Source organism: Geotrypetes seraphini, chromosome 1, assembly GCF_902459505.1.
Source record: "Geotrypetes seraphini chromosome 1, aGeoSer1.1, whole genome shotgun sequence".
In the NCBI taxonomy this organism is placed as follows: domain Eukaryota; kingdom Metazoa; phylum Chordata; class Amphibia; order Gymnophiona; family Dermophiidae; genus Geotrypetes; species Geotrypetes seraphini.
This window is the reverse complement of record NC_047084.1, coordinates 90,667,908-90,739,996: the sequence shown is the minus strand read 5'-3', so window position 1 is coordinate 90,739,996 and position 72,089 is coordinate 90,667,908.

Genomic DNA, 72,089 nt, shown 5'->3' with positions numbered 1-72,089 from the left:
TTGTATAGTTTTTTTCATTTAACGTCTCTAATTGGGGGATATGTGAACGGTTTGTGGGTTCTCCTATGTCTGGTTAAGGTAGTTTGGATTAGGCGGTTGTTAAGGTAGACTGGGCTGTCTCCATTTATGGTTTTAAATAGTAGGCAGTAGAATTTGAATTGTACTCTTGCATGTATTGGGAGCCAGTATGAGTCGAGGTATGCCGCCATGATGTGGTCATGCTTCCTCAGTGAATAGATAAGTCTTAGCGCTGTGTTTTGAACTGTTTGTAGTTGTTTTATCATGGTTGCGGGGCAGGGGAGATAGAATATGTTGCAGTAGTCTAGAAGAACTAGGACTAGGAACTGGATCAAGAGCTGAAATTGTGTTCTGTCGAAGAATTTTTGAACTTGCCTTAAGTTTCTCATGACTGCGAATGATTTTTGTATTGTTTTGTTGATTTGTGGTTGCATGGTACAGCATCTGTCTATCGTCTTTCCTAGAAGTTTTAGAGTGGGTTGTAAGGGATATGTGATTGTGTTTATTACTAGATTTGTTATGGTTGGGGTTTTATTATTTTTGAGGAGAATGAATTTTGTCTTGTCTGGGTTCAGTTTCAGTTTGTGATTTTTCATCCATGTTGCTACTGCTTCAAGTGTTCTATGTAATGTGTCTGTCATGGAGGACGTTGGTTGGTCAAAAGGAAGAAGAATGGTGATGTCGTATGCATAGCTATAGGAGGTTAATCCTAAATTGTCCAGGCAGGTGCCAAGGGATGCGATGCAGAAATTGAAGAGAGTTGGGGATAGTGGAGATCCTTGGGGTACAGGGGTTGGATCAAGGTTCTGAATTTTCTTTGTTCAACTTTACTCTGTAAGTTTTGGATTATAGGAATCCTTGAAACCATGTGTGTACCTTGTCTGTGATTCCTATTGTTTCTAGTATTTGTAGTAGAATGTTGTGGTCCACCAGGTCAAATGCTGCTGTGAGATCCAGTTGTATAATCAGCATTTTTCTACCTGAGGTGTTGTCTAGCTGTGTCTATGAGGGAGCCCAGAAGTGTCTCTGTGCTGTAGTTGGTTCTGAAACCAGACTACAGCACAGCACAGAGACTTCCTAGAAGACTCTGGTATTGGATAAGAAGTAATATCTTATAAACAGTCATACTCTAAGACTGCAACTAGCATATATCTTTAGTAGGCATAAGTAGGCAGAGTGTGGTAGTTATATATATATATATATATATATATATATATATATATATATATATATATATTATTATAGATATTACTACCACATATATACCATATTTATACCACAAACACACACACACACACACATATATATATATATATATATATATATATATAACTATATGTGTGTGTGTGTGTGTGTGTGTGTTTGTGGTATAAATATGGTATATATGTGGTAGTAATATCTATAATAATGAAATCCTTATCAATACAACTAATATACTACTTTATCCTAAAGCAAAAAAAAAAATAAATAAATAAATTTTTTTTCTACCTTTGTTGTCTGGCTTCTGCTTTCCTCATCTTCTCATCCACTTCCTCATTCCTTCCATCCACTATGTGTCTTCTCTCTGTGTCTTCCATTTGCTCTGTTACTGTGCCTCTCCCTTCCCCCTTCCCCCCAATTGGTCTGGCACCAATCTTCTTCCCTCCGCTTCCCCATAGTCTGGCATCTATCTTCTTCCCTTCCAGCATCTTCTCCCCACTCTGTCTTCCACATTTCCCTTCAGGGTCTCTTCCTCTCTACCCTCCTTCAATGTCTATTCTATTCTATTCCTTTCCACCACCACCCTTCCCTCCCTCCTTCACTATCTGTTCTTTCCTACCACCCTTTGGCTCCTCTCGCACGGCCTATCTATCTACCTCTCTTCCTCTTACTTTCATGGCATGTTACAATGTAATTTGTGCAAGCCGCTGGAGCCTACGAGCTCGGTCCCCAAACAATCTCGCTTCTGTGTTCCTATTTTCCCCATTTCTAATATCTCCCCTATGTATCTGGCATTGCCCCCCCCCCCGTGTCCATATACCATCCCCATGGCATGTATGTCCCCTTTATGTCTCTGTCCCTATGCCCCATGCACATAATTTCCCCTCTGTTTCTGTTGCCTTCCTATATCCAGATTTCCCCTCTCTTCCTCCTCTTCCACACCAATGTGTCTCTTCTCTTCAACCCCATCTAGCTTCTTTCCCTCTTTCTTCCCCCCCCCCTCCCCATGCTTCCAGCATCTGGCTCACCTGCCCATCCTCCCCTTTCTTTCCTGCTGTGGGTTTCTTTCTCTCCCTCTTCATCCCCTTGGCCCAGAATCTCTTTCCCTTTCACTCCCTCCTTCCTAGTGTGAGCTGGGAACACGCGCAATCATGCGGTCCAGGAGCCCCCTCCCGCACGATCACAGCGTTCCGCCATCTCCCTCCCTCCACCTCACCTTAGATGCCGAGTTTGCCGGCTTTCTTTTTCACCCAGCCACACGCGCAGCTGCTCAGTTGTTCAATCTTCTCCTCTGATGCAACCGGAAACAGGAAGTTGCAGCAGAGGAGAAGATTGAACAACTCGAGCAGCCACGCGTGCGTGGACTTTTGAAAGCGTGCGTTTGGGCGATAAAGAAAGCCGGCAAACTGCATCTAAGGTGAGGTGGAGGGAGGGAGATGGCAGAACGCTGCAATCGGGCGGGTAGGGGCTGGTGGACCGCGCAATCCTTTGATTGCCTCACTGCAGAGACAAGATCATTCACCGCTTCACGGGGCAGTGAATGACCTTGTCCCCATCCCTGCAGTGACCATTATTTTTACTTTCCCCTTTTAGGCGAGTTACCCGTGGCTACTCGCGGCTAGCAACCACCCTGTCATTCTCTACTCACAATCTATCTAATGTACCTGGGGCAATGGGGGGATTAAGTGACTTGCCCAGGATCACAAGGAGCAGTGTGGGTTTGAACCCAAAACCCCAGGGTGCTGAGGCTGTAGCTTTGACCACTGCACCACACTCTCCCCTAATAGGGTGGCTGAGTCAGATTGTCCTTTTTCTGCTGTCATCTACTCTGTTACTCTGTTATTTCTTTACCTTCATCACCAAAATGACCACAGAAGAAACTTCTAACATTAGGCCTTGATGGAGTGCAACAGCTGTAGAGAAACAGATAATAAACACCTCAACCACAGACATTGTTACAAGAAAACAAAATACTGTAAACCAATTAATGCCATCATTTTGCTAGTTTGTTCTGGGGGGGGGAGGGGTTCAGGAATGCGTGTGGCACAAAAGATGTGTGGCCAGTGTGCTATTGACAAAAGCATAGATTCCCTGAAACTATGATAAATATTTAATTCTGACAAGTCTTCTGTGATGCTGTGCGGATGTAAATAAGTGAGGAGAATGTGATACATAGTTATCCCCTTATAAAAGATTCATGAGAACTCAGCTATTTACCAAAGCTAAATACGACACTGTATTTACTATGGGTCACCTCCTAGGGATCAAGATGAAAAGTTTCTTGTCTAATGGAAAGTAACATAATACATTGTAATAATGCAACCACTCTCTAATCTGCAAGAAATAGCTCTGGGTTTGGCTTTCTGTTACAGTTACAGGTGGACAAAAGCAGCTGTTCTTGAACATACAGAAAAGGACAGGGGCACATGCTGACCCAGGGGACACCCATGGGGTTTCTGTGCCTTTCAACTTTAGGTCAGCAGTTCAAATCCAGCAGAGGCTGGTAGGGAGGTTGATTACCATTTAAAATGCTGGAGTACCTGAATAAATTCATGTAAAACCGTTCTGAGCTCCCTTGAGAGAACGGTATCGAAAATTGAATGAATGAATAAAATGTTCTGTGGTGATTGCACATTAGTTGGTGGTCTTACTAAAACTACCATAACAATTTGGCGCCTCCTGAAAGGGGGTCCTGTTACTGAACTATGGTAAGCGCTAGAGAGAGTAGGGTTCATTGGTCATTGTTCTGAATGGAGAAGGGTGAAAAGTGGAGTTCCTCAAGGGTCTGTCCTGGGACTGCTGATTTATAACATATTTATAAATAATCTAGAGATGGGAATAACTAATGAAGTAATTAACCCCCTCCCTTTTTTTTTTTTTTTTTTTTACAAAAGCACGGAAGAGGTTTTAGTGCCGGCCGGCTTGCTGAATGCTCTCTGCTGCTCCGACAGTCATAGAGTTCCTATACGCGTTGGAGCAGCGCAGAGCATTCAACGCACCGGCTGGCGCTAAAAACCTCTTCCGCGCTTTTGTAAAAGGGAGGATAAATTTGTTGATGACATAAAATTGTCCAAAGTTGTTAAATCACAAGACGATTGTGTAGGGCTCCCCCTCATCTCTGCTGTTAAGAGTGTTGCAGCTTTACTTAAATTGTGTCGTCGCAGTACTGTATATTGTAGCCACGCCACTGTTCCGGACCGGAACTCAACGGCACCTCTAGTGGCTAAACCTAATAAGTACAGCAGCATGTGACCCGGCCTGGATTCACCCTGCAGGAATGGATTGACACACCAATGGAACTCACAATAATCAAAAATCAAACACTAAGAAAGGATAAATGTAAAATACTTCACTTTTACTTGGTAAATAAAAATATGTCAGGATGCCACAAATAAGGATAATAATGCTTCAGGCAAAACTCACAAAAGAAGGCAAAGAAACAATATAGACAAAATCAAAATCCCAACTTCCTTGTCTTTAAACACAGTCAGTATTATTTGAGTCCAGGCTCTCCCCAGAGCCAGCACAGCCTGTATTCCAAATCAGGTTCAAAATCAAACTCCAGTCCTGTGTACCACTTTCAAACAGTTCATACTTTCACAGGTAAAGCCTCTAGCACAATCCTAAACCTGCTAGGATTAGGAGAGTGTCTTCAGTTTGCAAGAAAAAGCTTTTCAAAGGCTTTCAAAATTCCCTCCCTGGGTGACAGCAAACCTCTCCCCAGAGACACTTCCAGTTTCACAAAGGAAAAAAAACAAAATAGTACAGCTCAAACAAAACAGTCCCAAAACCAAACAGTTACAAAACAAAACTCACTGTTTGAGGTTTACTGCTTGTGGCTGGTGGATAAACCAACCTCCATGGCTTCAACAGAAGGCTCCAATTGTTCAGGCAAGAATTCTTGTATCTCCATCGGAAGCTCTATGTCAGACAAAGATTCATTCAGGGCATCTCCAGCTTCCTCTACCTTCATAGGTGTGGCTTGGTCGCTCCTGTTTGGCCCAGGGAGATCCTCAGGGAGAAAAGGCCTAAACCTTCTCCCTAGCTTGCCTGCCTGTTTGTTCCCCACTGCTGGCTTTCTTATCCTAGGGACACACCCTAACCTAGCTGACTCAGCAGGGAACAAGGTAGCTCTTGGGCGCCTCCGGTGGTGACCCAGATACTCACTACCTACTACCTTCTCAGCCAGCTCAGGCTCCCCCTGGTAGTTGCCGGGGAAATTATCATCATCAGGGCCAGGACGGATCTTGTAAACTCCCTTCCTGGGTTTCCCCTTTACTTTACCTTCTGACTTAACTGGGACGCTGGCAGGCGCAGAGCCTGTCTGGCCACAATATCGAGTGGCCTAACAGGTACACTAATTAACCACCCCTAGAGTAGTAATATAAGTCAAGGGGAACCTGGCTATGAATTAATTTAGGTTGGAGAATCAGATAAAATGTTACAACCTAGGTACTTTATTTATTTAAGAAATTATTCAGTTTAAAAGTGCATAAATCATTTTATTGCACTCTCCCTATAAATACTGTAAAATACTAAAAACAGGTTAAAAAAAATCTAGGGGTCCTTTTACCAACCCCCTCTTTTACAAAGGTGCGCTAAGCTTTTTAGAACACGCTAAATATTAGCGCATGCTAAACATGCACTAAACACTAATGCATGCATATTATCGTATGGATGCATTAGCGTTTAGCGCGCACTAAAAGGATGCATTAGCGTTTAGCGTGCCTTAGTAAAAGGACCCCCCTAGTTAGTCGATAAAGTGCAAATTCCAGTTTAAAAATTGAACTATCCTAAACTGGATCCAGTATTCTATATTACAGTCTGAATCGCTACTTTTAGGGCTCCTTTTACTAAGCTGCATTAGGGCTTTAACGCGCGAAATAGCGCACGCTACATGGTCCCGCGCGATAGACCTTAACGCCAGCATTGAGCTGGCGTTAGTTCTAGCTGCGTAGCGCGCGGTAATTTCCTGCCTGCGCTAAAAACGCTAGCGCACCTTAGTAAAAGGAGCCCTTAGTTATAGAACCATAAGCTTCCAAGAAATGTTCAGGTAAGTGTCTTTAAATCAATTTGCTTCAACTTTACTTCTAAACATTAAATTCAGGCCTATTTCTTATAAAGATTTTTCTTTTTCTTCTGTAGTCACGGTGACCAGCTTTTTTTCTAGGTAAGTAGTATGTGTGTGTCTGTCTAAGGCCCTCTTTTACAAAAGTGTGCTAAGCGTTTTAGCATGTGATTAGCGTGTGTTAAATCAACGCAAGTGCTGAACGCTAAAGCGTCCATAGGATAACATGCATGCATTAGCGTTTAGCGTGTGTTTAGCACGCACTAAAATGGTGCGTGGTCTTCATCATAAGGCCTATTTGGACAGTTTTAAAGATCTCAATCTGTATACTTTGGAGGAAAGGTAGGAGTTGGGGGGGGAAATGATAGAGACGTTTAAATATCTACGCGAGTCTCTTTCATTTGAAAGGAAGCTCTGGAATGAGAGAGCATAGGATGAAGTTAAGAAGTGATAGACTCAGGAGTAATCTAAGGAAATGCTTTTTTACAGAAAGGGTGGTAGATGTGTGGTACAGTCTCCCGGAAGAGGTGGTGGAGACAGAGACTGTGTCTGAATTCAAGAAAGCCTGGAATAGGCACGTGGGATCTCTCAGAAAGAGAAAGAGATAATGGTTACTGCGGATGGCAGACTAGATGGGCCATTTGGCCTTTATCTGCCATCATGTTTCTATAACCATAAAGTTCTATGACATCACAATGCAGGTGTAAAGACCCTCAGCCTATAGGAAGAGGAAATGCAAATGTTAAGAGCCTTAGCCAATAGGGAGAGGAGGAGACAATGGATGCTGCAGATAGGCAGACTAGATGGGCCATTTGGCCTTTATCTACCATCATGTTACTATGTTTCTAGACTTCTGTACACAAAATATATTCAGAACATCCCACTGAACCAGAGGTTATCCAAAACAGTTTCCTATCATTATGGAGAAAAGACCTCAGTTCTTTCCAGGGATAATTGTCACCTGGAAAAACTCTGTGTTAGCTATGCTCTGCCTTACAGCTACATAGGAAAAAATATCCTTGGTCTACAAAAACTCCTTACAGTATTCAAAAGTTTTGACAATTCATATCTTTTAACTAATATTTCATAGAAAAATAGGTAGCAATTTGTAAGGAAACTTAGTGTGCTCTATCCTCTGGGCATGATTCAAATCTTAGCAGTCCACATTATTCTCCCAGTGCTGCTGTCACTATATTTCATGGGAGAAAAAGCTATAGAATTGTCAAAACTTTTGAATACTGTACGGAGTTTTTGTAGACTAAGGATGTTTTTTCCTATGTTGCTGTAAGGCAGAGCACAGCTAACAGAGTTTTTCAAGGTGACAACTATCCCTGGAAATAACCGAGGTCTTTTCTCCGTTAATGATAGGAAACTGTCTTGGATAACCTCTGGTGCAGTGGGGTATTCTATAACCATGAAACTCTATGACATCCCAATGCAGGTGTAAAGAGCCTTAGCCTATAGGAAGAGGAGATGCAAATGTTAAGAGCCTTAGCCAATAGGGAGAGGAGGAGATAATGGTTACTGTGGATGGGCACCATTTGGCCTTTATCTGCCATCATGTTTCTATGTTTCTATAACCATGAAGCTCTATGACATCACAATGCAGGTGTAAAGAGCCTTAGCCTATAGGAAGAGGAGATGCAAATGTTAAAAGCTTTAGCCAATAGGGAGAGGAGATAGTGGTTACTGCGGATGGGCACCATTTGGCCTTTATCTGCCATCATGTTTCTATAACCATGAAGCTCTATGACATCACAATGCAGGTGTAAAGAGCCTTAGCCTATAGGAAGAGGAGATGCAAATGTTAAGAGCCTTAGCCAATATGGAGAGGAGGAGATAGTGGTTACTGCGGATGGGCACCATTTTGCCTTTATCTGCCAACATGTTTCTATGTTTCTATAACCATGAAGCTCTATGACATCACAATGCTGGTGTAAAGAGCCTTAGCCTATAGGAAGAGGAGATGCAAATGTTAAGAGCCTTAGCCAATAGGGAGAGGAGGAGATAGTGGTTACTGCGGATGGGCACCATTTGGCCTTTATCTGCCATCATGTTTCTATGTTTCTATAACCATGAAGCTCTATGACATCCCAATGCAGGTGTAAAAAGCCTTAGCCTATAGGAAGAAGAGATGCAAATGTTAAGAGCCTTAGCCAATAGGGAGAGGAGGAGATAGTGGTTACTGCGGATGGGCACCATTTGGCCTTTATCTGCCATCGCGTTTCTATGTGAAACGCATCGAGTCTTGTGAAAGAAATGAATAAAGTGAAACACTGGCGAACAAAGGGAAGGACTTGTCATCCATTTAATTTACCCTTCTATCCCATGCAAATTTTTTAATCCTTTTCCTATTATCTGAATAGCTAAACACAAACGGTCATTCTTAGGCTCGTGTGAAAATATCTGCCTGAGCCTTAAACCTCACCTCCTTGCTCACTGTTACGCATACTCCTTTTCAGGCTGTATTCCTTTTACAGAGAAAAAGGAAAAAAAAAACAAAAAACAGAAAATCAACTGAAACTTCATTACCTTCCTCAAAGCCCAGAGAAAATAGAACAGATGTAACACCTGTTTTATGTGTTTTTCCAATTTAAGCATAAACTCCACGGACCTGATTCGAGCATTTGAGTCTACAGGGAGAAGCCAGGAAATAAAACATTATTGTTGTTATTATTATTATTATTGTTGTATAAAATACACAGCACCTTGCATAAAAAGTGAAAATTTTTTAAAATGCTTCAGAAAGTTACTAAAGGAATACTAAAAGCATTCAGATATGGTGGCTACGTGATCCTGCCCATAAAATGTTAGCTTTGCACCAATGAGGATGATGGACAAGGGTACTGTAGTCGGAAAAGTCAACAGTTTGGGATTTTCCCACTCTAGGACCTTGATTTGTATCTAGAGAGCAGTTTTACCATGGCCTTTATTGCTATGTCCATAGGTACTTGTGGATTTTCCATCAATTTTCAAAGTGAAAGAATACTGGTAGACATGCTTTTATTTGGGGGAGAATTGTATTCCCAGGCACTTTCTTCCACTTGCTTCTTTTACAGCTAAAGCAGGGGTGTCCAACCTTTTGGCTTCCCTGGGCTGCATTGGCCGTAAAAAAAATTTCTGGGGCCGCAGCAAGACAGAGGAGGGAGCCGACAAGACGGTAAACACCCGGGGCCAGCAGAGGAAAACACTGCATCGCCCTTGAACGGGGCCACACAAAATACTTCATGGGGCCACATGGGGCCCTAGGGCCACAGGTTGGACACCCCTGAGCTAAAGCAATATGCTTATTTTGGATCATGTTGCAGTCTGTGTCCTATCCCCATTCTGGGGAACACCATCACTCGATGAGGGATTTTTTTAAATTTTTTTTTTAAACATGGCACCTAGATTTACATACCAGAAGATGCTTGTTTTGGCCCTGTTATATAACAGCACATAGGTGCTTCTGTGTCTTTATAAAATATTTAGTACAACTGTTGGCAACTACAGTATGTTGAAGGTACGGACATTACCCCAGTTCATGAGCAGCCATATACATCTGAAGATAAAATATGTGAGTGCATGCCGATTTTTAAAAAGGGTTCCAGGGGAGATCCGGGAAATTACAGACTGGTAAGCCTCACTTCGGCGCCGGACAAAATGATAGAAACAATTATAAAAAATAAAATTGTGAAACACTTGCCCCCTCTTTTACTAAGGGGCGCTAACTGATTAGCTCAAGCCAAAAAAGCAAACAGGATGCTGGAAATTATTTTAAAAAAGGGATGATTAACAAGACTGAGAATGTCATAATGCCCCTGTATCGCTCCATGGTGCAACCTCATTTGGAGTATTGCGTTCAATTCTGGTCTCCATATCTCAAGAAAGATATGGCACTAGAAACCTTTTCTAGTGGCACTAGAAAAGGTTCAAAGAAGAGCGATCAAGATGGTAAAGGGGATGGAACTCCTCTCGAATGAAGAAAGACTAAAACAGTTAGGGCTCTTCAACTTGGAAAATAGACAGCTGAGGGGAGATATGATTGAAGTCTACAAAATCCTGAATGGAGTAGAACAGGTACAAGTGGATCGATTTTTCACTCCGTCAAAAATTACAAAGACTAGGGGACACTTGGGAAATACTCTTAAAACCAATATTTTTCAATCTGAAACGCATTGCCAGAGGATGTGGTAAGAGTGGATAGCATAGCAGGTTTTAAAAAAGGTTTGGACAAGATCCTGGAAGAAAAGTACATAGTCTGTTATTCAGAAAGACATGGGGGAAGTCACTGCTTGCCCTGAATTGGTAGCATGGAATATTGCTACACCTTGGGTTTTGGCCAGGTACTAGTGACCTGGATTGGCCACCGTGCGAATGGGCTACTGGGCTTGATGGACCATTGGTATGACCCAGTAAGGCGATTCTTATGTTCTTATATGAAATAAGTGTACTCTATCTGCAGTCCTCCCAGAGCACTCCCTCAGCGATGCCAAAAAGCCAACTTTTCTACTTGCCCTAAGTTTATAAAATCCAATCACATTGAAAAGGTCACCCAACACGTTACTTCCATAATGCTCACCAAAAGTGCTCAGAACCTTTTTTCAGTAGAAAGACCACAAGCTGGGTCACGCCCCTAAATGTTCCTCTCTTGGTCAATCACAGCACTTAAAGGTTTCTTATTTGTGCAGGCATGCAAAATTTGATCCTTCAGAATTCAGTATAGATGTATTTTTTTTTTCCATATACTTAGCTGAGAGTGATTCTACTGAAAAGGTTCTGAGCACTTTTGGTTGTAGGGTGAGCATTATAGAAGTAACGAGTTGGGTGACCTTTTCAATGCGATTTGGATTTTCCTGTACTTTTGGATTCACCCTTGTATGACAAGTGTTTTTTCCCCAAAATATATTTGGGGGGGATTGACCCTCCTCTTTTATGAATGCATAGCGTGGGCTTTAGCGCCGGCAGCGGCGGTAACTGCTCCGACACGTATAGGAATTCTATGAGCGTTGGAGCAGTTACCGCCACTGCCGGCGCTAAAACCCACGCTATGCATTCCTACAAGAGGGCGTAAGTTTATAAAAGTCATTTTACGTGCATCTGCTACCACAAGGTAAAATGATTTTATGAGAATACCCTCGATGTGGGTAAAATTATGTATGCTGAACAAAGTGCTTGCAGGGAGGATGGGTGCTTTTCAAACAAGCATAGAGAGGGAGAACAGGACAGCCGATAAAGACCAGACGGTCTAGAGCAGGGGTGTCAAAGTCGGTCCTCGAGGGCCGGAATCCAGTCGGGTTTTCAGGATTTCCCCCAATGAATATGCATTGAAAGCAGTGCATGCAAATAGATCTCATGCAGATTCATTGGGGAAATCCTGAAAACCCGACTGGATTCTGGCCCTCGAGGACCGACTTTGACACCTGTGGTCTAGAGAATGATATGGGAATAAATTTGTCCCCATCCCCAAAGGAACTCAATTTCTCCATCCCATCCCCGTGAATTTTGTTGCCGTTCCTTCCTCATTCCTGTAAGCTTTGCCTTAACCACACAAGCCTTGAACACTTATGATTTTAAAATGTTCGAGGCTTATGCAGGCGAGGACAGAGCTCAGGCATTGGTGGAATGAGGCATTACGACATCACAATCTAAGGACAGAGCTCAGGCGTTGGCGGAATGAGGCATTACGACATCACAATCTGAGCTCTAGACTGTTGCTACTTATGAGTTTAAAGTGTTTGAGGCTTGTGCAGATGAGGACGGAGCTTGCAAGCATGGGGCAGGGACAGTAGAAGAACTCGTGGGGACGGGACGGGAAAATGAGTTCCTGCGGGCACGGGGAAAAATTTGTCCCCATGTCATTCTCAAATACGATCTCTCTTGACTATCCATCCTTGCCCCCCTTACTCCCCTTTAGAGATCCTCTGGGTTTATTCAAAGCTTTTTAAAATTCAGATGCAGTCCTTGTCGTCACCACTCCTACTAGGATAATATTCCATGCATCTATCACCATGTTTTAGAAGTAATATTTCTTTAGATTAGACCTGAGTCTATACTATTTCTCCATTATGCTGATATCCCCTCCTTTATATTGCAAAAGGCCTGCCTTCAGTGGATTTTATAGTTTGAAGTTATTTAAGTGGCCTATCGTGCTTTTCCTCTCTTTGAGGATATCTTTAAGGGACCTTTTTACAAAACTGCAGGAAGAAGTAATGCATGCTTAAGGCAGCAAAAATATGGTATACTGTGGAGTGCGCTGAAGTGTCTTGCAGTAATTTTGTCATGTACACATGCTAAAAAATACAATTTATTTTTTTGGCACAGGGGACATGTCTGGGGATGGAAAGTGGATGTATTTATTTATTCCGTTTTCTATACCATTCCCCCTGAGGACCTCAGAATGGTTTACATGAATTTATTCAGATACTCAAGCATTTTTCCCTGATTGTCCCGGTGGGCTCACAATCTATCTAATGTACTGGGGCAAAGGGGGGATTAAGTGACTTGCCCAGGACCACAAGGGGCAGCGTGGGTTTGAACCCACAACCTCCGGGTGGTGAGGCTGTAGTTTTAACCACTTCGCCACACTCTCCCCCATACTGTGCTCATCATAGGGGGTTCGGACGGCTTTTCAAAACCTGGCACTTTGTCCGGGTTTTGAGAAAACGTCTATCAAATCGCCGTCAGGAACTCACAGCGGCCATTTTGAGGATGGCTCTGCATGGGGCAGGAGCATAGGACGATCGATCCTGCCCCGTGTCACCGCTTGACCACCAGGTAAGGTCTGGGGAAGGTCCAGGATGCAGCGTTTCTTTTTTTTAAAAAAAATCACGAATAACCGAATCCGCGGGTACTGAAACCGCGGATTTGGAAGGGGTACTGAATAGCTTATTTACTCGTGTCATCTCTTATATTAGAATTTACATTTTTATTTTGGGATTTCTTGATCATTGTACCGATTGCTGATGCGGACTGTAAACTTTTTTTATTCTGTTTTGTTGTTCTGTTGTGGTAACGTACTTTGAACGTCTTCGCCGGTTAAGCAGACTAGAAATGCGGAAATTAAATCATTGTGGAGGATCGTTTTCAAAGCAGAAAAGGGGGGGGGAGGGGGACGACGTCAAAACTCTGCACCAAACTAAATAGATATTATGGAACTTTGTAAGTCTATGTTGCTTTGAAAATGAGCAACATTATCGACCGGCAAGGTGAAAAAAAAATGTAGCTAGCTTGATCATCCTGTCCACACGGCTCTAATGTTTGGAAGGAGCTTTGACTCTTGTGAACAACAATAATGAGTTTGTCATTGCTAAAAGATATAGAAAATGAGAGAAACAAACATGAAAAAAAAAAAAGGACTTTGATAGCGTTACATCTTGATCAAGGAATGACTGATAATACAGCAGCTCACCATCTTTCAGGCCTCTCGTTTGATGACAAAGCACGGCCACCAACCTACATCTATTATCTGCTTCTGTCCCTGAGGCAAGAGCATCAATAATGCTCCCTCTTCCTGTAGATGCCATCCCCTCCCCCCCCCCAACCACCCCTCATATGTAGCAGAAAGGACACCACACATAGCTGGTGGGCATTTTCCACACAGCAAGTGTACATCATTACAGCCTAGCAATCTTTCACAATCCTCACTACAGATCCTGCTGTTACTTAGAAGGCCTCTCGTTAACTATTTTGCAGCAATAAAATTCTATTTCGGCGTGCTTTGGAGAGGCACGTTATTTACTCCGACATTGCTGCTGTCTGTTTTTTAAGCTCAAGAGCCAGCTCTCTGCCCGAACAATTGCATTCAGCGGCCGTCCTCCACTGGTAGCAAAAGCACTCACGATTTCTCACCGTAAGTAATTCTCTCAATTAATAAGGAGACTGCACTTTATTCAGCCTGGCCAATGAAGTCTAACAAACTGAATGTCCAAACGCATAGGCGTCAGGACAGGCCCAAAAATTGGCAGTCGGACTCAGTTCTGGCTCTACTCCCCCCCCCCCCCCCCCAGCCGCTGTAATTTTAAATCTTCCGTCAGCCGCCACGCAGCATCGCTGCAGAATGAGGAATATGAGCGCAAATTAACTCAGAGCGCGGCTCAATAGTCAACAAGCAAACACGCATTTCATCATCCGCTATCTGCAGTTTTCAATTTAATTTCTGTCGGAGCCGAAAATCCAAGGGCTCCTTTTACTACGTTGCGCTAGCAGTTTTAGCACGCACGCTAGACGCTAACACCACCATTGAGCTGGTGTTAGTTTTTGGCGCACAGCGTGCACTAAAAACGCTAGCGCACCGTAGTAAAAGGAGCCCCAAGTTCGCAAAGATAAGAAGATCCAGATACCTATACCCGCTATAACAGGAGTGTCAAAGTCCCTCCTCGAGGGCCGAAATCCAGTCAGGTTTTCAGGATTTCCCCAAATTAATATGCATAAGATCTATTTGCATGCACTGCTTTCATTGTATGCTAATAGATCTCATGCATATTCATTGGGGAAATCCTGAAAACCCGTCTGGATTGCGGGACTTTGACACCCCTGTGCTATAATCTCCCCGACCCTGCTGTTGTCAGATACCTAGACCCACTATAACCTCCCCAACGCTGAAATGTCCTGTCTAAATTAGATTGTAAGCTCTTCTGAGCAGGGACTGCATACGCCTTTCAGCGCTATAGAAATAATAAATAGTAGTAGTAGCAGCAAATGTTAACAAAGCCTCGATTGCTTTGTTGCTCAAGTTATTTTTTGTTTGTTTGTTTTAGTTGCTCAGTTTTTTAGCCCGTCCTCCCAAAGAAGCCCAGAACGGGTTAACAAAGTACATCCACAATATAATTGAGACAGGACATAGATTACATAATGTACAATATAGACATGACAAAAAAACATAGCCACTAAGCAGCGCTGGTGAGAGTTAACTACGGCATAAAGAATAAAAATGAAATTACTTGCTATTAGTTTTCAAGGACCAATCACGTCACAGAATGATGCTTGTCTGGGCTCTGGTATCCTTGCGTAAGCAGACGCTCATAACCCTGACAGACTCTTGCGTACGTGATGTGCATGTCATTTATTCTAGCGTATACTTATGAAGGGAATTTTTTAAAAACAAAGTAAAATTCTGGAATCTCTCATGGCACACCCGGAATTCTATTCAGGGCACACCACTGTGCCATGGAACAATTTGAGAGACACTGATCTAAGTGTAACTATAAATCAGTGCCAACTAGCACCAGTTAATTCTACTTAAGGGCTATTGTTGGTAATTAAGACCTGTGGCAGAGCAACGGGTGGACTCAAACCCTCCCAGTCTGGCTTCAGGCCCACTAAGTAGCAATACATCTGTATGTAGCTGGTGGGGACCCCAAAATTTCTCCTGCTGCATACCTTATACAGATCTGATCTTCACCGGCAGTGAGTAGCGTGACTGTTACACGCTGCTGGCGTCAGTCCCACAGCCTTCCTTCTGACATACTCCACCTATACAGAAACAGGAAGTTGGGTCAGAAGAAAGGCTGTGGACCGGCATAAGCAGCGTGTATCAGTCATGCTGTTCCCTGCCGGTGAAGATTGGCTCTCTAAAAGGTGTGCAGTGGCAGGCTTGAGACACCGAAGTGCTGGAGGGGTGGGGGGGGGACAGATTGCTCAGGTGGAATTGGGGCATCTTGACACACCAGAATGCCAGATCACTCGGGCGGTAGAAGGGCGACCTGAGACACAGGAGCTGGATTGTCTGAGCGGAAGAGATTGCACTCAACTTGGGTCCAGACCCATCCATAATTGGGTGTGTGCCGCTGTTTAAAGTCAATTGGCACCTAATTTGACTGGTACTGTTCTATGATTTTCAAAGCTTTCAACTGGCTAATCTTCACTGTAATTTTTGATGAAGTAAAAAATCGATCCACTTGTCCCCATTGTACACCACTCAAGATTTTGTAGACTTCAATCATATCTCCCCTCAGCTGTCTGTTTTTCAAGCTGAAGAGCCCTAACCTCTTTTAGTCTTTCCTCATATGAGAGGAGTTCCATCCCCTTTATCATCTTGGTCACTCTTCTTTGAACCTTTTCTAGTTCTGCTATATCCTTTTTGAGATAAGGTGACCAGAATTGAATGAAATACTCAAGGTGAGGCTGCAACCATGGAACGATAAAGAGGCATTATAACATTCTTAGCATTGTTTACCATCCCTTCTCTAATTATTCTGAGCAACTTGTTTGCTTTTTTGGCCACCACAGTATATGGATGGAAGGTTCATCACATTGTCTATAATGACACCCAGATCATTTTCTTGGACCCCCCCCCCCAAGGTGGGCACTATCACCTGGTAATTATGATTTGGGGTATTCTTCCCAATATGCAAGGTCATGCATTTGGGCTGTAAAACCCAAGGGAGCGGTAAAGTTTAAGGGGTGAAGAACTTATGTGCACGACAGTAGAGCAGGACTTGGGTATGATTGAAAATGATCTTAAGGTGGCCAAACAAGTTGAAAAGCAAAAGCTAGAAGGATGCTAGGGTGCTTAGGGAGAAGTATGGACAGTAGGAAAAAGGAAATATTGATGTGCCTATATAAGACTTTGGTGAGACCTTATTTAGAATATTGTGTACAATTCTGGAGGCCGCACCTTCAAAAAGATATAAAAAGGATGGAGTCAGTCCAGAGGAAGGCTACTAAAGTGGTGTGTAGTCTTCGTCATAAGGCTTATGGGGACAAACTTAAAGATCTCAATCTGCATACTGTGGAGGGAGAGGGGAGCTATAGAGATAGAGATGTTTAAATACCTACGTGGCTTATATGCGTATGAGTCGAGTCTCTTTCATTTGAAAGGAAGCTCTGGAATGAGAGGGCATAGGATGAAGTTAAGAGGTGATAGACTCCGGAGTGAAGTAAGGAAATATTTTTTTTACAGAAAGGGTGGTAGATGCACGTAACAGTCTCCCAGTAGAGTTGGTGGAGACAGAGACTGTCTGATTTCAAGAAAGCCTGGGATGGTCATGTGGGATCTCTTAGAGCAGTGGTTCTCAACCCTGTCCTGGGGACCCCCCAGCCAGTCAGTTTTTCCAAGATATCACTAATGAATATGCATGAGAGAGATTTGCATACCTGTCACTTCCATTATATGCAAATCTCTCTCATGCATATTCATTAGGGATATCTTGAATCCCGACTGGCTGGGGGGGTCCCCAGGACAGGGTTGAGAACCACTGTCTTAGAGAGAGGAAGAGATAATGGGTACTGCAGATGGGCAGACTGGATAGGCCATTTGGCGTTTATCTGCAAATCATGTTTCTATGTGTCTATATATTCTTACTGATAGGGAGATAACAAGTGTTATTCTGTGATGAGTATTTCTATTCACTATAATCACAGCTCTGAAATAATTCTTAAAAGATTTAAAATTAAACCATATAGTGAAGTGCTCAGACCTTATACCTGTAATTCGGTGATAACACCGAACAGAGGTAAACAAAGGGACCATCATTGCCTTCACTGTCCCTTGCCCAACCCATTACCAATATGGATCTACTTATCTGAAGTGGCTGGGTCATTGGAGTCTGCTTAACCTCAATGGTGTCAGAGTGCCAAGTGTAACAGTGCTGCAACTTTAAAAATGTGATTCTTAATCAAACCATTATGTCATCCCTGTCTCCTCACTATAACCCCCACTATAACCATGAAGCTCTATGACATCACAATGCAGGTGTAAAGAGCCTTAGCCTATAGGAAGAGGAGATGCAAATGTTAAGAGCCTTAGCCAATAGGGAAGACTAGATGGGCCATTTGGTCTTTACCTGTCATCATGTTTCTATAACCATGAAGTTCTATGACATCACAATGCAGGTGTAAAGAGCCTTAGCCTATAGGAAGAGGAGATGCAAATGTTAAAGAGCCTTAGCCAATAGGGAGAGGAGGAGATAGTGGATGCTGCAGGTGGGCAGACTAGATGGGCCATTTGGCCTTCATCTGCCATCATGTTTCTATGTTTACTTTGCATTTGTTCACACTATATTTCATCTGCCATTTGGAAACCCAGTTTTCCAGTTTCCTAAGGTCTGCCTGCCATTTTTCACACTCTGCATGCGTTTTAACAACTTTAAACAGTTTAGTGTCATCTGCATATTTAATCATCTCAATCATCATTCCAAATTCCAAATCATTTATAAATAAGTTAAATAGCACTCCACTAATTACCCTCCTCCATTGAGAAAGATGGTTATTTATCCCTAGCCTCTGTTTTCTGTTTGATAACCAATGCCTAATCCACAACTGAACATTGCCTCCTGTCCCATGACTCTAATTTTCTCAGGTGCCTCTCATGAGAAACTGTCAAAAGCTTTGTCTCAAGCCTGCCACTCTTCACTGGCAGTGAACAGCATGACTAATACACACTGCTTGTACCGGCCCCACAGCCTTCTTTTTGACACAACTTCCTGCATAGGCAGAGTATGTCAGAAGGAAGGCTATGTTTATTCATACCTTTAAAGAATTCAAGTAAATTGGTGAGGCAAGACCTCCCTTGGCTGAACCCATGCTGATTCTGTCCCGTTAAATCATATTTGTCTACATAGTCCACAATTTTATTTTTGATAATTTTTTTCACTATTTTGCCCGGCACTGAAGTCAGAATTACAAATCTGTAATTTCCTATATCTCCCCAGATCCCTTTTTAAAAATTGGCATAACATTGGCCACTCTCTAATCTTCAGGTACTACGGACAATTTTAACGACAGGTTACAGATCACTAACAGTAGATCAGCAATTTCATGTTTGAGTTTTTTCTGTACCCTGGGAAGTGTGCCATCCAGTCCAGGTGATTTATCACGCTTTAACTTGTCAATTTGGCTTAGTACATCTTCCAAGTTAATCAAGATTTCTTTCAGTTCCTCCACATCATCACCCTTGAAAACCATTTCCAGTTCAGGTAGATCTCTTACTTCTTCTTCCCTAAAGACTGAAGCAAAGAATTAATTCAGTCTTTCCGCTATTGCCTTATCATCCCTGAGCACTCTTTTTGCTCCTTGATCATCCAACAGTCCTGATTCCCTCACAGGTTTTCTGCTTCTGATGTACCTAAAAAATATTGTTACTATGAGTTTTTGCCTCATTAGCAAGTTTCTCTTCATATTATTTTTTAGCTTTCTTTATCAATGCTTTATATCTAACTTGCTAGTGTTTATGTCTCCTTATTTTCTTCATTTGGATTCTTTTTCTATTCTTTAAAGGATGCGTTTGTTTTGTTCTAATAGCCTCTTTCTCTTCACCTTTTAGTCATACCAGCTCTCATTTCCTCTTCTTTCCACCTTTGTTAATATGTAGAATACATCTGGTCTGGGCTTCCACAGTGGTAATTTTAAATAACATCCACTCCAAGTTTGCATTTGCCACCAATCCTTTTAGCTTCTTCTGAACCATTTTCCTCATTTTATCATAGTTGTCCTTTTGAAAATTAAGTGATGCCATAGTAGATTTCTGTAGCGTCACTCCAGATAGGCAAACTTGATCAGAAGTGATTATATTAAAGGTATATGGTTACAGATGGATATCAACTATAATGCAGTCTAACATAGATATCAATTCTGGTCTCCTTATCTCAAGAAAGATATAGTGGTGCTAGAAAAGGTTCAAAGAAGAGCAACCAAGATGATAAAGGAGATGGAATTCCTCTCATATGAAGAAAGACTAAAAAGGTTAGGGCTCTTCAGCTCAGAAAAGAGACAGCTGAGGGGAGATATGATTGAAGTCTACAAAATCCTGAGTGGAGTAGAACAGGTACAAGTGGATCGATTTTTTACTCCATCAAAAATTACAAACACTAGGGGACACTCGATGAAGTTACAGAGGAATACTTTTAAGACCAATAGGAGGAAATATTTTTTTCACTCAGAGAATAGTTAAGCTCTGGAATGCATTGTCAGCGGTTGTGGTAAGAGCGGATAGCGTAGCTAGTTTTATAAAAGGTTTGAGCATTTCCTGAAGGAAAAGTCCATAGTCTGTTATTGAGAAAGACACAGGGGAAGCCACTGCTTGCCCTGGATCAGTAGCATGGAATATTGTTACTCCTTGGGTTTTGGCCAGGTACTATTGACCTGGATTGGCCACCATGAGAACGGGCTACTGGGCTTGATGGACCATGGGTCTGACCCAGTAAGGCTATTCTTATGTTCTAAGCTCTATGTTCCACATTATTGTTTCAAACTATCCCTGTGGTCACATGGGTGTTATCATGCATTCTTCAACTGTTGTCTCTCCATACTTTCATTTCCTCTTGCAGGTTTCCTCTGTGGCCACCAGTCCATGCTGGTTTCAGTAATCAGTAATTCTAGTTAACAGGTGGGATATAAATTTGATAAATAATCAAAATTCTGGGGTTTCTTTTGCTTGTTTCTTTTGTTTCCTCTATCTTTGTAGGTTCTTCTTTGGCTCTTCTTGCTTCTGGTTAAGTGGTCATATGGTTCCTGATCATCCTGCCAGTGAGGTTGGTCATTTGTTGTTTTCTGCACTTTTTCAGGCTGTTATGTTTCCAATAACATGGAATTTTCATGGAAACATATTCCCCAACATTCACTCTGCTAGCCATTCAGGACTAAACTTAGATGATCTGAAAGCTGGAGCAGCTTCCCAGGGCACATGATTCACTTCAACTCCAATACCTCACCATTAGCAAAAAGGTCTATTCTTTGATGGAAGTCAGATGATTCATTTGACTCAAAGAAAAATTATTTGTAACGATAGTAGTTTACTATGAATAGCAGCAGGTTTTACTTCTTATGACACTTTTGGCACTGAACCCTTCCAATAGGGGTTTCTCTGTCAATGATCAGCAACACATTGGACCACAAATAGTGGGACATGGATGCTGGTGTATAGGTCTCTGCACAGGCTTGAGACCTACAGTACATGTGCTATCACATTGCTCATAGGTTTCTCTGGTGTGTACAATTCTGGAGGCCACACCTTCAAAAAGATATACAAAAGATAGAGTCGTTCCAGAGGAAGGCTACTAAAATGGTATGTGGTCTTCATCATAAGGCATATGACGACAGACTTAAAGATCTGTATACTTTGGAGGAAAGGCGGGAGAGGGGAGATATGATAGAGACGTTTAAATACCTACGTAATGCAAATGCGCATGAGTCGAGTCTCTTTCATTTGAAAGGAATCTCTGCAATGAGAGGGCATAGGATGAAGTTAAGAGGTGATAGGCTCCGGAGTAATCTGAGAAAATACTTTTTTTTATGGAAAGGGTGGTAGATGCATGGAACAGTATCCCAGAAGAGGTGGTGGAGACAGAGACTGTGTTTGAATTCAAGAGGGCCTGGGATAGGCACGTGGGATCTCTCGGAAAGAGAAATAGATAATGGTTACTGCGGATGGGCAGACTAGATGGGCCATTTGGCTGTTATCTGCCATCATGTTTCTATGTTTCTATTTTACAATGTTCTGATCAATGTGTGGCAAAAGAGCAATATCTTTCCAGTTGGGTGAACCTTGACATGTGTCTCTGATGTCACTCTCTTTGGCACAAACTTCTCTCTGATGACACACATATTCTCTATTTAGGTACATTGACCACAGCACACCAGTATAATTTCCTATCCAGTCAGCTCATCCATACCATCTACAAGTACTATCCCTTCCTGTCTCTTAGAGATTCTCTGTACCTATTCCAAGCTTGCTTTAATTCAGATAGTCTCTGTCTCTACCACCTCCATGGGAGGCCATTCCATGAATTAACCACTCTTTCTGTGAAGAAGTATTTCCTCAGGTAACTCCTGAGTCTGTTCCATTTCACCTTTATCTTATGCCCCCTAATTCTAGAGCTTCCTTTAAACTGAAGATAAGAGCCTTGCCTTTTGTACATTTATGTCACAGAACTATTTTAACATCTGTCATATCTCCTATCTCCCGCTTTCCTTTCAAATTATACTTATTGAGATCTTTAAGTCTTTCTCCATATGCTTTATGGTGAATATCACTGATCATTTTACGTAGTAGCTGCTCTCTGGACCAACTACATCCTGTTTATATCTTTTCAAAGGTGCAATCTCCAGAACTGTACAAAAATGCTCTAAATGAGGTTTCACCAGAGACTTAAGCAGAAGTATTATCACTTCCTTTTTCCAACTGGCCATACCTCTTCCTAGGTACCCAAACATTCTTCTAGATTTTGCCACCACCTTTCCTAGCTATAAGATCATCACAAATGACCACATCCAAGTCCCACTCCTCTTTCATGCGCAGAAGTATTTCACCCCTAAACTGTACTGCTCTCTCAGGTTTTTGCGCCCAAATGCATGATCTTTATTTTTTAGCATTAAAACGTAGCTGCCAAATTTAGGACCATTCTTCAAGCTTCGCTGCGTTCCTCCTTATGTTATCCATACCATCAGAGGTGTCTACCCTATTACAGATTTTGGTATCATCCAAAGAGGCAAACCTTATCAGACAAAATTATTATCCACACAATGAACTCGGTTCTATAAATGGCACCGAAAAATCGACGCCAACTAAAAAATATTCTAAACATTATTCTATATATGGTGTCCAAACACTTCAGTTGTGGCCGATGTGCGGCATGTGGAGTCATGCAAGAAGGTACAGAAGTTGTTATTCCGGTGAGAATTACTGTGTCTTCAAGATTTTTGACCTCCTGTACCTCAGTCAATTTGATTTATTTATTGATATGTCCATATAAACTATGCTACACTGGACATATGTCAAGACCATTAAAGACGCGACTTTTTGAACATTGTTACAATGTTAATCATAAAAAAAGAAGTAGATGCAATGACGAGGGATTGTGCTTTGAAAAATCATATTTCTATTAATTTATTTAAAGAACTTATTATTCACTTATCTCCTAAGTGGCTTACAAGTAAACAAACACAGTTCTGTTGTGCTGTTCTTGACCATGTTGAAAATTCGCAACAAAGGTGGAACTTGAAGAAAAGATTACATCAATTAGAGCAAAGATGGATTTATTCACTGGATACTTTAGGACCAAAATGGTTAAATCAAAGGATTGAATGGAATGCATTTTTTCCCCCCCATAATAACCAGAAGTGATGTAGAGCGGAAATGTAGGAACCGGATGCTTTTTCATTGCAGGGTCCGCTGCACGCTATTGGTGCACAGATAAGAACATAAGAAGTTGCCTCCGCTGAGGCAGACCATAGGTCCATCCTGCCCAGCGGTCCGCTCCCGCGGCGGCCCATCAGGCCCATCGCCTGAGTAGTGGTCTATACCTATCTATACCCTTCAATCCCTTTTTCTTCTAGGAATCTATCCAAACCTTCTTTGAAACCATTTAATGTTTTCTTGTCTACAACAGCCTCTGGAAGCGCGTTCCATGTATCCACCACCCTCTGAGTGAAAAAGAACTTCCTAGCGTTTATTCTAAACCTGTCCCCTTTCAATTTCTCCGAGTGCCCCCTTGTACTTGTGGTGCCCCTTAATTTGAAAAATCTGTCCCTGTCTACTTTTTCTATGCCCTTCAGGATCTTGAAGGTTTCTATCATGTCTCCTCTAAGTCTCCGCTTTTAAAACTAAACTAAACTAAACCTTGGGTTTATATACCGCACCATCTCCACGGATGCAGAGCTCGGCATGGTTTACAGGAAGTAGGATGAGAGAGGAAATACAGTGGAGAGATTAAGAGTTAGGTGTAAAAAGGGTGGGGGAAGGGGGAAAGGCCTAAGAGGGGGGAAGTGTTACAGTTTTGAGAATAGCCAGGTTTTTAGGTGTTTACGGAAAAGTTGGAGGGAGCTTGAGGTTCGGAGCGGGGAGGTGAGGTTATTCCAGATCTCAGTGATTTTAAAGGGGAGGGATGAACCAAGTTTGCCTGCATGGGAGATACCTTTTGTGGAAGGGAAGGATAGTTTAAAAATTTGGGATGATCTGGAGGAGGTAGGGGTTGGGGAGTTCCAGGATAGAGGGATTACGGCAGGAAGGATGCCATGTAGGATCTTGTAGGCTAGGCACGCACATTTGAAGTGGATCCTGGGGATTACTGGGAGCCAATGGAGCTCAGACAGGAGTGAGAAAAGTCCCAACTGCTTCAATCTGTCGGTATATGGGAGATTTTCCATTCCCTTTATCAGTTTAGTTGCTCTTCTCTGTACTCCCTCAAGTACTGCCATGTCCTTCTTGAGGTACGGCGACCAGTACTGGACACAGTACTCCAGATGCGGCCGCACCATTGCACGATACAGCGGCATGAATTGGTGAACTGGTAGGACGTATGTTCTGGTTTGACAGATGAACAGCAATGAATTTAACGTTGTGCAGTGATTGTTGTTGCTGAAATAGTGATCTTTGGAGAAGATACTGATGAAAATATCAATAGAAAGCTAAGTTTTGCTTCATTTTTTTCTAGTGTGCACGCTAATGGGTTGTCCTCTGTAGAGATATGAATGGCGTTTTAAGTAGTGGAGTTTTTTGTACACCTATGATAATAAATCGGCAGCTTGAGCAGTGTGTTTAAGGGTGTCAGGTCAAAACCGCGGAAGACAAAGGCGCGCGCCGACAACTGAGCGCAGAGCGCAGCACGGAGGCGAGCACCGAAGAAAATAACTGTTTTTAGGGGCTCCGACGGGGGTGTGTGGGGGGATCCCCCCCCCACTTTACTTTATACAGATCGCGCCGCGTTGTGGGGGGTTTGGGGGTTGTAACCCCCCACATTTTACTGAAAACTTCACTTTTTCCTTAAAAACAGGGAAAAAGTTAAGTTTACAGTATAATGAGGGGGGTTACAACCCCCCAAACCACCCACAACGCCGCCGCGATTTGTATTAAGTAAAGTGGGGGGGCTCCCCAACAAAACCCCCCATCGGAGCCCCTAAAAACTGTCATTTTTTTCAGCGTGCGCCTCCGTCTTGCGCTCAGTTGTTGGCACGCGCCTTTGTCTTCCGCGGTTTTGTCTATGAATTGTGTTTAAGTGTTGCTTCAATTCCCCCCCCCCCCTTTTTCTTGGGGGGGGCTTTCGGGCTCATGGGGTCCTAGGACTCCAGTACGCCCTGGCGCTGCCCTTGCATTCCCCTCCATATTGGGAGGGTAGGGGGTGGGGGGATGGTGGGAGAGCCTTGGGGAGGGGGGATCAGGAGGGGGTTTCGGGGGTTTGTGGGTGGCTGTGAATGACGCATGTCTTTGTCATGAAGTGCTTTGTTAAGCGGATCTCCCGCCTATGTTCATTGTCTTCTGTAACCTCTGGTTCTGCTTATCTTTTTTGTCAATAAAAATTGTTTACAATCTAAGTGCTGCTTCAATAGTTTTGAGTTTTTTTCCTCCATTTTATCATTGAAAGCGCAAAGCACATTGGTTGCCTGTGGAACACAGGATTAGTTATAAAATTCTATTACTTGCATTCAAGACACGCCAAAGTAGCCGACCTGAATTTATCCCTATTTATCCCTAATTCCCTATTGTCCATCTAAAACACTTCGCTCTATGACACAAAACCTTCTTGCAGTCCCATCTCTAAAGTATATTCAGACGATAAGATCAAATAACTTTGCAGTAACTGCGCCTTCGATTTGGAATTCTATTCCTAATTACATTCGTGAAGAATTATCTCCGCTTCATTTTAAAACAAAGCTAAAAACATTCCTATTTCAAGATGCATTTGATACCTAACTGCCCTTGTAAGGGCTAAACACATGCTGACTGCAGATGGAAGCATCCTTCTCCTCCCTGTCCCTTTCTCCTTAATTGATCTCTTTTTTTTCAAAATATTGTAGCTCCTCCCCTTTTCCATTTGTTCCTGTCTGTCTTTATCTGAGTTTTATCATGTAGATTCTAATTGTCAAATGTTCTCCCTTATTTTATATGATGAAAGCTGTATTTTTATTGTACACTGCTCAGAAGTCTGATTGAGCGGTATAAGAGATTTTAAATAAACTTGAAACTATTACGAGTAGTTCACCTAGGGTTATCAGACGTACTTTTGAGGACATGTCTGGGGGGCCAGACAGCTTTTCAAAACCCGGCACTTTGTCCAGATTTTGAAAAGCCTCCTCAAATCGTGTCTGGCAGGGAGGAAATCCGCGCATGCCGTGACATCATCGCTTAATATATAAATAAATGGTTTCTAAGGTGCTCAGTAAACATCTTATGTCACCTTAATAAATGTTTCAATAATTTTATAGTCTGTTTGATAGACCTCGGAACCACCACTCCTCCATCCCAGCGAAGTGTAATCACGGGGAAATGCAAGTGGTGCACTTCTCACCGGTCTATCTAATTTAAATTTTAAATCATTCCTCCAATTCTTATGCTTAAATTTACTTATCTTAGTAATGGCGAACTATCAGTTCTCACGGTAGACTGGCGGTAAGACCCAACATGTTTCACAATTGTTTCTTCAGGGGTCTGTCCTAGAGTAAATATATTAGTCAGATTAATATTCCTCCCATATGCCATTACTCTACACAAATCTACAAAAATCTAAAAACTCCTTCTACTTACAAATGCCGCCGCCATCCAACTCTAATCAATCTTTGTTTGTAAGATGGCTGCCGCATCTTAAAGGCTCCTTTTATATTGTATGCTAAGAGACCTCCCTCTCCATGGGATAGGACCAGAGAGGATCCGCCCACAGCCCCAGTGTGCTAGGCCCTCCCTAGTCTGAATTTCAAAATACTTGCATCTTTATCAACATCACACGAACAGCCTAGAATAGAGAAGCCCACTCAATCTCTAAATTCAATCCACGTGGGACTACTGTATCAAGCCTATAGATCCACTGCTGTTCCTTCTGGTTAAGAGCTTTTTCAATGTTACCACCCACCCTCCCATTCTATTGTATATATCAATTATACGCCATCTTAATCCCGCTACTGTATGGTTAAATTTAATCATATGGGGAACCATCGGGGCTAGCATTATGCCCCTATTGATTCTTGACCTATGCTCATTTAACCGAGTTTTAATTTGGCGACTTGTCCTGCCTATGTAAATTAAACGACAGGGGCAAACAATGGCATATATAACCCCTTTACTATTACAATTGGTGTTGTATCTGGCCCTAATTGTGGTATTTATCCCCGGGACTTCCCACTGGGTTCCTACAATCATTGTTTCACACCACTGGCATTCACCACACCGGGAATGTGAACCCGCGGTAGAGATGTCACTGCCCTGAAATTTCTTAAAATTCAAAAACTGGGCAATCGTCTGTGCTCTCCTAAAAGCTACCATGGGAAAATGATTGAGCCCCTCGTGTAGATTTACTATGTCTAAGGCAATATTCAAGCCAGTTTCAGTTGGAAGTGACATCATCGCTTGGCATCAGCACCATGCGCGGATTTCCTCCCTGCTCAAAAAAAGCGGGCAGCGGGGGTGGGGGGGCCGTCCTGGGGGGGCGAGTCTAGGGGTCCAGATTTTCCGATTGGAAAATCTGGTAACCCTAAGTTCACCCACTATTGGCCTAGTAACGGTGTAATTTGAGTGCTGTATCAATTAAACGTTAATATATTAAATCACGATTTGGGTGGTCCAAAGTTAGGCGCCATTTATGCTTAGCACCGTGATCTGCGCCTAAATGTAGGCATGAGGGTTTACACCAACTAAACCCTACTGTACATCCTCAAGCCTAAATAACGTGTGGCTCCCCCTTACTCTGTAACAGCGCACATAAATGACAGGAACTCCCTCATTCTGCCCATGACCCTCCCATGGCCAGGCCTCCTTTTTGGAACCATGTGTAAAATGTACGCATGGTTCCCAGTGCCTAAAAATATGCATGTACATTTTAATTGATGCCAATTTGCACTAATAAGTGACTACTAGCACCCAATTATCATCAATAATTGACTTGTTATTCAATTAAATTGGGCGTGGAAATTGGGCGCATGCCCAAATTTCCACACGCAAATTTTAGCACCATTTAAAAAAAATTATAGAATTCAGGAACTTGCTTGAATCTTCTCAGTAACAAAAACAAAACCAAAAACAGTATATCCGATTCTGAATTTTTGGAAATTCAGTCCAATGTGTGGCGCAGTGGCTAAAGCTACAGCCTCGGCACCCTGAAGTTGTGGGATCAAACCCACGCCGCTCCTTGTGACTCTGGGCAAGTCACTTAACCCCCACCATTGCCCCAGGTACATTAGACAGACAGGGAAAAATGCTTGAGTGCCCAAATAAATTTATGTAAACTGTTTTGAGCTCCCCTAGGAGAACGGTATAGAAAATCAAATAAATGAACGTGGCACTAAACAGTGTCACCTACACACGTATTTATTTTATACCCTATTTAGCTCAGATGTTTAAAAAAAAATGTGGGTTTCTAACAGAATCAGGTGAGGGAAACAATATAAAAATCACACAAATCGCATTTGATTTTCCGCTTTGTACCAGATTTTCTTTGCAAATTTTTTTTTTTCACATAACTGTGCGCGGTATCTAAACAATTTTCCGGATGGATATGTTTGCTATCGAGACAACAATAGCAAAAATGAAAAAGGCTAAATTGAGTGTTTAGATCGCTTTTGCCTTACTGTCTCAGTCAACACTGCCTAAATGTGCAAGGCTGAACATGACAGATGACCTACCGAGCACCTGTAGCTTATTCCCTTGCACTACAAGGAGAGAGAAAAAAAAATCATTCTTATCAAAGCAGTGAGCCAAGTAAGACAGTTAATTGAGAACTTGTCTGTAATTGCTTGATGTATAATGTGCATACATTCGGCCACCTGAGACCACCAGAATCCCATTCAAAGCTCCGCTCAGCTTCACGGCTTATACCTACTAAAAGCCTTTCATGTTTCAGTTTGGGTCTCTCTTTTTAATGGCATTGTGCATATTGCTTTCATTTATTACACATGGAAGAAAATGAATGCCCCTTTTATTCTGCACAAGGAGGATATTTTCCGCTATATTCATTCGTTCTCTATAAGACTATTTACAAAAATGCACAGCAAGAGGATGAAAAAAAAGATGACAAGGTTTCTTTCTATTTGCATGCCTGTCTTCTGTGACGAGAGATTTGTGTAATTCTTTTGTGTCGCATTAAGGCTTTTTTTTTTTCCCCTGAATTTTATTGCTTTCGGCACTCCAAAATGTTTGTTGGGATATTCGAACAGATACAGGGGATGGCACAATAAAATGTAAGTTTTACTGGGCTAGACTTATTATCACCATCTACTATAAAGCGGGTTGCAAGAAATTGGAATAGAAAACCAGAGAAAAATGAAGGCAGATATAGACCATATGGCCCATCTAATCTACCCATCCATTCCATCTACTATCCTTTCCTCTCCCTTAGAGATCCAACGCCACTTGTCCCAAGCTTTCTTGAATTCAGATACACTTTCTGTCTCTCCCACCTCCACTAGGAGGCCATTCCAAGCATTTGATCTTTCGAAGGCAACGAGAACTCTGTTCCCAGCTGATAGGCCTCAAAAATTTCCAAGCTTTTCTTCATCTTTTCTTGGGCTCTGCAACTTAGCTTCCTATAGCAGCTCGATTCCTCCACAGCTACTGCTCTTTTGATTGGGGGGAGGGGTGTCGGAACTGCTTTTCGGCATTGCTCAGTTCTACCCCACTATGTTCATGATCTAAACTGGTCTTCTCAGGACTGCCAATTTTTGAGAGGGGGATTTTAATGCCCAATCTGCCCTACTTTGTCTTAGCCCCACTCATCATCCATTTCTCTCTTTGTCTCTCCTCCTTCCCATCCAGCATCATTCTATCTCTCCGTCTAGAGTTACCAGATTTTACGTTAGTAAAATCTGGACCTCCTAGAACCGCCCCCCCCAGGCCCATCCAGTTCTACCCATCCCCGCCCTATTATACCCCACCCCCGCCCAACCCCCACCCCGCTGCCTGTTCGTCAGGCAAAGCATCCATGCATGTGTAGATTGTGACACAATGATGTCACGTGCATGCGTGAGTGCACATGATGTCACCGTGTTGCCTCTACGCATGCGCGGGTGCCCTCTACTGACGCAATTTCTTTTCAAAACCCAAAGTGCCGGGTTTTGAAAAGCCATCCAGACCCCCGGATATGTCCTGAAAAGGAGGACATGTATGTTGAAATCCGGACGTCTGGTAACCCTATCTCTGCCTTCCTTCCCCATCTACCTCACCCCATCTTTCAGTGTCTCCCTTCTCCTCATCCAGCATCGCCCTGTCTCTCTCCCCACTCCCAATCCAGCACTGCCTTATCTTTCTCTCCACTCTCCCCTCCATCCAGCATCGCCCCCATCTCTTCTCCACTCTCCTACACCAGCATTGACACTTTGCTCTCTTGCTGCTCTTGATTGGCTAAGGTTAAAAAAAACAACAAAACACCCCACTGGCATGAGACCATTTCCCTGCACACTTCACTGCTAGTTTTGCCCCTCTGTTGTAAAACCTTACTCCATCGGAGGATATGGAATCAGCAGATTCAGGAGCAGTGCGTGAACAATAATGGTGTCGCGCCCGCTTATTTTCTGTTGCCACTGCCACTGGAGCACGGTTCATAGACAACCCCGCGAAAGACAAAGGCGCGCGCCGACAACTGAGCACAAGACGGAGGCACGCGTCGAAGAAAATTACAGTTTTTAGGGGCTCCGATGGGGGGGTTTTGTTGGGGAGCCCCCCCAGTTTACTTAATAGAGATCGCTCTGGCGTTGTGGGGGGATTTGGGGGGTTGTAACCCTCCACATTTTACTGTAAACTTAACTTTTTCCCTAAAAACAGGGAAAAAATGAAGTTTTCAGTAAAATGTGGGGGGTTACAACCCCCCAAGCCCCCCACAACGCCCCCACAACGCGGCGCGATCTCTATTAAGTAAAGTGGGGGGGTTCCCCCACACACACCCCCCGTCGGAGCCCTAAAAACAGTAATTTTCTGTGGCGCGCACCTCCACGCTGCGCTCAATTGTCTGCGCGCGCCTTTGTCCCGGCACGCTTTTGACCTGACACCCTGGAGCACTGAGAAGGCAGCAGTGGCAACAGAAGTGAGGGAAAGTTCAGGATGGGGCTGGGGGAGACACAGTGGGAGACATCATTTCACTGGGCGTGTAAGAGAAGGCACACCATATCGGGAATCTCTAAGAGACTTGGCAGGTCTGCTTTCTTCTCTTCTTGCTGCAGGCACAGAGCTCCACGTGCTTCCACTTTGTGACCTTATTTGTTCTTTACTTTTATTATTCATGGATCTGCCGGTACGTTCTCACTTCATCCACCAACGGGAAAACTTTTTTTCATAACTGCTATAAGGGATCTTGGAAGAAACTCTTTTTTATTTAAGAATATAAGAGCTGAAGGTCCATCAAGCCCAGAATCCTGTTTCCAACAGTGGCCAACGCTGGTCCCAAGTACCCAGAGAGTAGCAACCTTCCAGAGCTGAGACTGTGATGTCATAATGCCTCATTCCACCAATGCCTAAGAGCCAGCCTCATCAGTGATGTCACAATGGCTTGTCATACTGGAACAGACCAAAGGTCCATCATACCCAGCATCCTGTTTCCAACAGTGGCCAACGCTGGTCCCAAGTACCCAGAGAGTAGCAACCTTCCAGAGCTGAGACTGTGATGTCATAATGCCTCATTCCACCAATGCCTAAGAGCCAGCCTCATCAGTGATGTCACAATGGCTTGTCATACTGGAACAGACCAAAGGTCCATCATGCCCAGCATCCTGTTTCCAACAGTGGCCAACGCTGATCCCAAGTACCCAGAGAGTAGCAACCTTCCAGAGCTGAGACTGTGATGTCATAATGCCTCATTCCACCAATGCCTAAGAGCCAGCCTCATCAGTGATGTCACAATGGCTTGATTATTCTATACATGACTCACATAAGAACCTAAGAATTGCCATACTGGGACAGACCAAAGATCCATCAAGCCCAGTATCCTGTTTCCAACCCAAGTAGCAAAACAGATTCTATGCTGCTTATCCTAGAAATAAGCAGTGGATTTCCCCAAACCATCTCAATAATGGCCTATGGACTTCTCTTTTAGGAAATTATCCAAACCTTTTTTAAACCCCGCTAATCTAACTGATTTCATCACATTCTCCAGCAACAAATTTCAGAGTTTAATTACACATTATATGAAGAAATATTTTCTTAAATTTGTTTTAAATCTACTACTTGGCTTCATCGCATGCCTAGGGTTACCAGATTTTCCAAATGGAAAATCTGGGCCCATGACCCTGCCCCCAGACCCGACCTGTTCTGGCCAGCCATGCCCCGCTTCGCTCACAGGCCTGCCCCACACCCCGCCACCCTCGATCTGCACAAGCAATGAGCAACATCGGACAGTATTCGTGCATGCGCTGGTGTGATGTCACCGCGTTGCATCCATGCATGCGCGAATGCCGTCTCGATGTCACGCGTTCCCAGAAATTTTTCAAAACCCGGACAAAGTTCCAGGTTTTGAAAAGCTGCCCAGTTCCCCAGACATGTCCTTAAAAGGAGGACAAGTTTGGGGAATTCCGGACGTCTTGTAACCCTACGCATGCGAGGTGGAAGAGGATATCTTCTTTTTCAAAGGCCCCACGGCAACAAGAGGGCATCCGTGGAAAATCAGGGGTGGGAAACTACATGGTGACATCAGGAAATACTTCTTCACCAAAAGGGTGGTTGATTGCTGGAATAATCTTCCATTACAGGTAATTGAGGCCAGCAGCGTGCCTGATTTTATGACAAAATGGGATCGTCACGTGGGATCTCTTCACAGAGAAAGGTAGGGGTGGGTAGACTTGATGGGCCGTGGCCCTTATCTGCTGTCTGTTTCTATGTTTCTATGCTTCCTAATCCTAGTATTTTTGGGACAGAGTGGGGCATTTCTGTGTTAATCGGCCCATCAGTATTGCATGTGTTAACCGATTAGTGCAGGATTAGCGCGCATGAGCCCTTATGGACCAAATCCTTAATGCTCCCCTCTTCCGCCTTAACGCTCCCCCTCTCCACATTAGAAAACAGATCGAACACTCTTCTTTGCATCAGACCAAATCCTTAACTCTCCCCTCCCCCCCTCAACACGGCCCACCTTTCTTTACTTTTTCCCCCTCCTCCCCCCTCCCAAGATCCCTGCCCCCTCCTCTCATACAATATGCTTTGTTCCCCCCGCTCATAAATTCAGTTGTACTCTCTTACAGTACATACCGTATGTGCTCTGTATTAGCCCTTCCTTCACTTAAATTGTCAATGTAAACTAGTTTGACCCTTCGATTGACTTGTTATATTCTTCTTTTTTCAACTGCACTGTATGTAACTCATCTATTTGTTGTGAACCGCCTAGAACTCCCTGGGTATGGCGGTATACAAAAATAAATTATTATTATTATTATTATTATCTGTGTGCTAATGACAACAGCACAAGGCCATTCAAAAAAAAGGAAAATTTGTCATTTTCTGTCTGTGGTAGAAATAGCCTTAGCAATGGCATGCAGATAAGACCCGCGTAAGGGCGTGCTAAGGCCACGTTCTACCATAGCTTTATAAATGGACCCCTATACTATTAACTTTTATACTGTGTGATTAAACATACAAGTCCTAATTTGGAGATATATTGTTAGTGTTTCCCCATGGATTCCTATTAGGGCTTTTCAAGGCTGTTAGATCTTCTGCATGCTTTGGCCTAGCCGGCTTGCCTCCAGTGCTTCCCTCACTCGTTGTTCTCCTTCTTGCCTCTTGTCGCTGTTGTGGCTGCTGCCTCTGCTGCTATTAAGGCTGCTTCTGCCTAGGGTGATCAGACATCCGGATTTCTCCTTTTGAGGACATGTCCGGGGGTCTGGACAGCTTGTCAAAACCCGGCACTGTTGTCCGGGTTTTGAAAAGCTTGGAAACAATCACCGTCGGGCAGGAGGGCACCCGTGTATGCGCAGATGCCATACGATGACATCATCGCGTCGCATGGGCAGATGCCCTCCTGCCCGACGAGAACAAGCAGTGGGGGGGGGGGGGGCTAGGGCGGGATTGGGGATGGGACTGGGGCATCATGGGGCAGGTCTAGGTGTCTGGATTTTCCAAACGGAAAATCTGGCAAACCCTACTTCTGCCACTACTGCAGTTCTCACTGCGGTCATTGTAACTTTCACTCTTCAGTGGCAGCTACTAGTTTGATGGGCTATTTCTGCTTCCACTGTTTCTCCTATTCTTTCCCATCAGAGCCAGCCCAGCTCATTTTCGTGCCCAAGGCCTAGACTATTGCCGCAGAGACGTGCTGCCATCCATCCCCATGTTTTGCTACAGGTAGACCAAACCATGGGATGGCTTTGGAGAACATCAATTCCTCCCCTCAAGGTAAATTACCATAAGAAACTTCCTGTTTAGAGCCTAAAGAAGTAACCTTTTGAAAATAGGGTGCAAAGAGGCAAATAGAAGCTTTTTGTATTTTCTTCCTTCTCTTGTTGTGCAATCTCTGTGGGGTGGGGCAGTGGTTCCCAACCCTTTCCTGTGAGGACCGCCAGCCAGTCGGGTTTTCAGAATAGCCCTAATGAATTTGCATGAAAGAGATTTGCCAGTAACGAAGATGATAGGAATGCATATTGATTAGGGCTATCACAAAAACTCGACTGGCTAGTGATCCACCTTGTCGGGAAAATCCAGGACCCATGGCTACACCCCCAGGACCACCCAGTTCCACCTCTTTCCAGCTCTGTTCTGCCCACCAGGGCCTGCCCCCAGACGGCATCCGCATTTGCGCGGACACAACTCAATGAGGTCACATGCACGTGCATGTGATGTCACCATCTTGCATCCGAGCATATGCGGATGCCTCTTCCCGACACGATTATGTCGGGACACTTTTCAAAACCCGGACAAAGTGGGGTCCAGTATGTTTTATTACAAAGAACTTTACATGCCGGAAACATTTTATTCTATTTACTTATATACTTGTGCAATTTTAACCGAAATTTGACATTTTAAATAAACGTATTTGTCCATACAGTGGTTTAACCTGTCCCCCTTCCCCACTTCCTTTTCTATAGTTCGCCCGTGGGGTTGTGTTTTTTTCCTTTGTACTGAGAGAAATTTTTTTCACCATCAGTTTCCTCTCCTTCTACCACACTATTAAACTGTTGGAATCAATCTTTTGAGTCAGCTTTGAAAAGAATTGTTCATCTTTGTATCCTCCCGCTACTTATATCTTCCTTAGACTCTTGGTCTTCAGAAGAATTAAAAGGAGAGTAGGAAATTAGAAAGTAAGTGGTGTACCAAATGGATAGCTGAACTGAAATTACAGTAGAGGCAAAAGATTGCAATGTATAAAAATGAAATTCAGGTACAGAAAAACCTTTATTTCTCCAATAAAATAGCAACCAGTAGTAATTCCTCTCAGGAACTTTTTCAAGTAGTCAAAAGGTTGTTCACTAATCCAAGTGCACGCACTTTGAAAATAGATTTAACAAAGGAGGATCTAGTAGCATATTTTCCAGACACGATTTCCAAAATTCAACTTGATTTACAACATGAGAAAAGTTCCAGAAGACTGGTAGCCCTGGAGCTAGAGATAGTTTCCTTAGAGAGTACCCATATTACAGAAATTCCAATGGATCGTAACTAGAATTCTTTTCAGAAGATAGATGAATTGCAGACAGCTAAATTACTTAAGAAATGATAAGGGTTTGTGTCAGCTAGACCCTTCATCAGCTTAATTCATGAAAGCTGTGCCTGCTAAATTATTTTTTACTAGTTTTATAGCCTGTTACATTAACGGGTGCTAGAATATATATGTGTGTGTGTGTGTGTGTGTGGTTTTATTTCTTTTTCTCTCTTTAGCCGGGTGCTAGAATAGATGTGTGTGTCTTTCTTTCTTTCTCTCTCTCCTTGGCCGCTTTCTGTCTCTCTCTTTACTCGGCTGTCCACCATCACCCCTTGCCTGTTCCACCTGTCCAGCAGTAGGCCTTCTCCCTTCCTTTTACCTCCCCCTGTCCAGCAACACTCCTTACATGCTTCCCAGTCCTTCTTCCCTGCTCCCCCTGTCCAGCAGCACTTATTCCCTGCTCCCCAGTCCCTCTTCCCTGCTCCCCCTGTCCAGCAGCACTCCTTACTTTCTCCCCCTGACCCTCTTCCCTGCTCCCCCTGTCCAGCAGCACTCCTTACTTTCTCCCCCTGACCCTCTTACCTGCTCCCCCTGTCCTTCTTCCCTGCTCCCCCTGTCCAGCAGCACTTCTTACCTGCTCCTCTGTTCCTCTTCCCTGCTCCCCCTGTCCAGCAGCACTCCTTACTTTCTCCCCCTGATCCTCTTACCTGCTCCCCCTGTCCAGCAGCACTCCTTACTTTCTCCCCCTGTCCTTCTTCCCTGCTTCCCCTGTCCAGCAACAATTCTTCCCTGCTCCCCAGTCCCTCTTCCCTGCTCCCCCTGTCCAGCAGCATTTCTTACCTGGTCCCCAGTCCCTCTTCCCTGCTCAGCAGCACTTCTTACCTGCTCCTCTGTTCCTCTTCCCTGCTCCCCCTGTCCAGTAGCACTCCTTACTTTCTCCCCCTGACCCTCTTACCTGCTCCCCCTGTCCAGCATGCTGCTCCTCTTCTTTAAAACAGCCTACCGACTGTAATGAACCTCGCAGGCTGCTCTAAGGCACGGTGACTTTTCGTGTGCAGCACTCTCCACACACTGCTTCGGGGCCGTGTACTGCCCTGATTTACTCTGGCACGTCCCTGATGACATCATCAGAGACGCGGCAGAGCAAATCAGGGCAGTAGAAGGCCCCGAAGCAGCGTGTGGAGAGTGCTGCACACGCTGCTTGAATCGCTTCCCTTCCCGCTCCTTGAGGTGCGCCGCAGCTCCTCTCGATCCCCGCCAGCGTCAGAAGCCTTCTCCAACGCTGGTGCGGTTCGTGAGAGGAGCCGACAGGAGAGCAGGATGTCCAGCGCTGGGGTCCAGTGTTTCCGCTGTGTAGGCAATCGTTGGCTGACTGCGGTCCCGCACTTGCGATGCATGTCTGGTGACGTAGTATGCGCGCATGCGCATTAAGCTGGCACAGCGCGACAGAACAGGGATCAGGGAACACGCTTTGCAAGTGCGCATGCGCGGGCTACCATTTTATTATTATAGATTCTTACAAATCTTATTAATCAGTTTTTACTTGATGGAAATATGCCCAAACAATTAGGACACATTCCTTTAACAAATGGGGATTTAGGAGAATGTGCTAATTATAGACCAGTGGTTAATATCCCTCTCATAGCGAAAATGGTCAAGGTAGTAGTGAGTACCCAACTGCAAAACTAGTTATCTCAGTAGCAGTTGCTGGATCCTAATCAATCAGGATTCTGTTCCATGATGACTACTTTGAGAACCAACTTAGAGAAATGCATACTTACTCTTGTGATGCCGCTGGATCTCTCAGCGGCCTTCCACCTAGTAAATTACGACACACTATTGGAGGGATTAGATTGTTATGGAGTCCCAGAAGTGGTTTTTGGAATTCTTGAAAAAATCAAAAAAAACTGAGCCTTGTCTGGAAAAAAAATCACAGTCTGGTCTGTAACATAGGGGTTGCGGGGTACCACAGGGTTCAACCTCTGTTGCCAATCCTCTTCAACACCTATCGTAGTAAAATGTTCTCAATACTGAAGAGATATAAGAACCTTTATTACTCATATGCAGCCGACATCTGATTATTGTTTCCTGTCACTCAGAAGATTGAAAAGACCACACACTTAATAAGCATAATATTTGCAAAAATTTCAGACTGGATACTTGTGAATGGGCTAAAAATTAACCAGGCAAGACTAATGTACTCTGGGTAGCAAACAAGGAGATGAAACTCCCACAGTTAAAAATAAAACTAGTCTCAGCAAAAGTTTCAGTACAGACTGATATTAAGATCCTCAGAGTGATTCTAGATTCCAACTTGATGATGGTCAAAGAAATATATGAGACAGTAAGGAAATCGTCCTTGAAATTAAAATTTCTTAGACGTATTAAGACATATTTAGAAGCAACGCAATTTAGAACAGTTCTACAATCAATAGTGTGTAGTCAGATTGACTATGGTAATGTTACTCTGTTGGGTTTACCTGATTGACAACTTAAATCGGGTTCAGATAATTCAAAACGCAGCAGCTAAATTACTCTTAGGAGGCAGTCGTGTTTAGCATGTTACTCCGCTTCTAGTGAGGTTACATTGGCTGCCAGTGAAAGCGAAAGCTCAGTTTAAGGTTCCAATGTTTGTTTTTAAAATTTTAGACGGCACCAGTCCACTTTCACAACCTTATTTCATTGTACTATCCCACTAGGCCGTTACATTCCTGTTTGAAAATCAGACCGCGGGTACCCTCAAATAAGGGTATGTAGGAAATCATGAACGAGAGAGAGATCTTTGATAGTCTGTGGTCCAGTATTGTGGAACAGCTAGCCTCAAAATATTCAAGTTATCTCTTCTTGTTCAAGATTTAGGAGAACAGATAAAAGATACGTATTCTCTCAGTATTTAATTTCATCTTAGATTTAATGTGGCCTCGTGGTTAGAGCTACAGCCACCGAGGTTGTGGGCTAGGAAGTTCTTTTTCACTCAGAGGGTGGTGGACACATGGAACGCGCTCCCCGAGGCTGTGATAGGCCAGAGCACGCTACAGGGGTTCAAGGAGGATCTAGATAGGTTCCTAAAAGAAAAGGGGATTGAGGGGTACAGATAGAAATAGAGGTAGGTTATAGGATTAGATAGAAACCACTTCACAGGTCATGGACCTGATGGGCCGCCGCGGGAGCGGATCGCTGGGCGCGATGGACCTCTGGTCTGACCCAGTGGAGGCAACTTCTTATGTTCTTAAGCCCCATGCTGCTCCCGGAATCCTCCATTGTCCCAGGAACGTTAGACAAATTGTGAGCCTGCTGGAACAGATAGGGACAAATGCTTGAGTACATGAATGTAAAGTGCTTAGACAACCTCCATTGATAGATAGTATATAAATAACGTACGGTAAATAATAATAATAAATATTAAGGAGTCACAGGTGACTGAACTTTTGTTATTCAGAGGCTTGTCTCTTGTCTTATTATCTGTAAACATGTTGAGCTTTATCAGTTAGTTGGTATATAAACTCCCTAAATAGATTAGATCAGATCGATGATTTATTGGGGTTTAGGAAAACTATTAAAACTATTTTTTAATGAAGGATTATAATTTGTTCCTTTTTATCTGGATCTTATGTTGTTATTGGATAATGTTTTAGCTTGCTTTTAGTTCTGGTTTGATTACACTGGACAACAAAGTTTTGCTTCTTCAACACTTTCAGGTATATCCTACAGATTTTTGGCTTCTGATCATGAAAATCACTTTTAAAAGTATGTATCACGTAATGTTATAACAAAAAAGTACATTTTTACAATTTCTTGTTATACTTTCAGGCGAATGCAATTAATTCTTAGCTTAATTCTTAATATGGGACTATTGCTCCCGTTATACCTTGCTGGATATTGAGTGGGCATGTCCAAGCATACATTCAGGACAGGTTGCAAAATGTCCATGGAAATGTTGCAGTCTGGGCAAGTCTGGGCATGCTTGTACATGGCTTTATGGATGCTGCCTGAAAAGGCTATATAAAAGCAGTTCGCCTACAGGGATAATCTTCATAGTATTGTTTATGTAAGTAACTTAATTAGTAAGTCAGCTAATTATTTTATGGTTGTCAGTAATCTTAGAATTTCTGTTAGAGTACTGCTGAGCATTCCGGTTCACATGACCAACTGTACTTCACTAATAGTATTAATAAACCTATTAGTTGTTCCTTAGACAACTTTCAGGTGAAAGGATATGACTTTTCATACTTCTCCAAATGATTTTTTCGGAATATTTGGTAGATGTTTTCATTAAAGAACATGATGCAACAATGAAACAGATACTCATCAAGATCATATTCCTGCTTCCCTTATTGTTAGGGTTACCATATGGCTCCAGAAAAAGGAGGACAAATGGAAGTAAAACCCAGATATCTCAATCCATCCTCCTTTTTCTGAAACCATATAATAACCCTACTTATTGTATTTACTCAACAAAATAAACTCTAAAGGAAATTACAAGGCAGTGAAACTGACTCTTTATTGTTAAACTAGTCTTTAAGCCCGTTACATTAACGGGTGCTAGAAAGCAGCCCCCTTTCCCTCTCCCCCTCCAGTTCCTCCCTGTCTCTCCATAGCCCCCCTTCTGTCTTCCCCCCTTAAGCAAAATGATCTGCCTCCCAGCACACCCCTCTCCCCAAAGCAGCTCCCTTTCCCTCTACCCCTCCAATTCCTCCCTGACTGTCTCTCCGTGGCCCCCCATTTTTTCTCCCCCCCAAGCAAAGCTATCTACCTCCCAGCATACACCCCCCCCCCAAAGCAGACCCCTTTCCCTCCGGCCCTCCAGTTCCTCCCTGACTGTGTCTCTGTGGCCCCCCTTTTGTCTCCCCCCCCAAGCAAAGCTGTCTGCCTCCAAGCACAGCCCTTCCCCAAAGCAGGCCCCTTTCCCTCTCCAGCTCCTGTTCCTCCCTGTCTCTCCATGGCCCCCCTTCTGTCTCCCCCCCAAGCAAAGCTGTGTGCCTCCAAGCACACCCTTACCCCAAAGCAGGCCCCTTTCCCTCTTCCCAGTTCCTCCCTGTCTCTTCGTGGCCCACGCGATTTTCTCTTCTCGCGGTCTGAACAGCTCCCCTAGTCCCTTGCCGCCGCCGCCACCCCCTTCCCTTCCCGCGGTCGACAAACCTCTTGCCTCCAGCAGCCGCCGCAGCACTGTAAACACGCTGCTTCATGGCCTCTATTGCCCCGATTTGCTCTTCAGTGTCCCTGATGACGTCATCAGAGAAACGGAAGAGCAAATGAAGGCAGTAGAGGCCGCAAAGCAGCGTGTTTACAGTGCTGCGGCGGCTGCTGGAGGCAAGAGTTTTGTCGACCGCGGGAAGGGAAGGGAAGGGGGTGGCGGCGGCGGCGGCAAAGGACTAAGGTAGCTGGCCAGACCGCGAGAAGGGTGGGCTGAGAGGAACCCGGGACCGTGGCAGAGGCTTGTTGCACAGTGTAAATACAGTTGCTCAGTGTGAGGCTTCCTTCGCTCTTCCGGGTCTGCATTCCGACTCCTCAACGCGCCAGCCTGAGCCGGCATAGGCGGTTGAGGGGGGAAGGTTGTGGTCGGAGTTGCTAGGCTGCAGCGGATGCGTGAGTTGCGAGTGTGGAGACGGAGAGCAGGCTGTGGTGACGTTGTAGGCGCGCATGCACACTCGTATTTTCGCGACGGACCAGGGAACACGTTTTTTTTAGTGCGCATGCGCGGCCTATCATTTTATTATATTAGATACAATCTAGGAAATACATGAAATTAAGTTCTATACATAGGATAACCATTCAGCTTCATGTTATGAGAAACAAGTTGAGTCAGTTCTGGTTGTACTCCCAATCGGGCTCATAGATGTCACCGTGTTTTTCATATGGCAATCAGAACACCACTTCTATGCATTTAGGGCCTGATTCTCTATAGGATGTCAATCGCCCATCAGTGTCCTAAAGAGAATTGCATCTACATTGCTGAACAGATGCCTTAAATGTAGACCAGCATTTTTTTAGGCCTACAGAGATGTATAGGGATGCTTAAGCATGCCCAAGGCCACTTCCGGCTGAAATCATGCCCATGCCTCGCCTTGGGTGTACTTAAGCATCCCTAAGCATCTCCGTAGATGCGCTACAGACACCTGCAATCTAGACGTCCTTCATGGCACTTTTTTTTTTTTTTTTTTAAACGTGCATCCCGATTGGCTGACAGATGGCGGTAGGATGCCTACCACTGCCTGCAATGGGGACGCGCATTTTGAGAATCAAGCCTTTAATGGGGTAGAACTAAAGCTGATGTCTTCATTGAGTAAATACAGTCTGTACATGATTTGCACCCTGAAAAAGGAACTGCTGATCTCTTCCACAGTTACTCTTACTCCCCGAAAATAAGCCCTAGTGGGTTGGGGGGGGGGGGGTTGACCCAAAATTTTTGATGAAACATGGTGGTACAGTCCAAAGTTCCTTCAAGTCCAGTATTCTGGTTTTCAACAGTGGACAACCCAGGTCACAAGTACCTGGCAAAATACCAAAGAGTAAAACAGATTTTATACAGCTTATCCCTCTGTAGGAATAAACAATGCATGTCACCAAGCCCATCTTAATAACTGATTATAGCTGGGTGTCGAGGTCCTCAGCAAAATGTTTCTTTCTTTCTCTCTCTTTCCCTCTCTTAGAGGCCATTTGGCCTGCTATTCCCAGGTACTCAACTAATCTAATCTGATCTAATCCTTAGGTTTGTATACCGCATCGTCTCCACGTTCGTAGAGCTCGACGCGGTTTACAGTAGGAGAACTCTTCTGTTCTAGCCCCGTTTAGGTTTTCTTTCTGGGATTTTTAGGGAGATTGAGTTCAGTTTTCCTGGGTAAGGGAATTGGGAATTGGCTAGATTAGAGCTTTCCAATGTATGTCTTTAGCTTTCATTTTCTCTTGAGTTTTGCTTCCTACAATGCAGATTCTAGCTGTGGTCTATATTTCTGAGGTACCTTGTCTTCTTCCGGCAATGCCAGTTTGTTTGCATCATCGTATGAGGTTACCAACTGGCAAGGCATTTCAACATTCTTTGTACAGCATGGTGGTCACTGTTTTGTAGGATGGGGGTCAGCATTCTTTGTGCGGCATGGTGCTCAGCAATTGGTAGTACTGTATGCAGACCAGCATTCTTTGTAACTAGCAATGTTTGGGTGACATAGTCTCCTACATTGTGTAGTGTGGTGCTACCTCTCTCCTCCACTCCCTCTTTTCAGTGGCCTTTTAGACTCTACAGTGGCGGCAGTCTTCTCTATCATGTTATACTATGCCACTTCCAAATAGCAGTTATTATAGGCTTGGGAGTACTTTTTAGACAAGACAATGAAACCGTCCACGCAATGCATGGCGGTGGCGAAAAGGGCAAACAGAATGCTAGGAATGATTAAGAAGGGGATTACAAATAGATCAGAGAAGGTTATCATGCTGCTGTACCGGGCCATGGTGCACCCCCACCTGGAATACTGTGTCCAACACTGGTCGTATAGGGGTGATTCCTTATTTGCACCTGAAGGTTAGGCCTCTCTGACATCATCAAGCCTGAACCATTGTCTGCAAGAAATCTTTCCAGCATGAACTTTGCAAGAAGAGAGAAAGAAGAGCAAATCTTTGCTGTTTCTGCCTGATGCATTCTGGGTATGTAACAGAATGGTATTCTAGTCAAGGACATCCATCTATGCCTTCATGCTTAGACTGTGATTCCTGGGGGAGTTATACTCCTATGCTGTGCTTATCTTTCGAACGGCGCCTGTGTCTTCCAGCTTGTATGAGACTTTACACAGAAAGGCTAGTCATCTAAGATCTGTTTCTGGATTGGTCCAAGGAAGTCTTCTGACGAGGTCCAAGTGAAAAGTTGCTAATTATAATTAGTCTGTGTCGGGATGCGGGTGAACTCACTTCTTACCACAGGTATTCTCCACGCTTCTCTTTCTTAATAATTAAGACCTGAACAGTTACCTCGTGTGACTCTCTGCCTGAGAGAGAGTGAATCAGACTCTAAACAGATCTGAATTCCATCACTTCAAGGAAACTTGGCTGCCAATAAATTATAGCCTTACCAGTGTGCCTATAACCAAAGGATTTTCTACGTCTATTAAGCTGAAAAGAAACGTTTTCCATTTCACCTAATTTTCGGCGGAGGCCTAATTAGATGGTGAGCATAAGGAACTTATTATCTTATCAGCTGGGGTTAGATAAGTGCATCCGATTGTGATATAAGATAAGGTTTGGAAAGCTATCTTGGTGATAACTGTAATCAATTGCTGCTAATCAGGGATTATTATTATTATAAGGAATTGTTTAGTGTGTGTAAAAATTAGTTTTACTTAATTATCTAACAAGTGTATTGTGATAATTATGTATATATGTAATATATATGTATATATGTGATAATTATGTGATATATGTAAATCAGATATTTTGTGAACAATATCTTTGATTTATTGCTGATTTATATGGTATTGCTTATGTTTAGGCATTTTTAGTATCACCTTGGGTCTTGATGATCCTTTCCTAATTAGTTAGGTTGAAGGTGAAATAGACTCCATTGAAGTTATTTCTCCTTCAAGGGGGGGGACTGTAGGGGTGTTTCCTTATTTGCACCTGAGGGTTAGGCCTCTCTGACATCATCAAGCCTGAACCATTGTCTGCAAGAAATCTTTCCAGCATGAACTTTGCAAGAAGAGAGAAAGAAGAGCACATCTTTGCTGTTTCTGCCTGATGCATTCTGGGTATGTACCAGAATGGTATTCTAGTCAAGGACATCCATCTATGCCTCATGTGACTCTCTGCCTCAGAGAGAGTGAATCGGACTCTAAACAGATCTGAATTCCATCACTTCAAGGAAACTTGGCTGCTAATAAATTACAGCCTTACCAGTGGCTGACGAACACGTGTGCCTGTAACCAAAGGATTTTCTACGTCTACTAAGCTGAAAAGAAACAATATTTAGATATTGCTACTGGCTTGTGAATTATATTTTTCTATTTTCATAATAAAAGTATTTCTCATTAGCCTGGGTCTTGTGTCGTATAAATAGACAAAGAAATTTGGACCTGGCAGAGTTTATGGTTTTCCCTAGACAAAACTAACAGACACGTAACTTGTTTATGTAATTGATTAGTATACCATAAAACCTTGCTACAGTCACTGTACTTAAAAAAGGACATAGTACTACTCAAAGGGGTCCAGAGAAGAGCGACAAAAATGGTTAAGGGACTGGAGGAGTTGCCATACAATGAGAGGCTAGAGAAACTGGGCCTCTTCTCCCTTGAGAAGAGGGGACATGATCGAAACATTCAAGATATTGAAGGGAATTGACTTACTAGAGAAAGAGAGATTGTTCACCCTCTCCAAGGTGGGGAGAACGAGAGGGCACTCTCTAAAGTTAAAAGGGGATAGACTCTGTACAAACGTAAGGAAGTTCTTATTTACCCAGAGAGTGGTAGAAATCTGAAATGCTCTTCCAGAGGCTGTTATAGGGGAAAGCACCCTACAGGGATTCAAGAAAAGGTTAGATAAGTTCCTGCTGGGCCAGAACATACGGAGGTAAGGCTAGACTTTTTAGTAGGGCACTGGTCTTTGACCTAAGGGCCACCGCATGAGCGGATTGCTGGGCATGATGGACCACTGGTCTGACTCAGCAGCAGCAAATCTATGTTTTTATGTTCTTATTTTCATCTTTACACACGGGTTTGATCTTAATCAAAACCAAGATGTCATGTTGCATATAAGACAAAAAATAGAACCCTAAATGGAGGAGGTACAACAACAAGCTAACAAATGAAAGAACCTCCCTCACCCCAAGAAGTCTACAAAGATTAAGGAAAAGAGATGAAGTCCAACTCCAAACTGAGCAAAGAATGAAAATAATTCTATAATTTAATTTAAGAGTATTAACCGGAAGGGGGAAGGAAGGGGGTTCACCCCCGAAACGGAGTCCGTTGGACATTTACTTCATTTACTGCTTATGGATCACCATTTCCATTACACACGGAGAAGCTAAGTTCTTACAGCCTGTGTATTTTTGAGCTTGGTTGGATTTGGACACTAACTTTCCAGTTTGGCCCCCAGCTTAGGGGTAAGAAATGAATTCCTTCTTTATTTTGATAATGTGTGTTTTTTTCATTTGAGTTTTTTCACACATTGCACATTTTGCACTAGTTAAGCATCACAAATATTATCCGGAGCAAGCCCGGGGATGTTTCGCAGTTAACACCTTCCTGGGTGTAAATCCGCGACAGCTTTTCCCTGGAGTTTCCAGAGGTTGCTGTGTGACTGAGGGCTTGTCCGGTTAATACTCTTAAATTAAATTATAGAATTATTTTCATTCTTTGCTCAGTTTGGAGTTGGACTTCATCTCTTTTCCTTAATCTTTGTAGACTTCTTGGGGTGAGGGAGGTTCTTTCATTTGTTAGCATGTTGCATATAAGACATCTGTGAGGAACTTTTTCAATATAGTGAATGTAATATACCAGTCAAAGACTCACGCAGAGGAAGAATGGGGAAATGCCATTCCCACCTGCGAGCTGAATTAAAAATTCACTTGGAATTCCACAAACACCGCCAGTGCCTATGCCTCCTTCTCAGGACCTGCTGGCAGGTGCCCCAGGTCATCCAGAGCTGGGAGAGGTGGTAAAATCTCAGAAGCAGAGGTAGGCTTGTAATGGGGTAAAAGAAGAGCTAAGGGGCTAGCGGGGCTCTCCAGACTTTGACAGCTGAAGAAATGAGATGGAAGCCTGAAGCAGCAGTCACAGACTGGTGGGATTCAGCAGACACCTGAATCAAAAGAACTGGGCTGACACGTAGGGTTGCAGGGCCTCCCAAGCTCTGTGTGCCAGAGGACAGGAAGAAGCTGGCAACTGCAACCAGAGGAGTAAGAGATGAGAGTGAGAACTGGGAAGATAGAAAAAGAAGGGCTGCAGTTGAAAGTCCACTTAACAATCAACAATGAAGAAACGGATGTGGTCGACTGCTTCGTTTTCCTTGGGTCCCTCGGTGATCACAGTGGCAGTTTGACAGCAGAAATCTAGTGTCAATAAGCACTGGAGGATGCAGCCATGGTCCCATGGACCAAATATGGAAGTGCAAGGATGTCTCAGTTACCATTTACTGCCATTGTGTTCCCAATCATGACATATGGCTGCGTGACATGGACACTCACGAAAGCAGATAAAAGAAAAATCAACACCTTCCAGCTGCTGTGCTGCAGAAGACTTCTACGAATCCCATGGACAACTAGGATCAATAACAAAGATATTCTTGATCATATAAACCTAGAGTTGTCCCTGGAAGGCGAGATTACCAGACAGAAACCGACCTATTTTTGACATGTGATGAGGGCAATGCTTTGAATGGACGTAAAACCCGGATGTCTCAATCCGTCCTCCTTTTTCTGGAGCCATATGGTAACCCCATAGGATGAAATATTGTTACCCGCACTGCCTGAAAATCAGACTCAAAGACCATGTTGAGAAACACCGTTCTAAAAAATGGTTATCAATGAAAGTATTTGTACCAATCGCTACTCTATGCATCCTTGGTGAGGAACTGCCAGCAACCAGCCTCAGAAACTTGAATTCAGCACACTGTCTATGACTTATATGATGCTAATTGCCAAGACAATCCACATAACAATGGACAATATCTTTGGACACATTGAAAAGCCCAGGTCGCCGTCATCCACACATTAAATACCGCCATTAGCCTCATTCTATTATCTAACTTCTTTGTTCTGTTATTTAAAATGTGTAACTAGGCCATGAGAAAGGGATATCATTTTGTTTTAACAATTAGCAATTATGATAGCTGAATTATTAATTGCATATTTCTTTTGCAGTCATCCCTCTAGGGGAGAAAGTGAATGGTGGTTAGAGACCGCTGAAGCCTGAAGCTGGATTCCTCAGAATGGAAAAAAAAAAAGAAAAGAAAAGACAACGAATTTCTTGTATTCAAGTAAATTACTACATGGATTCCTATGAACCTTTTAATTAGTCCTGTTCTGCAGTAGCATTGATTGGGCTGCGGGCTTTTATTTTTTCTGGCTTTCTTCAACTGAAAGATGACACTCTAATGCATTTGGGTGTTTCTTTTTCTATGTAATAAGGTGAAAGAAGATAGACCCCTATCACAGGTTGGCAACGGATAGCTCTTAAGGGCCCATTCCTCTAGAACATGTGGTATGTCCTGATGTGCTTGAAACTTAATTTATTTATGGCATAAAGAGAAAAAAAACCATGCCATTCAATTCATTGCTTTCTAAATCACACAGCTAGACACATATCTTTCCAAGAGAAGAGGAGGACAAATTACAATTAGGGTTGAGAAAAAAAAAAAAAAGAAATTATCAGATTAAGAAGTTTCTCGGTGGAGTTGTATTTGATGTTGCCTGTGCAGGGATGGCTCAAGGCGATCTGCAGCCTGATGCGAGAGATGAGCTGCACCCCCACACCCCCACCCCTCCTGGTATAGCATCTCTCTCTCACCCTTTGCCCGCCCACCCTCCCTCCCGGTACAGCGTCTACCTTTAACTTTAATTCCCACAGCTGCCCTGCCCAGCACCTTTCTCTTCACTGCGACACGCCCCAGCGAAAACAGGAAGTTATGTCAGAGAGGGCGGGCCGCATAAGTTGCAGTATTTGGTTACTTTCTATCTTCTCTCAACTTTTTCCAGGGTCTCATATCCATTTTTCTTTTTTTTCCTCTCTCTCCTCAGATCTTCTTCACTGCTTCCACTACATCTATCTTCAACACTGAATGGGAAATATCAGCTATCTTCTATTTTACTGTCTTTGTCAGCTCAGATCCATTCATTCTTAAAATCCAGTATTTGGTCTCCTTTTTATCGCTATCACCCAGTCCTTCGGTTTCTATCTCAGGACTGTTAGTCTCTCTTTTGCTGTTGAAATCTCCAGCCACTGACTTTACCTACACCGAGGCTCTCTGCTTCTCCATATTACATGTTGGACTGAAGGAGGGGCTACTGAAAAGTTAGCCCAACCAAGAAGAGAGTGATGTGGAGCCATGAAACTTATCAGTTACTCCACACTGTTCTTGACACTTTTCATTTCATTTCGTATCACTGAAACAAAAAGTGTCAAGAAAGGTATGGAATAACTTGTATATTTCATGGCTCCACATCATTCACTTCTTGGTTGGGCTGAGAACTTTTCTGCAACCCCTTGTAGTTATCTTACTTGCTTATCTGCTCACCTGCTGCTGGAGATGTCAAAGTCACTGGGAAAGAAGTCATGCATCCAATTAGATAAGTTGTTTTAGAGAAATTTTGAATCCGTTTTCCTTGAATCGGTAGATTTGCTTTGGATGTCAGCAGATGGAACTTCAGATTTTCAGCAGATCTGCTGTGGAAAAAAACTGGAGTTTCACTTTACAAAAATCAAAATTTATGGCAAACTTTTTTTTTTTTTTTTAAAGTTCAAAAATGTTTTATTCGATTTAGTACAACGAAGAAACAAACATAAGATGTATAACAATGAGTACAAATTGTAGCGAACAGCTTGATAACGGCACAGCATCATACTCATAGTAGGTTATTCTAGAAGGCATCTAATGCAAATTAATATAAAAACCAAGGAAAACAGCGAGGAGAAACTCAAGAAGGGACTAAGGATACCATAGTACAAACCTATAAAACAAACAAAAAAGAAATTCATATCTATTTGATCATGTGTAATACATAAGGGCTCCTTTTATTAAGCTGCGCTAGCGGTTTTAGCGCGCACTTAGCGCACACTGAATTTCTGCACGCACTAGACGCTAACGCCACCATTGAGCTGGCATTCGTTTCTGGCACATAGCGTGGGGGGGGGGCAGCGCGCGCTAATCTGCAGCGTGCGCTAAAAATGCTACCGCAGCTTAGTAAAAGGAACCCATAATGTATTAGTGAAGTACACTTCTCCCTCCGCATTCGCGGTTTCAGCATTCGCGGTTTCGATTATTCAGGGTTTTTAGCTTATGGGCTCCTCCCCCCCAAATTGCATCAGCTTGCACAGAGAAATCGCCGATTCCAAGCGTTTACACAGAAAATCGCCGATTCCCAGCACTTTCTTCATCATGTTTTGCCTCTCCTTCAGAAACAGACCAGGTCTCCCACCATGTTATTCGCAGTTTCACCATATTCACGATGATTTTTAATAGAAAACAGTGAATAACATATGAAAAAGTTATTCACGGTTTTTCTGTATTTGCGGTTCTGTTAATCCCCTATCACAGCGAATACAAAGGGAGAAGTGTAATAAGCAAAAACAACATATATAACATAAGCAAAGGTAGATCAACCTGGATGTCAGAATGAGTCACAGTGGGACAGAAAGAAAGCGGTACAATAGTTATTATTTGTCTCTTGAAAGATATCTAACCCAGTGGTTCCCAACCCTGTCCTGGAGGGCCACCAGGCCAGTTGGGTTTTCAGGCTAGCTCTAATGAATATGCATGGAGCAGATTTGCATAACTGGCACCTCCATTATATGCAGATCTCTCTTATGCATATTCATTAGGGCTATCCTGAAAACCCGACTGGCCTGGTGGTCCTCCAGGACAGGGTTGGGAACCACTGATCTAACCGACTCAGATAAATATTCAGTCTGATGGTTGATAAGGAGAGATAGTATGAGCTAACAATGGAGCCCAAAGTTTTTCGAATCTCCGTAGTACATTTGACCTCTCGTCAGCAATACGTTCATATTTAGCTATCGGGCAGACAGGGTTCCACCAAACTCTATATTCTGCAGCAGCCAAATTCTTCCAATTTGAAAGGATAATTTTGATGGCAATAAATATAAGTACTGTATATGCAACAAGTTATTAACATCTTCAGTTACAGAGAGTTGGCCATCATGGCAACCTATGAGAAGAACGGTGAAGGATAGGGGTTGGTTTATATTGAGTATAGAACTGATGGCCACCCTTCTACTCCAGTAACTACGGAGTAAAGGACATTCATATATCATATGACGTAATGTTCCCCCTGCGTTGCCGCAAGACCAGCAGTTGTCTTCCATCTTGGAGTTAAGCTTTCGATAGGCGACTCGGCGTCCAGTAGGCTTGTGGAGCAGGAAAAACGATACTTGGAGGCAAATTTTAACCAGGCAGAAATCTACCCCAGGTCAGGTTGAACTTCAAATCATTTACCCATCCTTAATTATGGAGAGAAAAAAATGCGAGGAAAAGAAGAAAAAGATGAAATAGAAAAACAAGTCAACTAAATAAGATAAACAGCAGAATAAAAATAAAAGTGGCATTCTAAATAAACTACGATATGTGGAGAACATCAATTTAGGCTGTTCTTTTGAAGCACGGGAGAATAGAGATGAGTGGGGAGAGAATAAAGGTTGTTTCTTTTACATTTCAGTCTGTTCTTTACCATATCAAACTGAAGTTTTATGGGTGCTTGGATTGCTTCAGCCTGAACTGCCATATCCTATAGTTTCTCCAGGATATTGTTGGCACTTCCTCCAAAACTATTCTTTTAACCATGAAAAAGATATTTATTTTAAATCTTTATTAGTTTTTCAAACTACAAATATATATATATATACACATATAATAGTACAAGAAAAGCACATTGATCCTACAGACTTAAATAAGCAACTATTTTAACCCTCCCTCCCACCCAATAATCAAGAAAAACAAATACATAGAATCAATCAATAACTTTCCCATTTTAAGAAGGGCCATAAAATAAAATCAGTTATCAGTCCTTACAGAATTTTGTCAATGGTTCCCAAACATCCAGAAATTTCCTATACTGTCCCTGTTGTATGGCCATCATATGTTCCATTTTAAAAGTATGACACAGAGATTCCCACCAGAAAGTGTAATTTAACTGATCCCAGTTTTTTCAATTCCTCAAAATAAGTTGTATGGCATGAATGAAAAAGATATTTAGAAAATCAAGCATGTGGTGTCCGAGGGCCACGAGGGAAAGGCATGTCCTGTGACTTCTGTTGCCACTGGAGAAGGCACTGGGCAGAATGGGACTGCTCTTTGATTTGTTGATCCGAGAGGGAGGCTTGAAGTGAGCTGTTGCCCAGACTTACCTCACAGAGCCTGGAGTCACTCATTGTAGATTAAAAAAACCTGAACATTTCATCCAGTCTGCCACACAGTCAAATTCATATCAGTTACATAAGAGCATAAGAGCTGCCATATTGGGAGAGACCAAAAAGTCTCTCAGGCCTAGTATTCTGTCTCCAACAGTGGCCAATCCAAGTCACAAGTACCTGGCAAGAACTAAAAAAGAGTAAAATAGATTTTATTCTGCAATATCTGCGTGATAGTTGGCTGCCTAACCTCCCTAGACCTTTTCTAAAAGCCATATGCTCCCGAATCAAGTGTAGAAGAGCTTGCATGGCCTGCCGTACAGTGAGAGATTAGAGAAACTGGGCCTCTCCTCCCTTGAAAAGAGGAGACTGAGAGGGGACATGATCGACACATTCAAGATACTGAAGGGAATAGACTTAGTAGATAAAGACAGGTTGTTCACCCTCTCCAAGGCAGGGAGAACGAGAGGCCTCTCTCTAAAGTTGAAAGGGGATAGATTCTGTACAAACGTAAGGAAGTTCTTTTTCACCCAGAGAGTGGTGGAACACTGGAACGCTTTTCCGGAGGCTGTTATAGGGGAAAACACCCTCCAGGGATTCAAGACAAAGTTAGACAAGTTCCTGCTGAACCAGAACGTACACAGGTAAGGCTAGTCTCAGTTAGGGCACTGGTCTTTGACCTACGGGCCACCATGTGAGCGGACTGCTGGGCACAATGGACCACTGGTCTGACCCAGCAGTGGCAATTCTTATGATCTTAAATATACTGGCTCTACCACTTTGACTGTCCTGATGCTCAATGTTTATTTTCTTGTTTTTATTTTAATTTGATTTAATTTTTGTTATTTTGTTTTGTCCTTTGGTCTTCTTTTTGTACTCTTACTATGTAAGAAATTGGTCATGCAGGTGCTTTAGTCAGATTGTGAGCCTATGGGGCAATTAGGGATATTTTTCTAAGCACCTAATAATTGATTGCTTTATTTTTTTTGAATCGCTGTGAACTTCGAATAGATATTGGCTGTATACAAATAAAAATTGTATTGTATTATCCTAGAAATAAGCAGTGGGTTTTCCAAAGTCCTTCTTAATGACGACTTATGGACTTCTAGGAAATTATCCAACTCTTTTTTAAACCCTGCTAAGCTAACTGCTTTCACCACATTCTCCGGCAATGAATTCCTGTCGCTGACGTACTTGAAAAAGGATTTATCCCCCTTTTTAACCTGCCTAGTTATATTTTCTTCCATCCGGAGCTTGGCCTCCCTGACTGACGTTTTAAATTTCCTAGATTTTATCATATAGGTTTCTTTTGCTTCCGGTAGTTGTGACAGTATGTTTTTAGGATTTTGCTTTATCATTTTTTTTTTTATAAGCTGATCACCACCAACTAAATTATCCTGTAATATTCACTGCCATGCCTTGTCCAGGCACCAGCATTGAATATCCCTGGATAATTTGGGGTGGCCTATCCACCCGGAGCTTATGTGGACCTAGCTGATATTCAGCCAATATGAATATTGGACTGGGGGTTGGCTAAATTTTGTTTTTGTAAAATGACAAGGAATCTGAAAAATATTTTGTTTAAATTTGGGTCAGCGGTTTATACCCCCAAATTAATTGTGTTGGTGAGTCAAGCTGAGAACATAAGCCAAGCCTGATTTTAGCTATTACCAAACTGTGAATTTTGAATTTCTAAGAGAAATAAGAACTTCAGGTTCTTAGAAAGCAATTGGTCAGAGCTACGATAGACTTTGGTGTGACCAGATTTTCGTAAACTAAAATCTGGAGCCATGGCCCCACCCCGCAGCCACGCCCCATTCCACCTGAGCCACGCCCTTTTCCATCCCCAGCCCCTCAACCTTTTTGTTCATTGGGACAGCATCAAGCACATGCACTGGTGTGATGCGATGACAGTCACGTGGGTGCGTAGATGCCATCCCAACATCACTCGTTGCTAGAGGCTTTTCAAAACCCGGACATAGGGCTGGGTTTTGAAAAGCTGTCCGGACCCCCTGGACATGTCCTCAAAAAGGAGAACATGTCCGGGGAAATCCGGATGCCTGCTAACCCTAAAAGACTTAGTGTGCTGCAGTCCACTAGTAACCCTGCAGGGTCCGTTTGTTATACTGATTTCAACCATTCAGCACTGCCTGTGGCCCCTCATGTCAGGGGTGCAACGGAACTCTTTTTGCACATAAAGAACTAAGGCCAATACTGGACAGATCTGCATGATCTGTGTCCCATATATGGTGATTCGGTGTAGAATGGGCTGGGGTGGGCATCAGTGGGAACTCCACTAATATGGAACATGAAGATGTTACTGGCCAGACTTTACTGTTGATATTCTGCAAACAACGGGATGGTTGGATGGGCTGGAGTGAGCTTGGACGGCAACTTCAGCATTTGGAACCTAGGACAATACCAGACTTTACAGTCTATGGCCCAGAAATATCAAATAAGAGACAAGTTAATCTAATCATGTATTTTTTAATGAGTATAACTAATGGGCAGACTGGATGAACCGTTCAGGTCTTTATCTGCTGTCATTTACTATGTTACTTGGCAGAAACCCAAAGAGTAGCAACATTCCAGAGCTGAGATTGTGATGTCATAATGCCTCATTCCACCAATGCCTAAGAGCCAACCTCAGCAGTGATGTCACAATGGCTTGATTAGATGGCAACTTCAGCATTTGGAACCTAGGACAAAACCAGACTTTACAGTCTATAGCCCAGAAATATCAAAGAAGAGACAAGTTAATCAAAACATGTATTTTTTTTTAATGGGTATAACTTATGGGCAAACTGGATGGACCATTCAGGTTTTTATCTGCCGTCATTTACTATGTTACATACGAGTACCAAAAAAACCCCATATGGTGCATCTGGTACTACTTCTATTGTTAAGAGTCCTGGATTACAGGAAGCAGACTTTCTTGACGTGTGAATTTAAAATGAAAACTTCATTTATATTTCTAGAGAATAATCCCTCAGTTTGTACTCTGAAAGTTCTTCCTCCACACCCAGCTGAATCACCTGTCCCTTATAGATGGAGTCTTATAGATCTTTACAGACTATGGTAATCTTTTCCAGTGGCAAACAAGGGGTTATTTATTGAACGCTCTCTTAAGCTGCAAGGGACTGTATTTTAACAACTTTAAAAAATGTGTGTTTCAGGATGTACTAGATTTAACACACCAGCTTTCAAGGAAAACTTACAGCTGATGAAAATTTAATGCTATATGTAACAAAGCAAAATGAATATTTAATCAATGCTTTTATGAGAAACCACATAGCAAAACAGTCGGAAAAAAACAAACCCTCAACTGTTAGACAAATTCTGGTAGTGAATCAGTTAAGTTATTGGCAACCAGCAGCTCCTAATAAACACTCAGCTAATTCTGCAGGAAAAGCACTAATTAGAAAAACAATAATAATCGGTGTAATTGCTCTAAATTAGCCTACTAACAGCGAAGCTGCTTCTATGCTGAAACACAGCTGCTTCCTGGCCTCACGGCCTGCAGACCTACAAAGCAGTCCTTTGCATTGCTGCCATCTAGAGGTCACGAGGAAGTACTTCGGTTCTGGCTAAGAAAAATCCAGTCCAATCCAATCTAGCACATTTTTTAAAGCTACACCACTGACAGGATTGTATGTTAAAAGTTGCCAAAATCTGCTATGGATGAAGAACATACAAATAGCCTTACTGGGTCAGACCAATGGTCCATCAAGCCCAGTAGCCCATTCTCACGGTGGCCAATCCAGGTCACTAATACCTGGCCAAAACCCAAGGAGTAGCAACATTTCATTCAGAATCCTAAAGAATAGCAAAATTCTGGAACCCCAAAGAGTAGCAACATTCCATGTTACCGATCCAGGGCAAGCAGTGGTTTCCCCCCATGTCTTTCTCAATAAGACTATGGACGTTTCCTCTGGGAAATTGTCCATACCTTTCTTAAAACCAGCTAGGCTATCTGTTCTTGAAAACTATCTCCGTGAAAACTGTACTGTGAAATTAACACTTTTCCATGGAAATGATTACTATTTAGGTTTTCTACACACACGTATAATTCCTCTTTGTAAGGGTATAGGAAGAAGCCTACAAATATGTGGTCCAGCAGCTCTCAACTACATGAAGGGTTATTTTCTATCTGAGAATATATCAGATCTTGTAACATAATTTATTTAGCTGGCCCACAAAAGAATCTATCGAGGCTGCACATAGTCCAGGATGCTGCGGTCCACCTGATTTATGGTTTGAAAAAATACGATCATGTGAGCCCTTATTATCAAGAATTGCATTGGCTTCCAATGGAGGCCTGAGTCAAATTTAAATTCGGTTGTCTTTATTATAAAGTGCTCTTTGGCATGGCACCGATTTATCTATCCAAAATATTTTCCTTTGTTCAATCTAAATGTCCACAGAGTTCATGTAGTCTCTTTAATTTTCCATCATTCAAAGGTTGTCGTTATAAAAAAACCATCTTCAATGTTCATTTTTTTTATCAGGCGGCTTGCTGAGATAAGGAACTTAAGGAACTCTTGTTATTGAGTTCCGAGTCTTATCATCATTTTCAAAAGCAACTGATAACATATATGTTTGCTAACTAATCAAAATCTTTCTAATTTATATTGTCTCTTTAATATTTGTTAACCGCTTTGAACTTACTGGTTATGCGGTATAGAAATGAGTTATGTTATAGAAACATAGACACATGACAGCAGATAAAGGCCAAATGGTCCATCTAGTCTGCCCATCCACAGTAACCATTATCTCTTTCTCTCTCTCAGAGATCCCACGTGCCTATCCCAGGCCCTCTTGAATTCAGACACAGTCTCCGTTTCCACCACCTCTTCCGGGAGACTGTTCCATGAATCTACCACCCCTTCCGTACAAAAGTATTTCCTCAGATTACTCCGGAGCCTATCACCTCTTAACTTCATCCCGTACCCTCTCATTGCAGAGTTGATTCGTGCACATTTACATTACGTAGGTATTTAAACATTTTTCTTAGATTTTTGATTTAAACATCTCTCTATCATATCTTTCTAAAAAGGCCCCTCTGAAATTCTAAACAAACTGTATATTGTAATTCACTACTTTTTCAAGATTCTGCATACTGTAATTCCACTGACTATCTGCATATTGTAACTCGCTGATTGTCCAGCTCTCTTCAATGTAAACCGCCTAGAAGTCGCACGATTATGGCGGTATAGAAGAATAAAGTTATTATTATTATTGTTATTATAATCATATGTCCCTTCTCCCTCCAACGTATACAGATCAAGATCTTTAAGTCTGTCCCCATAAGCCTTATGATGAAGACCAAACACCATTTTAGTAGCCTTCCTCTGGACCGACTCCATCCTTTTTATATCTTTTTGAAAGTGTGGTCTCCAGAATTGTACACAGAATTCTAAATGAGGTCTCACCAGAGTTTATACACGGCAAAATATCTCCTTTTTCCTACTGGCCATACCTCTCCCTATGCAACCTAGCATCCTTCTAGCTTTTGCCGTCAACTTTTCAACCTGTTTGGCCACCTTAAGATCATCACATACAATCACACCCAAGTCCCGCTCTTCCGTCGTGCACATAACTTCTGTTATGTTTATGTTATATACCTGTCTGAATGAGTAACAACTTGTGTAAAATTTTAGCAGATAGATGCTTCTACAATCAACAAAACTGTTAGGAGCAACTAAATTGACTTTTTCTGCAAACGGATCCATGTCCATCTTGTGATCAGAAATCCCTTGAGGGAGACCATTGTTACTATAATTAATTCTTCCCTAAGTGAAGGAATTTTCCATCATCTCTGAAGCAGGCAATTATGCGTCCGTTAAAAAAAGCACCTTCCTTAGTCTTATTTCAAGTTCCCTATTCCTAGGAAAATGAAAACAGCAAATTACTTGGTAAGTTTAAAAGTCTTCTAAAAAGCTGGCTCTTTAACGGAATCATTTCAAAGGATACTTTACAGTGGACTAGTAGTGCCGGCAAGCAAAAATTAAGTGGGTAACCTTCCCCAACCTCTTGTTTCATTATCTATCCCTTTTTATTTGTTTACGAATTGTATTTTATTTTTTTTTCCGCCCTTTTTCACATGTATTGTTTTGTTAAAATAGTACTAACTGTCTAGTTTAATTATTATGACTTTTTGGGCTTTTTAAACCCAATTTTATAACTAAATGTAAATCGCATTGGATTTGGATTTTGTGATCAAATCAAATATTTTAAATAAACTTGAAACTTGAAATTGTAACTGATCAGTTACAGGTTTTACCCGAAGATGGAAAGATTTTGGCAGTGGCTTACCTGGTATATGTGACACCCGAGGCCCATCATTTTCGACACACCTCCCCCCCATATGAAAAACATGATTTTTAGTAACAATCCATACGTCACACATGAATACCTAGGAAAAGGCAGCATCTTACATACTGCAGTGAACAGTACATCAGTAAACCCATTGTAAAACTAAACAAGCCAGATTAGTACAGATCAATCCTACACAGTCAATCCTAACAGAAAACCATGTCTTTCGAACACACAGAAAAACACCTTCGCCTAGTATGCAATCACAAACTAACCCCTCCCCCTTTTACAAAACTGTAGTGTAGTTTTTAGCCATGGTGGTAACAGCTCACATGCCAACACTAAAAAACGATCTAAAGTTTTGTAAATGGGGAGATAGAATAAAAATACATAGACAAAGGTTAAACTGAAGCACCAAGAAGCTGGACTCTGCATACAATGCAACACCACAGAAACAGTGATGCATCTCCCCTAAAGCAAAAAAAATAAATAAATATAATTTTTTTCAACCTTGTCTTCTCTGGTTTCTGCTTTCCTCATCTTCTTGTCACTCTCTTCCTTTCATCCACTGTCTACCCTCTCTCTGCCCCTTCTATATGGCATCTTCTCGCCTTCTAGTCCCCTTCCAGAAACTTTATGCCTCCCCCTTCCATCTCTCCCTTTACCTCCATTGGTCTGGCATCCATCTTCTTCCCTTCCCTCCTCCAATGGTCTGGCATCACTCTCCTCTCCTCCCCCCTTCCCTCTCCCACACCCCCATGGTCTGGCATATCACTCTCTCCTCTCCCTTCCCCCCACTTCCATCAGCATCTGCCCCCTTTCTCTCCCAGCAACACAATTCCATGCAGTATCCTTCTCCCTTATGTCTCTTTCCCCTTTCCCCTCCGACATCACTTATCTTTGCCAGAGCAGAGGCAGCAGTAGTCATCGCGGGACCTTGCTGCACTTCAGCACAGCTGCCGACTCTGCTCTGAAATAGGTACGGCAGCCGCGCTGAAGTGCCGTTTTGAGCAGCGCGGGAGCTTTCGGACCCGGCCGGCTGGCTGTGTACCCCCTTGAAGCGTGCACCCGGGGCGGACCGCCCCACCCACCCCCCATCCCCTTGGTACGCCACTGGATTTTGGATCCCTTTTAGTCAGGTTTTCATAAGGTTTACAGAGGCCATGTTAGTATACATGCTAGACTCCCTGCAGCAAGGCATGAATGGAGGTAGAATATCTTTGGTGTGTACATCATACAGGATGAGGAAAAAATAGTAACCCTCTAGAGTTTTGTCTGTCTTCTCAGCACCCACTTGGAATTTCAATGTGAAACTTTACAGCTTTTTTGCTGTTACTATCTACTTTCACGTGCTGAGTGGAATGAGATTATCTTTAAACATGGCAATGTTACAGACTTTTGCTTGGTGAGCAACATGAGAGGCCTATCCCAAGCTCCACCCAAAGCCATAAACAATCGCTGAACTCAAGGAAGTGCTGCAATCCAGGTCACTAGTACCTGGCCAAAACCCAAGGAGTAGCAACATTTCATGCTACCGATCCAGGGCAAGCAGTGGCTTCCCCCATGCCTTTCTCAATAACAGACTATGAACGTTTCCTCCAGGAACTTGTCCAAACCTTTCTTAAAACCAGCTGCGCTATCTGCTCTTGCCACAACCTCTGGCAACACATTCCAGAGTTAACTATTCTTTGAGTGACAAAAATTTCCTCCTATTGGTTTTAAAAATATTTCCCTGTAACTTCATCGAGTGTCCCCCTAGTCTTTGTAATTCCTGATGCAGCGAAAAATCGATCCACTTGTACCTGTTCTACACCACTCAAGACTTTGTAGACTTCAATCTTATCTCCCCTCAGCCGTCTCTTTTCCAAACTGAAGAGCCCTAACCTTTCCAATCTTTCCTCATACGAGAGGAGTTCCATCCCCTTTATCATCTTGGTAAAGCGCTGCTATATCTTTCTTGAGATAAGGAGACCGGAATTGAACGCAATACTCCAGATGAGGTCGCACCATGGAGCGATTCAGAAGTATTATAACATTCTTAGTCTTGTTAACCATCCCTTTTTAAATAATTCCTAGCATCCTGTTTGCTTTTCTTGGTTTCATCATTTTGTCTAGACACAATACTGCATAACCGTGTTGGATGTGGAATTTTCATAGCAGCTCCAAGTGCTTTTGCACGTGAGAAATGAAAACAGAACCCCACCCCCCACCCCCCCTTTTACAAAACAGCGCAAGAGGTTTTGAGCGCTGGCCAAAATTCTGAATGCTTTGCGGTGCTCCGACGCTCATAGGAACCTCATGCCAGCCGGTGCTAAAAACCTCTTGTGTGGTTTTGTAAAAAGGTGTGTGTGTGGGGGGGGGGGGTGAGTGAAGTCACATAGCAAAATAGTAAATGACAGAAGATAAAGACCTGAACGATCCATCCAGTCTGCCCAACAGCCGCATGCAGTGGCGTAGTAAGGGGAGGCGGGGGGGGGGGGGAAGGTCTGCCCCAGGCGCCATCTTGGTGAGGGCACAGGCACCTGTCCTCCTCTCCGCTTCCCCACTCCTTCCCCTCCCCCCTCACTGCCACACATACGCGCCACTTTCCTGCCACCGTACCTCTAACACTCCTGGTGCAAGCGGCAACCCGCAACCTGCTGTCGCAACCTAGGAAATGACATCAGACGAAGAGCAGACGCCGGCGCAATCATAGCTTGAGTGTTGCTGCTCGCGCCAGGAACGTTACAGAGGTACGGTGGAAGGGAAGTGGTATTCACGCATCAGAAGGGGGTGGGGAAAGAGTATGTGAAGGTCGGGGGTGGAGAAAAGAGCAGAGAGGGGCGCCACTCCCACCTATCCCCACCCCCGGCGCCTCTCGCTCTTGCTATGTCACTAGCCACATGCGCCATAAACAGTAAATTAAATTGCCTTTTCTTTTCTTTGATATTTCTGGGACATAGGCTGTAAAAATCCACCTGGCACTGTCCTTAGGCTCCAACTACTGGAGTTGCTATCAAAACTCACGCCAGCCAATCCAAACCATTCTTATCATTTGTGGGATACAGATTGTAAAAGTCTTCCCAGCACTGTCCTCATATTCAAAATAGGTGATAGGCTCCAGAGTAATCTAAGGAAATACTTTTTTAACAGAAAGGGTGGTAGATGCGTCAAATGGTCTCTCAGAAGAGGTGGTGGAGACAGAGACTGTGTCTGAATTCAAAAGGGCCTGGGATAGGCACGTGGGATCTCTCAGAGAAAGAAAGATATAATGGCCACTGAGGATGGGCAGACTAGATGGGCCATTTGGCCTTTATCTGCCATCATGTTACTATGTTTCTATAACCATAAAGCTCTATGACATCACAATGCAGTTGTAAAGAGCCTTAGCCAATAGGGAGAGGAGGAGATAGTAGATGCTGCAGATGGGCAGACTAGATGGGCCTTTTAGCCTTTATCTGCCGTCATGTTTCTAACTTGAGTTTTCTTTGAAGCTCTCCCCACATCATCCTAAACTGAATTGCCATATACAGGACACAGATTGGCCACTTTTGGAAACTGGACATTGGGCTAGATCAGGAGAGCCCCAGGCAGGTCAGGTGTTCAGAATATCCACAGTGATTTCTATTCTGTCCTCCCAGAAGCTCAGAATGGGTTACTATAAAACATTCACCATGAAAGATAAGGGCATTATGAGTGGGTACAAACGGAGAATACAAGGGGGGGGGAGGGGGTCAGAATGCTGTCTGCATTTTCACTGCTTTTCAGAAGGCCATCAGTGAGTCTAGTGACCTGATCTGAGTAGGCAATTGGTTCCCAAAAATATAACCTATTACTTTTGCATAATTTTGAAATTTTGGGGTGTTTAATTCCCTGGAGTATAAAGGATACTCCATGCATTTGCCCCCTTTCCCTTATGGGAAGAACTCGTTGCCAGAGGTTTTGATAAAAGCGGATAGCGTAGCTGGTTTTAAGAAAGGTTTAAACAAATTCCTGGAGGAAAAGTCCATAGTCTATTATTAAGACATGAGGGAAGTCTCTACTTGCCCTGGATCAGTAGCATGGAATATTGTCCAGCTACTAGTGACCTTGATTGGCCACCATGAGAAAGGCTACTGGGCTTGATGGAGCATTGGTCTGACCCAGTAAGACTATTCTTATGTTCTTACATGAGCCATGTATAGGAGAATCAACATCACTGATGAGGTTGGCTCTGAGGCACTGTGGAATGAGGCATTATGACATCACAATCTCAGCTCTGGAATTTTTCTTTCATTGGGGTTCCAGAATCTTGTTATTCTTTAAGATGCTGGAATGTTCCTACTCTTTGGGTTTTGGCCAGGTACTAGGGACCTGGATTGGCCACCGTGAGAATGGGCTACTGGGCTTGATGGACCATTGGTCTGACCCAGTAAGGCTGTTCTTATGTTCTAAGGGGAGCAGTATTTAAGGTGTTGTAAGAGTCGGGTTTTTATTGCACCTTAATTTCTCGTGGAAGTGGCTAACCTGCAGTATCTCAGTATCACAGATTAATCACTTCTATAGTACAAGAATAAAACTGCTTGCAATCAGTTTCACAAGATGTGTTATTTTTGCATCCCAGAAGCTTTGGACTACAAAGGCACCACCCAGTGCTCCTGAACTGCTCCTAAATGGGGCCAGGCTGAAGAAGTCCTCCCCTCCCCCCGAAACCCTTCCTTTACTAAAGTCACCCTAGCAATGGTCCTCCTCCTGATGGTCCCCTTAACTCCAATGCCCAAATCCTAGAGAGGGTGTATTAAAATTAGGACAGAAGCAATCCACTGTTGCTCCTGCCCCTCCCAGTGCCGAGTTCAAAATGGTGCCAGTGACGGAAGAACGTAAGAATAGTCATACTGGTTCAGACCAATGGTCCATGTAACCCAGTATCCTGTTCCCAACAGTGTCCAATCCAAGTTACAAGTACCTGGCAGAAACCCAAATAGAAGCAATATTTCATGCTACTGATCCCAGAGCACGCAGTGGCTTCCCCCGTGTCTGTCTCAAGAGCAGACCATGGATTTTTCCTCCAGGAACTTAGCCATGCCTTTTTTTAACTCATCTATGTTAACTGCTCTTACCGCAACCTCTGGTAACGAGTTCCAGAGTTTAACTAGCCACTATATTTCCTCCTATTTGTTTGAAAGTATTTCCCAGTAACTTCATTGAGTGTCCCCTATCAAATGCAATAAATCTAATCCAATCCCGTTCATTTTCACCTGTTCTACACCACTCAGAATTTTGCAGACTTCAATCATATCTCCCCTCAGCCATCTCTTTTCCAAGCTGGAGTCCTAAACTCATTAATCTCTCTTCATACGAGAGGAGTTCCACCCCCTTTATTATCTTGGTCACTCTTCTTTGAACCTTTTCTAATTCTGTTATATCTTTTTTGAGGTACAGCGACCAGAACTAAATGCAGTATTCACCATGGAATGATACAGAGGCACTATAAGATTCTTGGTTGTATTTGCCATCCCTTTCCTAATAATGCCCAGCATCCTGTTTGCTTTTTTGGCTGCCAACACCCACTGGACAGAAGATTTCCTCCCCTAAATCGCGTCGGGCAGGAGGAAATCCGCACATGCGCGGATTTCCTCCTGCCCGACGAGAGCAAGCCGCAGGGGGGGTTAAGGCTAGAGTGGGATTGGGGGGCGGGACTGGGGCAGGTCTCGGGATCTGGATTTTACTAGAGTAAAATCTGGCAACCCTACTAATGATACCCAGATTTTTTTCTTGGGTGCTGACTCTAGGGGCGCTATTTCTCATGGTTCTACTTCTAGGGCAGGGCTGCCCAAATCCGGTCCTCGAGATCTACTGGCAGGCCAGGTTTTCAGGATATCCACAATGAATATGCATGAGAGAGATTGGCCTGCATTGCCTTCTTGGTACGCAAATCTCTCTCTCATGCATATTCATTGTGGATATCCAGAAAACCTGGCCTGGCAGTAGATCTCGAGGACCGGACTTGGGCAGCCCTGTTCTAGGGGATCAAGTTACCATATAATGGTCCTTATAAGGCAGCTTAGCCCCTAGCGGCAGTACAGATCCATGGTGAGACCTCATTTGGAATATTGTGTTCAATTCTGGAGACCACATTACCGGAAAGATGTGCTGAGAATTGAGTCAGTTCAGCGGATGGCCACCAGGATGGTCTCGGGGCTCAAGGATCTCCCATATGAAGTAAGGCTGAATAAATTGCAGCTGTACTCACTTGAAGAACGAAGAGAGAGAGGGGACATGATTGAGACATTTAAATATATCATGGGCCGTATCGAGGTGGAAGAGGATATCTTCTGTCTTATGGGACCTTCGTCCACCAGAGGGCATCCGCTGAAAATCAGGGGAGGGAAATTTCATGGTGACTCCAGAAAGTATTTCTTCACCGAGAGGGTGGTCGATCATTGGAATGAACTCCCACGGCAGGTGATTGAGGCCAACAGCGTGGCAGATTTCAAAAATAAATGGGATATTCATGTGGGATCTCTAATGATGTAAAGGCAGGGGGTGGTAAGCAAAATCAAGGAGAAGGGTCACTAGAGTAGGCAGACTTGATGGGCTTTGGCCCTTTTCTGTCATCATTTTTCTATGTTTCTATGTTTCTACTGTGGTTCTATGGCAATATAACCCGCATTATTCCCATTAACATGTGTAAAGGTCATAACATGTCTTTAAATATTACCCCTAAGACTCACATTTTAATCCTTCCTCCTTGCCATCTTATTCTATTTAAGTATTCTCTGTTTGTTTGGGTTTTTTTACTAGTTTAATACCCATAATGAAACAAACTTATAGTGTACTTATCAGTCATGCGCTAGGTCAGTGATTCCCAAACTTGGACCTGGAGGCACCTCAGCAGTCAGGTTTTCAGGATATCCACAATGAATATTCATGAGAGATATTTGCACGCACTGCCTCCACTACATGGCAAATCTCTCTCTCATGAATATTCATTGTGGATATCCTGAAAACCTATCTGGCTGGGCCAGGGCCAGCTTTGGGAATCACTGCACTAGGATAGGAATATCCACAGTTACTAATAATAATAATAGCTTTATTTATATCCCATCATACCTGTCAGTTCAAGACGGTTTACAACAAGAGAGGCTGCGTGAATGCAGCGATGTTACATCATATGCATGAAGTAGGAGTAAACAGACGTGTAACGTAATTATATATAACAGAAGGTAGGAGGGTGCACACAGACGTAGAAGAAATCGTTTAAGGAAGTTTAAACAAATTTGACAAATAAGTGGGTTTTCAGTGATCTTATTGTTTATTGTTTATTCAGGTTTTTGATTAAACGCTTTTTCGAAACTACAAAGCGTTGAACAAAATTTAAAATTAACATTTAAACAAAAATTTAACACATAAAACTTACATTACTGTAATAAAACATCTATTATTAATTAAATAATAAAAAAAACTACATGACTGACAACAAATACGTACTAGGTAAAAAGGACCGAAAAGCCCCTGGACATGAATAGGAAGAGGGGGAGAAATACAATCGGTACAGGAAATGTGAGAAACATTTAAGGTAAACACAGAATCTTCTGAATGATTGGTACGACGGTGAGTTAAGGAGTAAGTCACTGGGTCCTTATAAGGCAGCTTAACCCCTAGCGGCAGTACTGTGGTACTATGGCAATATAACATGCGTTAAGGCCATAACATGCCTTTAATAATTACCCCTAAGACTCACAATTTAACCCTTCTTCTCTGACATGTTAACAAGCTTATTACTAAATCCAGAAAATTTGATCACGTTACACCCCTTTTAAAAAAACGCACATTGGCTTCCAGTTATCCATCAGATAACATACAAACTTTGTTTACTTATCTTTAAGTCACTATTTTACAAGACTTCAGCATTCATATACAAGTTATTGATACCATATCATCCAAGCAGGACCTTAAGATCTAATGAGCAAAATTTATTAACCATTCCTTCTTTGAAGATTATTAATACCAGACGACAGTTTATCTTTTCAGTAACCGCTCCACAGACATGGAACGCTCTTCCAATTTATTTAAGAATGGAGCAGGATTTAGGAAAATTTAAAAGCAATTTAAAAACATTTCTTTTTAACAATGCTTTTAATATTTAATTCAATAATTTTAAGACCAGTGATTTTATTACTTTATGTTTTAATGTAATATGTTTCCCTATTGTGTTTTTCCTTTGTTTTGCTTTTCTTTAATTAATTGTATTTCTAAACCCTTTCTTACCTTATGTAATGAGAACTTGTATCAAGTAATTACCCGATGTTATTATTTAAGTTTGTATTGTTTGTCTCTCATTGAATGTATTTTAAAATGTTCATCGCTTAGAATTCCGATTAAGCGATTAATCAAGAGAAATAATAAACTTGAAACTTGAACAAGCTGCAGGATTTTGACTTGCGCAAATATTCTCTGTCGCTAAGTTATTTATTCAGCTATAAAGTTTCAAAACACATTTCCCTTTTAACTACAAGAAATCAATTTAGAATATTTTTTGCTGCAAGCTGATAGCTGTTATAATTTACTTCTGTGTACTTCCTGTGACTAAGACAAAATAAGGCTGCATTATGTTCTTGGTGAACAGCAAAAAAGAAAAATCTTTGTTTTCTCCATAATTATGAATATATGGAAAGGGCAAACCATTTTTTTTTCTGCCTTTCTTCTTGTTCGTTTCCAAAGACCTCTTATCTCTTAAGATCGCCTTTATTGTGCTTGATCTGGTAGAGTGGAAAATTAATTTTAAACTAATTAGTTCTGAGTTGGTAAATATCCTCATGTTACCAGTCTTCACCTCTAGGAAAGGACAGAAGAGCCCAACTCTCTGTATCCAGCCCTTGACACTGCAAGGATCAAGAGCAGAGAAACAAAGGAGCCAGGATCAGTTATTGTGTTGAGATTGAGGTCAAAATTAGTTTGTGAAACAGTCCTGCTTAATAGTTCATGATCTATAAATGGCCAGCAACTCACTTATTGGTCTTTATTGTTATCTAAAAGTCTTCTTTGTGAAGCTCCTTTGTCCGAAAGTGCTTCGCGTAAGGCTGACACAGTTCTACTCGCTATAGAAACCACAGAGCAGCAGCAGTGAGTGAATCAGAGGCCATGTGCTCCAGGAAAATGCAGACACAATTGCCAGAAATAAAAATTAACCGTGGATCAACAATGTTGAGTAGAAACAGTGTCCAGCCGCTAGTAAAAGTGTTTTCTGGGAAAAAGACAAAAGCGAACGGAAAACTAGAGTGACTCAGAGGGTCACATGGAGGGCAGTTCTATATCACTTGGCCTAAAGATAGTTGCCTGGAAGGCATCTAATTGGAGCATAGGAAGCAGGTGCCAGAACTTAGGCCAACCATAGAGCTGGTATAAATGCCCATGCCTAAATTCTGGAGACTCATGCATAAATTGCAGTATTCAAAAAGTTAAGGGCCTGATATTCAGCTGGTAAGTCCCTCCTCTCTGTGCCCGTCTCTTCAACTACGAACTCCTGGCTCCATCCCGTCTTCCTTGCTCCAACTCTGGCTCCATCTCTGGCAGTGTTCAAGGCCCGGTTAAAAGCCCACCTCTTTGAGATTGCCTTCGACTCCTAACTCCTCTCACCTTGGGTTCTGCATCCCCAACCCTATATGTCATGTCTGTCTACCCAAGTTAGATTGTAAGCTCTTCGGAGCAGGGACCGTCTATAAATGTCAGCCCACCTCTTTGAGAGTGCTTTTGACTTCTAACTCCTCTCACCTTGGGTTCTACATCCCCAACCCTATATGTCATGTCTGTCTGTCTAAGTTAGATTGTAAGCTCTTCGGAGAAGGGACCGTCTATAAATGTCAGCCCACCTCTTTGAGAGTACTTTTGACTTCTAACTCCTCTCACCTTGGGTTCTACATCCCCAACCCTATATGTCATGTCTGTCTGTCTAAGTTAGATTGTAAGCTCTTCGGAGCAGGGACCGTCTATAAATGTCAGCCCACCTCTTTGAGAGTGCTTTCGACTCCTAACTCCTCTCACCTTGGGTTCTGCATCCCCCAACCCTATATTTCATGTCTGTCTGTCCAAGTTAGATTGTAAGCTCTTCCGAGCAGGGACCGTGTATAAATGTCAGCCCACCTCTTTGAGATTGCCTTTGACTCCTAACTCCTCTCACCTTGGGTTCTGCATCCCCCAACCCTATATGTCATGTCTGTCTGTCCAAGTTAGATTGTAAGCTCTTCCGAGCAGGGACCGTGTATAAATGTCAGCCCACCTCTTTGAGATTGCCTTCGACTCCTAACTCCTCTCACCTTGGGTTCTGCATCCCCCAACCCTATATGTCATGTCTGTCTGTCCAAGTTAGATTGTAAGCTCTTCCGAGCAGGGACCGTGTATAAATGTCAGCCCACCTCTTTGAGATTGCCTTCGACTCCTAACTCCTCTCACCTTGGGTTCTGCATCCCCCAACCCTATATGTCATGTCTGTCTTTCCAAGTTAGATTGTAAGCTCTTCCGAGCAGGGACTGTCTATAAATTTCAAAATGTACAGCGCTGCATATGCCTTTCAGCGCTATATACGTGATAAGTAGTAGTAGTAGTAGTATAGAATCAGGGCTGTGAGTGTATAAAGTATTTAATAACTAGAGTAACCAGTAAAATAATCTGGTTATCCAATGCACAAGTTTGTCATCTATTCAAGAAATCAGTTATATCTTTTAATATATAACTGGGTCTGCTGTCCCATGGAATATATAAATGCAGCCCATATAGATTGATAATTAGTCCAGCAGGAATCCTTTACTAGAAACAATTGGATGTCCAGCTGGTGCTTCTAAAGTTTTATGGATCTTAAGCAAAGTATAAAAACTGGTATTCTGGGATACAATATATTCAAAAATCTTTCCCCCTCTTTTACAAAACTGCGATAGCAGTTTCTAGCGTGGGGAGCCACACTGAATGGCCTGCGCTGCTCCTGACGCAGTTTCATAAAAGGAGGCCTTTGTTTTTTTATGTTTGGGTATTTTTATTGAAAATTATTCAGACAACCAAACACTGCAAAAACAGCACAAAAAGTACACAAGAAAAGTGCAGCACTTTCCCCCACCTACCCTACCACCCCCCTCCCCTCCCAAATACCCCAAACAGCCTTAACAATCCAGCTTCCAGAATGCCTGTCAGATCATGGGTTCAATAAATGACTACGAGCTCTATGAGCCAATGTGAGGAAAAAGGGCTCTCAAATGGAACAAAACAAACATCCCTGAGGTGTGTCCAAAGATGTAGAAGAAAGACGTACCATAGAAGCTTGATGCATCATAAGAGTACGCCAATGAGACAAGGTTGGGGAAACCGGTAAAATCCAACAATGCAACAATTGTTTTTTCCCCCCAACAAAATAGCACGTTCCAAAAAACCCCCAAACCCCTTCGGGGCCGTACAAGGAAGATTGAGGCCTTTGTTTTTAAAAAATCATCTTCCATAGCTTGCTTGGTGAGTTGTTCGCTATCTATATATATAAAATCGGAGGTATGTATGTGTGTGTGTGTATGTGTGTATGTGCCGCGATCACGCAAAAACGGCTTGACCGATTTGAACGAAACTTGGTATGCAGATCCCTCACTACCTGGGATGATATGTTCTGGGGGTCTCGCGGCCCATCTGCACACGTGGGCGGAGCTACAAACAGAAAATCAGATTTCACCCATTCATGTCAATGGAAAAAATGTAAAAAGCTGCCATTCTCACAGTAATTCCAACTACCTGGGGTGATATGTTCTGGGGGTCTCGCGGCCCACCTGCACACGTGGGCGGAGCTACAAACAGAAAATCTGATTTCACCCTGACGAGAGCAAGCCGCAGGGGGGGTAGGGCTAGAGTGGGATTGGGGGGCGGGACTGGGGCAGGTCTCGGGATCTGGATTTTACTAGAGTAAAATCTGGCAACCCTACTAATGATACCCAGATTTTTTTCTTGGGTGCTGACTCTAGGGGCGCTATTTCTCATGGTTCTACTTCTAGGGCAGGGCTGCCCAAATCCGGTCCTCGAGATCTACTGGCAGGCCAGGTTTTCAGGATATCCACAATGAATATGCATGAGAGAGATTGGCCTGCATTGCCTTCTTGGTACGCAAATCTCTCTCTCATGCATATTCATTGTGGATATCCAGAAAACCTGGCCTGGCAGTAGATCTCGAGGACCGGACTTGGGCAGCCCTGTTCTAGGGGATCAAGTTACCATATAATGGTCCTTATAAGGCAGCTTAGCCCCTAGCGGCAGTACAGATCCATGGTGAGACCTCATTTGGAATATTGTGTTCAATTCTGGAGACCACATTACCGGAAAGATGTGCTGAAAATTGAGTCAGTTCAGCGGATGGCCACCAGGATGGTCTCGGGGCTCAAGGATCTCCCATATGAAGTAAGGCTGAATAAATTGCAGCTGTACTCACTTGAAGAACGAAGAGAGAGAGGGGACATGATTGAGACATTTAAATATATCACGGGCCGTATCGAGGTGGAAGAGGATATCTTCCGTCTTATGGGACCTTCGTCCACCAGAGGGCATCCGCTGAAAATCAGGGAAGGGAAATTTCATGGTGACTCCAGAAAGTATTTGTTCACCGAGAGGGTGGTCGATCATTGGAATGAACTCCCACGGCAGGTGATTGAGGCCAACAGCGTGGCAGATTTCAAAAATAAATGGGATATTCAGTGGGATCTCTAATGATGTAAAGGCAGGGGGTGGTAAGCAAAATCAAGGAGAAGGGTCACTAGAGTAGGCAGACTTGATGGGCTTTGGCCCTTTTCTGTCATCATTTTTCTATGTTTCTATGTTTCTACTGTGGTTCTATGGCAATATAACCCGCATTATTCCCATTAACATGTGTAAAGGTCATAACATGTCTTTAAATATTACCCCTAAGACTCACATTTTAATCCTTCCTCCTTGCCATCTTATTCTATTTAAGTATTCTCTGTTTGTTTGGGTTTTTTTACTAGTTTAATACCCATAATGAAACAAACTTATAGTGTACTTATCAGTCATGCGCTAGGTCAGTGATTCCCAAACTTGGACCTGGAGGCACCTCAGCAGTCAGGTTTTCAGGATATCCACAATGAATATTCATGAGAGATATTTGCATGCACTGCCTCCACTACATGGCAAATCTCTCTCTCATGAATATTCATTGTGGATATCCTGAAAACCTATCTGGCTGGGCCAGGGCCAGCTTTGGGAATCACTGCACTAGGATAGGAATATCCACAGTTAATAATAATAATAATAGCTTTATTTATATCCCATCATACCTGTCAGTTCAAGACGGTTTACAACAAGAGAGGCTGCGTGAATGCAGCGATGTTACATCATATGCATGAAGTAGGAGTAAACAGACGTGTAACGTAATTATATATAACAGAAGGTAGGAGGGTGCACACAGACGTAGAAGAAATCGTTTAAGGAAGTTTAAACAAATTTGACAAATAAGTGGGTTTTCAGTGATCTTATTGTTTATTGTTTATTCAGGTTTTTGATTAAACGCTTTTTCGAAACTACAAAGCGTTGAACAAAATTTAAAATTAACATTTAAACAAAAATTTAACACATAAAACTTACATTACTGTAATAAAACATCTATTATTAATTAAATAATAAAAAAAACTACATGACTGACAACAAATACGTACTAGGTAAAAAGGACCGAAAAGCCCCTGGACACGAATAGGAAGAGGGGGAGAAATACAATCGGTACAGGAAATGTGAGAAACATTTAAGGTAAACACAGAATCTTCTGAATGATTGGTACGACGGTGAGTTAAGGAGTAAGTCACTGGGTCCTTATAAGGCAGCTGAACCCCTAGCGGCAGTACCGTGGTACTATGGCAATATAACATGCGTTAAGGCCATAACATGCCTTTAATAATTACCCCTAAGACTCACATTTTAACCCTTCTTCCCTGACATGTTAACAAGCTTATTACTAAATCCAGAAAATCTGATCACGTTACACCC